The sequence below is a fragment of the Somniosus microcephalus genome, unplaced genomic scaffold (genome assembly GCF_052327205.1).
Source record: "Somniosus microcephalus isolate GS21.2 unplaced genomic scaffold, FLI_Smic_1.0 unresolved_chr3, whole genome shotgun sequence".
Classification (NCBI taxonomy): Eukaryota; Metazoa; Chordata; class Chondrichthyes; order Squaliformes; family Somniosidae; genus Somniosus; species Somniosus microcephalus.
Window position 1 is genome coordinate 61,753,853 of NW_028225181.1, and position 72,089 is coordinate 61,825,941.

Consider the following 72,089-nt stretch of genomic DNA (forward strand, 5'->3'; position numbering starts at 1 on the left):
CACCATTTGACCGTGTGTGGCTTCAATGAGCCCTAGTAAAACTGAAGTCAATGGGAATCGGGTGGAAAAAGCTCCTCACAGCCCCAGGACATCGCAGCAGGAGTTCCTCAGCGTAGTGTCTTAGGCCCAACCATCTTCAGCTGCCTCATCAATGACCTTTCCTCTAACATAAGATCAGAAATGGGGATGTTCGCTGATGACTGCACAGTGTTCAGCGCCATTCACAACACTTCAGATAATGAAGCAGTTCATGCCCGCATGCAAGAAGACCTGGATGACGTTCAGGCTTGGGTTGATAAATGTCAGATAAAAATCTCACCACAGAAGTACCAGGCAATGACTATTTCCAAAAAGCGAGAGTCTAACCACCGTACACATGACATTCAGCGGTATTACCATTGTCGAATTCCCCACCATCAACATCCTGGGGGTCAGCATTGACCAGAAACATAACTGGACCAGCCACATAAATACTGTGGTAACAAGATCAGGTCAGAGGCTAGGTATTCTGCGGCGAGTGTCTCACATCTGGAAACTATAGACATGTTAGCCTAACATCTGTGGTTGGTAAAATGTTAGAGTCCATTATTAAGGAGACAGTAACGGGACATTTGGATAAACATAATTTAATAGGACAAACTCAGCATGGTTTCATGAAGGGGAAGTCATGTCTGACAAATTTGTTTGAGTTCTTTGAGGAAGTAACATACAGGGTGGATAAAGGAGAACCTGTGGACGAAGTGTATTTAGACTTCCAAAAGGCATTTGACAAGGTGCCACACAAAAGATTATTGCTCAAGGTAAAAAATCACGGGATTGGGGATAATATTCTGGCGTGGGTGGAGGATTAGCTCTCTAACAGAAAGCAGAGAGTTGGGATAAATGGTTCATTCTCAGACTGGCAACCAGTAACTAGTGGTGTTCCGCAGGGGTCAGTGCTGGGTCCCCAACTCTTTACAATCTATATTAACGATTTGGAGGAGGGGACCGAGTGTAACATATCAAAGTTTGCAGATGATACAAAGATGGGAGGGAAAGTACTGAGTGAGGACAACATTAAAAACCTGCAAAGTGACATAGGCAGGCTAAATAAGTGGGCAGAGATTTGGCATATGGAATACAATACTGGAAAGTGTGCGGTTATGCACTTTGGCAGGATAAATCTTAGAGCAAGTTATTATCTTAATGGCGAGAAACTGGAATGTACTGTAGTACAAAGGGATCTGGGGGTCCTGGCGCACGAAACTCAAAAAGTTAGTATGCAGGTGCAGCAAGTGATCAAGAAGGCCAATGGAATGTTGGCTTTTATTGCTAGGGGGATAGAATATAAAAACAGGGAGGTATTGCTGCAGTTATACAAGGTATTGGTGAGGTCCTGCTAAACCGCCCGATCAAACACCCCTATGACAGGTACGGAAGGTGTTACATGCAGAGTAATTTACCCTTTAATCTATCCCATCATTCACTCCCAGGGCAGGGGCAGTGCATGTTAGATACAGTGTAAAGCGCCCTCTAAACTTTCCCATCAATCACTCCCAGGACAGGGACAGCACGGGTTAGATACAGAGTAAATTACCCTATAAACTGTCCCATCAATCACTCCCATGGCAGTGACAGCACGGGTTAGATACAGAGTAAATCTCCCTCTACACTTTTCAAACAAACGCTCCCAGGGCAGGTACAGCATGGGTTAGATACAGAGTAAAGCTCCCTCTAAAGTGTCCCATCAAACACTCCCAGGGCAGGTACAGCACGGGTTAGATACAGAGGAAAAGTCCCTCTAAACTGTCCCATCAAACACTCCCAGGGCAGGGAGAGCATGGGTTAGATACAGAGTAAAACTCCCTCTGCAGTGTCCCATCAAACGCTCCCAGGGCAGAGACATCCCTGTTTATATATACATATTAATAGTCACTCTGATCTGTCCCATCAAATACTTACAGGGCAGCTACAGCAAAGGTTATATACAGAGTAAAGCTCAATCGACACTGTCCCATTAAACGCTCCCAGGGCAGGTACAGCAAGGGATAGACATAGAGTTAATATCCCTTTTCATTGTCCCATCAAACACTCCCAGTGAAGGTGTATCAAAGGTTAGATACGGAGTAAATCTCCCTCTATGCTGTGCCATCGAACACCCCAGGGCAGGTATGGGAATGTTTAGATACAGGTAAAGCTCCCTGTTCACTGTCCCATCAATCACTGCCAGGACAGTAATAGCACGGGTTAATTACATTGTTATGTTCTTTCTAAACTGTCCCATCAAATGCTCCCAGATCAGATAGAGCACATGTTAGATACAGAGTAAAGCTTTCTGCCCACTGCCCCATCAAACATCCACATGGCAGGTACAGCACGATTTGATAGATAGTAAAGGTCTCTCTAAATTGTGGCATCAATCACTCGCAGAGCAGGGATAGCACGGGTTCAATACATAGTAAATTACCCTATAAACTGTCTCATCAATCACTCCCAGGACAGGTACAGCATGGGATAGATACAGAGTAAATTACCCTATCAACTGTCCCATTAATCACTACCAGGGCAGTGACAGCACGGTTTAGATACAGAGTAAAGCTCCCTCTACACTTTTCCAACAAACGCTCCCAGGGCAGGTACAGCATGGGTTAGATATAGAGTAAAGCTCCCTACACTGTCCAATCAAACATGCCAAGGGCAGGGACAGCAGGGGTTAGATACAGAGTAAAGCTCCCTCTACACTGTCCCATCAAGCACTCCCAGGGCAGGTACAGCACGGGTTAGATACAGAGTAAAGCTCCCTCTAAACTTTTCCAACAAACGCTCCCAGGGCAGGGACAGCCCTGTTTATATACATAATAATGGTCACTCTAAACTGTCCCATAAAACTCTGACAGAGCAGCTACAGCAAAGGTTAGATACAGAGTAAAGATCAATCTATGCTGTCCCATTAAACACTCCCAGGGCAGGGACAGCACGTGTGATTTACAGAGCAATGTTCCATCTAAACTGATCCATCAATCACTCCCAGGGCAGGGACAGCACGGGTTAGTTACAGGGTAAATCACCTGCTAAACCTTGCCATCAAACACTCCCAGCACAGGTACAGCAAGGATTAGAAACAGAGTAAAAGCTCCCTCTACACTGGTCCATCAATGATCCCAGGGCAGGAACAGCAAGGGTTAGATTCATATTAAAATCCCACTAAAATGTCCCATTAGTCACTCCCAGGGAAGTGACAGCAAGGTTTAAATACATATTAATGGTTCCTCTAAACTGTCCCATTACACACTTCCAGTGCAGGTACAGCAAAAGGTAGATACATAGTAAATCGCTCACTACACGTTTCCGTATAAACACTCCAAGGGCAGGTACACCAAGGGTTAGATAAAGAGCAACGCTTCCTCTACACTGTCCCATCAAACACTCCCAGGGTAGGTAGAGAACATTTTAGATACAGAGAAGCACCCTCTAAACTGGCCCATTAATCACCCCCAGGGCAGGGAGAGCACGCGTTAGATAGAGTGTAAAGGGCTCTCTAAACTCTCCCACCAGTAACTAACAGGGCAGGGAGAGCACGATTTAAATACATAGTGATTGTCCCTCTACACGCTCCCATCAAAAACTCCCAGGGCAGGAACAAAAATAGTTAGATACAGAGTAAAGATCTATCTATACTGTCCCATCAAACATGCCCAGGGCAGGTTCAGCAAGGTTTAGATACAGAGTAAATCTCCCTCTAAACTTTCCCATCTATCAATCGCAGGGCAGGACAGCACGAGTGAGATACGTCATAAAGCTCCCTCTAAACTGTCCCATCAATCATTCCCTGGGCAGCGACAGCATGTATTAGATGCAGATAAAGATCCCTTAAACTGCCCAGCAATTGCTCCCAGGGCAGGGAGGGCACGGGTTAAGTACATAGTACATGTCAGTCTAAATTGTCCCACCAAACACTCCCAGGGCAGATACAGCACTTGATAGATACAGGGTAAAGGTCCATCTAAACTGACCCATCAATCACTCCCAGGGCATGGACAGCACGGGTTAGATACAGATTAAATCTCCCTCTGAAGTTTCCCATCAAACACTCCCAGGGCAGGTACAGCAAGGAGTAGAAACAGAGCAGATGCTCCCTCTACACTGGTCCATCAAACACTCCCAGGACAGGTACAGCACGGGTTAGAAACAGAGTAAAAGCTCCCTCTACACTGTCCCATCAAGAATCTAGGGCAGGAACAGCAAGGGTTAGATTCATATTAAAGATCCCACTAAAATGTCCCATCAATCACTCCCAAGGCAGTAACAGCAAGGTTTAAATACATAGTAATGGTTCCTCTAAACTGTCCCATTATACACTTCCAGTGCAGGTACAGCAAAGTTTAGATACATAGTAAATCGCTCTCTACACATTTCCGTATAAACACCCCAAGGGCAGGTACACCAAGGGTTAGATTAAGAGCAACACTTCCTCTACACTGTCCCATCAAACACTCCCAGGGTAGGTAGAGAACATTTTAGATACAGAAAAGCACCCTCTAAACTGGCCCATTAATCACCCCCAGGGCAGGGAGAGCACACGTTAGATAGAGTGTAAAGGGCTCTCTAAACTGTCCCATCAGTAACTCACAGGGCAGGGAAAGCACGATTTAAATACATAGTGATTGTCCCTCTACACGCTCCCACCAGAAACTCCCAGGGCAGGAACAAAAATTGTTAGATACAGAGTAAAGATCTATCTATACTGTCCCATCAAACATGCTCAGGGCAGGTACAGTAAGGTTTAGATACAGAGTAAATCTCCCTCTAAACTTTCCCATCTATCAATCACAGGGCAGGGACAGCACGGGCGAGATACATCGTAAAGCTCCCTCTAAACTGTCCCAGCAATCATTCCCAGGGCAGCAGCAGCACGTATTAGATGCAGATAAAGATCCCTTAAACTGCCCAGCAATCGCTCCCAGGGCAGGGAGAGCACGGGTTAAGTACATAGTACATGTCAGTCTAAACTGTTCCACCAAACACTCCCAGGGCAGGTACAGAGTAAAGGCCCAACTAAACTGACCCATCAATCACTCCCAGGGCAGGGACAGCACGGTTTAGATACAGAGTAAATCGCTATAGTAATCTGGGATGTTATGATTAAGGTTATCCACCAGGTGGTACTGTAGCCAATGCTGCTGCTAAGCTCAGAGGTTTGCTTCCTGTTAAGGTCAGAGGTTTGCTTCCTGTCAAGGTCAGCAAAGGTGAAATGCCAGGATGCAGGCATGATGTTTGTTACTCTGTTTGTTAATAAAGTACTCGTGCTAATTCTACGATATCACCTCTTCGAGTCCTTGTCTCACTACATGGATTTATCACATTCGCCCTCTAAAATTTCCCATCATTCATTCCTAGGGTAGGTACAGCAAGTGTTAGATACAGTGTAAAGCATCCCTCTACACTGTCCGATTAAAAACACCCAGGGCAGAAACAGCAAGGGTTTGATACAGAATAAAGGTCCCTCTAAAATGTCCCATCAATCACTCCCAAGGCAGGGACAGCAAGGTTTAAATACATATTAATGGCCCTTCTAAACTGTCCTATTAAACCCACTCAGGGCAGGTACAGCAAAGGCTAGATACAGAGTAAATCACCCTCTACACGTTTCCATATAAGCACTCCCAGGGCAGGTACAGCACATATTGGATACAGAGTAAACCTCCCTCTAAATAGGCACATTATTCACTCCCAGTGCAGGGAGAGCACGCGTTAGATATAGTGCAAAGGGCCCACTAAACTCTCCCATCAAACACTCGCAGGGCAGGGACAGCATGTGTTAGATACAGAGTAAAGTTCCATCTAACCTGACCCTTCAATCACTCCCAGGGCAGGGACAGCACGGGTGAAATACATAGTAAAGGTCCCTATGAACGGTCCCATCAAACACTCCCAGGTCAGGTACAGCACGGGTTAAATACAGACTAAAAGTCCCTCTAAACTGTCCCATCAATCACTCCCAGGGCAGTGTGAGCTCGATTTAGAAAAGAGTAAATCTCCCTCTACACTGTCCCATCAAACACTCCCAAGGCAGGTACAGCATAGGGTAGATTCAGTGTAAAGCTCCCTCTAAACGATCCATTTAAACACTCCCAGGGCAGGGACAATGCGTGTTAGATACAGAGCAAACGTCAATCTAAACTTCCACACCAAGCACTCCCAGGGCAGGAACAGCTCGTGTTACAACAGAGTAAAGCTCCCACTAGACAGGCCCATCCAACACTGCCAGGGAAGGTACAGCATTGGCTAGTTAAAGAATAAATCAAGCACTCTCATGGAAGGTACAGAACGGGTTAGTTAAAGAGTAAATCTCCCTCTACACTGTGCCATCAATAACACCCAGGGCAGGTACAGCACGGGTTAGATACAGAAAAAATACATCTGCACTGTCCCACCATACACTCCCAGTGCAGGTACAGCACGGGTTAGATAATGACTATACCTCCCTCTACACTTTCCCATCAAACACACCCAGCAGCAGTTATAACACGAGTTAGATACAGATTAAAGCTGCCTTTACACTGTCCAATTGAACACTCCCACGGTAGGTACAGCATGGGTTGGGTCAGAGTAAAGCTCCTTCTACACTGTCCGATCGAACAGACCCAGGGCAGGTGTAGCAAGGGTTAGATGCAAAGTAAAGCTCCATCTGCACTGTCCCAGCTAACACTCCCAGGACAAGTACAGCACGGGTTAGAAACAAAGTAAACTTCCCCCTACATTTTCCCATTAAAGAATCCCAGGACAGGTACAGCACCGGTTAGATACAAAGTAAAACTCCCTCTAAACTGTCCCATCAATGACTCCCAGGGCAGGGACAGCACGGATTCGATTCAGAGTAAATCTCCCTCTACACTTTCCCATCAAACGCTCCCAGGCCAGGTACAGAACCGGTTTGATACAGAGTAAAGCTCCCTCTACACTGTCCCATCCAACACTCCCAGGGCAGGTACAGAATGGGTTAGATACAGAGTAAAGCTCCCTCTACAATGTCCCATCAAACACTCCCAGGCCAGGTACAGCACCGTTTAGATAGAGAGTAAAGCTCCATCTACAGTGTCCCATCAAGCACACCCAGATCATTGAATTCGCAAGACTCATTTTACACTAAAACTCCCTCTGCGCATTCCCATCAATTTGTTTAGAGGTCTAGACTTATTTCTGAGGGAAATCTTTTGTAAGACGTTGTCCTCCTTTGGTGGGGTAAGGACAATGACCAATTCTTTAGAGTCAAGACAGAAAGTGGAAATAGGCGAGAGACGCAGAGAGGGTGAGGAAACAAGACATTTTCACAAACACATTTGCCCTGTTGCTATATACGGTGACTGGAGGGAATCTTTCCCCATTCTGTCCATGTATATCATCTTTACTTAATATTCTCTTAAATTAGAGAAATGTTCCAGCAATCAACAGTTGCTGGAATCGGTTGGGTCATTTGCATGTTGCTCTCTCTATTTCTGTGCTGTGTTGATGGGGAACATTTATTGTGATTCTGCCGCTCAGTGCTCTAATATTGGACTTCTATTTCTGTGTTTATTTACCAAAACGCCTCACTGGTTTCCAAGAAGTGAACATGGCAGCAAAACCAGGTCAAGAAAGTCATTGTTGATTCATTCAACTCACAACACGGTTTTATTTTAAGAATATTGACTGTTGGTACAGAATGAATAGAAATATCTAGAACATTGGAATCGGTTTCAGTTTTGCTCAATTGTAACAAATGAGATTTATATCAAAGGGAAAATATTAAAATTAAAAATTCAGTACTGAAAATTCTGCTGAACAAAATCAATGGGACATCTCTGAACAGGCTTCTATTTCACTGGATGTCCATTTAGCGGAAGCTTCAAGCAATTTACACTAAACAAGTTAAGATAGTGACCAGAGGGGTTGGGGTTAATATAGTAACAAAAATAGAGGATTGGTTAGATACAGCACCGGTTAGATACAGAGTAAAGTTCCCTCTACACTGTCCCAGCAACCAATCCCAGAGCAGGTACAGCACGGGTTAGATACAGAAGAAATCTCCCTCTTCACTTTCCCATCAAACACTCCCAATGCAGCTACAGCACGGGTTGGATACAAAGTAAAGATCCCTCTAAACTGTCCCATCCAGCACTCCCAGGTAAAACACCGTTTAGCTAAAGAGTAAAGATCCCTCTACACTGTCCCATCCATCTCTCACAGGACAAGGACAGCACGGGTCAGATGCAGAGTACAACTATCTCTACAATGGCCAATCAAGCACTCACAGATCATTGAATTCGCAAGAATAATTTTGCAGTAAAGCTCCCTCTGCGCATCCCATCGGTTTGGTCCGTGTACTAGAAATATGTCTCTGAGAAATCTGTTCTAGGACGTTGCTGTCTTGTTCATAGAATCATTCAATCATAGAAGGTTATCCCACGGAAGGAGGCCATTTCGTCCCATCGTGTCTGCGCCGGCCAACAAAGAGCTATCCAGCCTAATCCCACTTCCCAGCTCTTGGTCCGTAGCCCTGCAGGTTAGAGCATCCCAAGTGCACATCCAAGTACGTTTAAATGTGGTGAGGGTTCCTGCCTCTATCACCCTTGCAGGCAGTGAGTTCCAGACCCCCACCACCCTCTGGGTGAAGAAATTTCCCCTCAAATCCCCTTGAAATCTTCGAAAAATTACTTTACATCTGTGCTCCCTGGTTTTTGGCCCTACTTTATCTATGCCTCTCATAATTTTATACACTTCAATAAGGTCTCCCCTCAGACTCCTCTGTTCCAAGGAAAACAGACCCAGCCTATCCAGTCTTTCCTCAGAGCTAAGATTCTCTACTCCCGGCAACACCCTTGTAAATCTCCCCTGTACCCTCTCTAGTGCAAACAGATCTTTCCTGTAATGTGGTGCCCAGAACTGCACGCAGTTCTCTAGCTGAGGCCTAACTAGTGTTTTAGAAAGTTGAAGCATAACCCCCCTGCTCTTGTATTCTATGCCACGGCTAATAAAGGCAGGCATTCCGTATGCCTTCTTAACCACCTTATCTACCTGGCCTGCTACCGTCAGGGACCTGTGGATATGCACTCCAATGTTACTTTGTTCCTCTACATCTTTGTGTCCTACCATCTAATGTGTATTCCCTTTCGTTCTTAGCCCTCCGCAATTGTATTATCTCATACTTCTCCGGATTGAATTCCATTTGCCACTATTCTGCCCACTTGACCAATTTACGGATATCTTCCTGCAGTCTAAAGCTTCCTTTCTCAGTATCAACAACACAGCCGATTTTAGTATCATCTGCAAACTTCTTAATCATACCCCTTATATTCAAGTCTAGATCATTGATATATACCACAACAAACAAGGGACCTAGTACTCAGCCTTGCATTCATAAAATCTTCTATCAATCATTAGCCTCTCCCTCCTGTCTCCGAGCCAGTTTTGATTCCAACTTGACACTTTGCCCTGGCTCCCATGGGCTTTTAACTTCGTGACCAGTCTCCCATGTGAAAACTGATCAAAAGCCTTGCTAATGCCAATATACACTACATCAAACACACTGCACTCATCTACCCTCCTTTTAACGTCCTCAAAAACATGTGGGTAAAAACAATGACCATTTCTTTAGAGGCAAGACAGAAGCTGGGAATAGGAGTGAGAGGCAGAGCGGGTGTGGACACAGGAGCTGGGAATAGGAGTGAGAGGCAGAGCGGGTGTGGACACAGGAGCTGGGAATAGGAGTGAGAGGCAGAGCGGGTGTGGACACAGGAGCTGGGAATGGGAGTGAGAGGCAGAGCGGGTGTGGACACAAGAGCTGGGAATAGGAGTGAGAGGCAGAGCGGGTGTGGACACAGGAGCTGGGAATAGGAGTGAGAGGCAGAGCGGGTGTGGACACAGGAGCTGGGAATGGGAGTGAGAGGCAGAGCGGGTGTGGACACAGGAGCTGGGAATAGGAGTGAGAGGCAGAGCGGGTGTGGACACAGGAGCTGGGAATAGGAGAGAGAGGCAGAGCGGGTGTGGACACAGGAGCTGGGAATAGGAGTGAGAGGCAGAGCGGGTGTGGACACAGGAGCTGGGAATAGGAGTGAGAGGCAGAGCGGGTGTGGACACAGGAGCTGGGAATAGGAGTGAGAGGCAGAGTGGGTGTGGACACAGGAGCTGGGAATAGGAGTGAGAGGCAGAGCGGGTGTGGACACAGGAGCTGGGAATAGGAGTGAGAGGCAGAGCGGGTGTGGACACAGGAGCTGGGAATAGGAGAGAGAGGCAGAGCGGGTGTGGACACAGGAGCTGGGAATAGGAGTGAGAGGCAGAGCGGGTGTGGACACAGGAGCTGGGAATAGGAGTGAGAGGCAGAGCGGGTGTGGACACAGGAGCTGGGAATAGGAGAGAGAGGCAGAGCGGGTGTGGACACAGGAGCTGGGAATAGGAGTGAGAGGCAGAGCGGGTGTGGACACAGGAGCTGGGAATAGGAGTGAGTGGCAGAGCGGGTGTGGACACAGGAGCTGGGAATAGGAGTGAGAGGCAGAGCGGGTGTGGACACAGGAGCTGGGAATAGGAGTGAGAGGCAGAGCGGGTGTGGACACAGGAGCTGGGAATAGGAGTGAGAGGCAGAGCGGGTGTGGACACAGGAGCTGGGAATAGGAGTGAGAGGCAGAGCGGGTGTGGACACAGGAGCTGGGAATAGGAGTGAGAGGCAGAGCGGGTGTGGACACAGGAGCTGGGAATAGGAGTGAGAGGCAGAGCGGGTGTGGACACAGGAGCTGGGAATAGGAGAGAGAGGCAGAGCGGGTGTGGACACAGGAGCTGGGAATAGGAGTGAGAGGCAGAGCGGGTGTGGACACAGGAGCTGGGAATAGGAGTGAGCGGCAGAGCGGGTGTGGACACAGGAGCTGGGAATAGGAGTGAGAGGCAGAGCGGGTGTGGACACAGGAGCTGGGAATAGGAGTGAGAGGCAGAGCGGGTGTGGACACAGGAGCTGGGAATAGGAGAGAGAGGCAGAGCGGGTGTGGACACAGGAGCTGGGAATAGGAGTGAGAGGCAGAGCGGGTGTGGACACAGGAGCTGGGAATAGGAGAGAGAGGCAGAGCGGGAGCGGACACAAGAGCTGGGAATAGGAGTGAGAGGCAGAGCGGGTGTGGACACAGAAGCTGGGAATAGGAGTGAGAGGCAGAGCGGGTGTGGACACAGGAGCTGGGAATAGGAGTGAGAGGCAGAGCGGGTGTGGACACAGGAGCTGGGAATAGGAGTGAGCGGCAGAGCGGGTGTGGACACAGGAGCTGGGAATAGGAGTGAGAGGCAGAGCGGGTGTGGACACAGGAGCTGGGAATAGGAGTGAGAGGCAGAGCGGGTGTGGACACAGGAGCTGGGAATAGGAGTGAGAGGCAGAGCGGGTGTGGACACAGGAGCTGGGAATAGGAGTGAGAGGCAGAGCGGGTGTGGACACAGGAGCTGGGAATAGGAGTGAGAGGCAGAGCGGGTGTGGACACAGGAGCTGGGAATAGGAGTGAGAGGCAGAGCGGGTGTGGACACAGGAGCTGGGAATAGGAGTGAGAGGCAGAGCGGGTGTGGACACAGGAGCTGGGAATAGGAGTGAGAGGCAGAGCGGGTGTGGACACAGAAACTGGGAATAGGAGTGAGAGGCAGAGTGGGTGTGGACACAGAAGCTGGGAATAGGAGTGAGAGGCAGAGCGGGTGTGGACACAGGAGCTGGGAATAGGAGTGAGAGGCAGACCGGGTGTAGACACAGGAGCTGGGAATAGGAGTGAGAGGTAGAGCGGGTGTGGACACAGGAGCTGGGAATAGGAGTGAGAGGGAGAGCGGGTGTGGACACAGGACATTTTCACAGACACATTTGCCATGTCGCTATATACCGTGACTAGAGGGAATATTTCCCCATTCTGTTCGTGGATATCATCTTTACGTTATTCTCATTTAATTCAGAGAAATGTCCCAACAATCAACAGTTGCCGGAATCCGTTCGGTCATTTGCATTTCGCTCTCTATTTCTGTGCTATGTTGGTGGGGAAACCTTTATCGTGTTTCTGTCGTTCAATGCTCTAATCTGGGACTTCTATTCTGTGTTTATTTACATAACCGCCTCACTGGTTTCCATGAAATGTACATGGCAGCAAAACAATGTCAACAATGTCACTTATTGATTAGTTTTAAACTCACAACAAGGCTTTATTATAAGAATATTGACAGTTGGTATAGAATGAATAGAAATATCTCGAACATTGCCTCCGGTTTCAGTTTTGTTCAATTAGAAGATGTGTGATTTGTTTCAAAGGGAAAAATACTAAAATTAATAATCAGTTCCGAAAACTTTGCTGACAAAATCAATGGGACATCTCTGAACAGGCTCGTATTTCACTGGATGTCCATTTAGCGGAAGTGTCAAGCCGTTTAAACTAAACAGGTTAAGACAATGACCAGAGGATTTGGGGGTAATATAGTAACAAGGATAGAGGGTTGGGTAACGGACAGATCACAGAGATTTGGGATAAACGGTTCTGTTTCAGGTTGGCAGGCTGTAACAGTTGGGGTGCCGCAAGGATCAGCGCTGGGCCATCAGCTACTTACGATCCATATTAATGACCTAGATGAAGGGACCGAATGGAATGTATCCAAGTTTGCTGACGATACAAACCTGGTGAACCAGTTATCTGTCAGGAGAACAAAAAGAGTCCGCAAAGCGATATAGATAAAATAAGTTCGTGGGAAGTAAGGTGGCAGATGTTGCATAATGTAGGGAAATGTGAGGATATTCACGTTGGTAGGTAGAATAGAAACACAGAATATTTTTAAATGTGTGAGAAACGTGAAGAAACATAGAAACATAGAAATAACGAAAAATAGGAGCAGGAGTAGGGCATTCGGTCCTTCGAGCCTGCTCTGCCATTCAGTAAGATCATGGCTGATCCTCCATCTCAATACCATATAGCCGCTCTCTCCCCGTACCCGTTGATGCCTTTAGTGTCTAGAAATCTATCTATATTCTCCTTAAATATATTCAGTGACTGGGCCTCCATAGCCTTCTGTGGTAGAGAATTTGTAGTGTCCGTGTGTTGATAAAGACACTGAAGGTATTTACTAAGCAAAGTCTGGGGGGGGGGGGTTTCTAAAGGATATACACAATACACAGGCTTATATAGCCCAAGTGGCAATTACCGGCATTACGCACACCTGGGGCTCTTAAAGGCACATACACCACAATTCCTCCCCTTTTAGCTAACCAGTACATCATATTTTAAGTAACTATTAATTACATGTTATATGCAAAATAATATACATTGCTGTAATTAATTAATTATAAGTTAGTCTCTCAGGAGGCTTCCTGACTCGGTCCGGATAATGCCTCGGGGGTGTAGCAGTTTCTGGTGGTGTAGTAGGTTCTTCTGGCAAGGCTGATTCGGCTTGAATGCCAGTGTCGGGTTCATCGGGTTCCAGTATCACCGGATCGGAGGTAGATATGGGTATCTCTACTTCATCATTAGATGTATAGAGTGGTGGTGTAGGTTGTCCCTTTTCGGATGACTTTATGATTTGGTCAGCATGGCGCCTTATTATGCTTTCTCCGATGTCCACGGTATACATCAGTGGTCCTAGTCGTGTGCAGATAGTTCCAGGCTGCCATTTCTCGGTACAGTAGTCCCGGGCCAAAACCTGTTGGCCTATCGGGAAGGCCCTAGTTGGCCTTTCATTCATGCCTTGAAACTGTCGGTTCTCCACGTCCCTTCGGATGTTGGGCTTGACCAAATCCAGCCGGCATCTTAGGTTTCTATTGAAGAACATCATGGCGGGAGTTTGGTTGGTAACCATATGTGTTGCATTCCTGTATGCGAATAAGGAGTTATCCACCTTGTTCTGAAGTTTTATGTCTTCATTACCCATGGCCTTTATGGCCTTCTTGAAGGTCTGGACAAACCTTTCAGCCAATCCATTGGTGGCGGGATGGTATGGGGCGGATATGTAGTGCTTTACCCCATTGTTTTTTAAGAACTTTCTGAATTCTTCGGACACAAATTGCGGTCCATTATCAGAACATATCTGTTCCGGCAGCCCATTCCTGGCAAATATGGTCCTTAATCCTGTGATGGTTTTTTCCGTGGTGGTGGAGGACATCTTTATTACCTCCGGCCACTTGGAGTGTGCATCACCCGCGATTAAGAACATTGAGTCCATAAATGGACCAGCAAAGTCGATGTGCACCCTTTGCCAGGGAGATGAGGGCCACTCCCATGGATGTAGAGGGGCTTGTGGTGGAGCGTTTTGGACCTTCTGGCATCCTAGGCAGCTCTTGGTCATTTCTTCGATGTCTCCATCGATACCTGGCCACCATACAAACGCCCTGGCTAGGTTCTTCATTTTCACTCCACCCAGATGCCACTCATGAAGCTACTTTAGCACTTTATCCTGGAGTTTGGGTGGAATCACCACTCTGGATCCACACATCAAGGCTCCTCGGCACACTGACAGCTGTTCTCTTCCTTGCGAGAATGCTGGCAACAGTGGTTCGCCATGTGCTGTCCATCCCTTCACTGTTAAATCGTAGACCCGTGAGAGAGTCGGGTCATTTCTTCTCTCCCTTTCAATGGCAGAATTTGTCACTGGTAGACATTCCACTATGGTAGAGTGGAATATCTCTACTGGGTCTACTGTAGGTGCCTTTTCTATCATTGGCAACGGTAGGTGCAATAAACCGTCAGCATTCCCATGCTGTTTTGACCCTTTGTATTCTATGTTGTATTGGTGTGCCCCGAGAAAAAGGGACCACCGCTGTAGCCTTTGTGCTGTCATAATGGGAACACCCTTTTTAGGGTTGAATATGGAGATGAGGGGTTGATGGTCAGTCAACAAGGTAAATTTTTGTCCGTGTAGCTAATGGTTGAATTTCTTTACTCCCCATACCAGGCTGAGTGCTTCCCTGTCGATTTGGGCATAATTACGCTCAGCTGAGTTCAATGAGCGTGACGCAAAAGCTATCGGCCGTTCCGAGTCATCAGGGAATTTATGCAATAATACTGCTCCTATGCCATAAGGGGATGCATCGCACGCCAGTCTGATTGGCAGTGATGGGTTGTAATGAGCCAAAACTTCTTTGGATGTGATTAAGTCTTTGCATTTACGGAAGGCATTTTTGCAGTCTTCGTTCCATTTCCAAATTACTCCTGTTTGTAGCAGTTCATTAAGAGGGTGTAGAAGAGTTGATAAGTTCGGTAAAAATTTATGATAGTAATTTATTAATCCCAGGAACGACCTTAATTGTGAAACATTTTCAGGTGCTGAGGCTTTTATGACCGCCTCAATTTTTTCAGGTGAGTTATGCAACCCTTCCTTATTTATTATGTGGCCACAATATGATATTTGATTTCGGAAAAATTCGCACTTGGGGCGATTTGCTCATCGGCCCCGTTCTCTCAGCCTAGTGAGCACCTGCTCTAAATTGGCAAGGTTATCGTTGTCGTTTTCTCCTGTTACAAGGATGTCGTCTAGGTAGCATTGAGTCCCTGGAATCCCTTGGAGGACTTGCTCCATAGCTCTTTGCCAGATAGCTGGAGCGGATGCTACTCCGAAAACCAGTCGATTGTACTGGTACAGACCTTTGTGTGTATTTATCGTGAGATATATTTTAGAGGCTTCCTCAACCTTCATCTGTAGATATGCCTGTGCCAAGTCAATTTTGGTGAAATATTTCGCTCCGGATAGTGAGGCGAAAATATCTTCTATCCTCAGAAGAGGATACTGTACCGTGTGAAGGACCAGGTTTACAGTCACCTTGAAGTCTCCACAGATGCGAATTTTTCTCTGTTCTTCAGATCCATCACCCTTCAATGCTTTCTTCATGACTGGGATGATGGGTGTTGCCCACTCGCTCCAATCTATTTTAGATAGTACGCCTGCCTTTTCCAAATTCTCCAACTCTGCCTCGACTGCTGGACGAATTGCGTGTGGCACTGGTCTTGCCTTAAAAAACTTGGGAATTGCTGCATCTTCTACTTTTATTGAGGCGGTGATGCCTTTCAAGGTTCCTAGTTTCTCTTGAAACACTTCCTTGGCGTTGGCCAGGATGTCTTTCAATCGTTCAGGTATGACGTCATCATCATCTTTTTCCTTACTGGTCACCGTCAGTGCCTGAATGGAATGCCAGTCTAAACGTATTTTTCTGATCCATTCACGTTCCAACAGCGGTGGACCACCTTCTTGTAGAACGTATAAATACAACTTCTGTATTTCCTTGCCGTTGTATACAACAGGCACCCTTATTTTTCCTTTGGGGTATACTTTCTGCCCCGTATATGTTTTCAAGATAATGGATGTATCTTTTAAAGGTATATGCGGAAATAGCCGCTCGTAATCCCGTCGATTTATGACGGTCAGAGCTGATCCTGTATCTAGCTCCATTTTAACTGGGGACCCTGCTATTGTGAGGGTAACCCAAATGGTCTGGTAATCTTCTTTGGCAATTACATTATGTAATTGGACAGAGCTTAGTCTCTTGTTCCCGGAGTCGCTATCGCTCTTCTGGTCCTCAGAGATACTGTCCGTCATCATTTGTACCTTTCTGTGCTTTTCCTTATTGATTCTTTTCCCGTTAGTGGATTTTTTATTTTCAGATCGACACACACGTGGAATGTGTCCCATCTTTCTGCATCGCCTGCACGCTTTTTCCCTGAACCAGCAGTCCCTCTGGTCATGGGTGGATCTGCCGCAGCGATAACATCTCTCGAAACCCCGTGTCATTTCATGGGTGCCGAAGTCCTGTGGCCTTTGCTGTATCTTTGCAGCTCCTATTGCACTGAAAGCCTTGTCCAGTGTTAAATCTTTTTCAGAAGATACCTTTTTTTGTGTTTCTACACTTAGGGGATCGCAGATGAATTTGTCCCGCAGAGAACCTGCCAGTCCTGCCTTGAATTGGCAGTGTAGGGTATCAACAATCTCCTCAAAATTCTTGTCCATCGGTTCGGCTGGAGTGATTAAGTTTGGTAACAACTTGTATGTCTTCACGCCCATTAGATCCAGAAGCACTGAAGCTTTTTTTTCATCTTGTATTCCATTTGCGGTGCAATATACCTCCACTCTTTCCACATATGTGGTCCAATCCTCTATCTCGTTAACAAAAACATCAATATTGCCAAAATTAGGCTCTCTTTCGCTATCAAAAGCGTCAATATTGTCAGACTTAGGCATTTCAGCAAAGATATGGCGCTTCCCATGCTTTTTTTCTTTTCTGTAGCAAAGATATGGCACTTCCCGTGCTTTCCCGCCGCTGCTGCCGATAACAACGCTGTTTACTGCGGTTCCCGTTCTCTTTATGTTTTTTAATTTACTGTTGGAGACTCGTTCCTGCCGGAGGTCTGAACACTGACCTGCTTGCCGCGCCGGCCGTCTCCCGAGTGCTCCCTCCCAGTCCGTTATTGCTTGCCTCCGATTTCGCTGCCTGTCTCAGCTGTAGAGCCCACCGCTGGAGCCCCAGCCTGACGCCCAGGAAGGATTAGCGCAGTACCTGCCACCAGCTTGGCCAGCTGGTGAAACCACAGTTTTTCTCACTTCCTTGAGTCTTCTGGACGCTGGAGGAATCGATGTCCTTGAGGTGCTGCCGAATTGCAGGTAAGTCCGTTTCCACTTCGTCGCCACTGTAGTGTCCGTGTGTTGATAAAGACACTGAAGACAGGAGTTGGTTCATAGGTATTTACTAAGCAAAGTCTGGGGGGGGGGGGGTTCTAAAGGATATACACAATACACAGGCTTATATAGCCCAAGTGGCAATTACCGGCATTACGCACACCTGGGGCTCTTAAAGGCACATACACCACAGAATTCCACAGGTTCACCACCTTCAGAGTGAAGACATTTCTCAGCTCTGTCCTAAATGTCATACGCCGTATCCTGAGACATTGATCCCTCGCTCTAGACACCCCAGCCAGGGGAAATATCCTCCCTGCATCCAGTCTGACTAGCCCTGTCAGAATTTTATAAGTTTCAATGAGATCCTGCTCTCAATCTTCTAAACTCTAGTGAATACAAGCCTAGCCGTCCAATCTCTCCTCATACGGCAGACCTGCCATCCCAGGAATCAGTCTGGTGAACCTTCATTGCACTCCCTTTATGGCAAGTATATCCTTTCTTGGGTAAGGATACCTAAACTGCACACAGTACTGCAAGTGTTGTCTCGCCAAGGCCCTGTACAACTGTAGTAACACATCCTTGCTCCTTTACTCAAATCCTCTTGCAATGAAGGCCAAAATTCCATTTGCCTTCCTAACTGCTTGCTGCACCTGCATGTTTGCTTTCAGTGACAGGTGTGCTAGGACACCCAGCTGTCTTTTTACATCAGCATTTCCCAAACTAGCCCCATTTAAATAATAATCTACCTTTCATTTTTTCCTACCGCAGTGGATAACTTCACATTTATCCACGTTACACTGCATCTGCCATGTATTTGCCAACACACTCCAATTGTCTAAATAGCCTTGAAGCCTATTTGCAATCACACCTAGTTTTGTGTCGTCAGCAAATTTGGAAATATTACATCTGGTTCTCTCATCCAAATCATTGTGATTAGCTCGTGCCCAAGCACTGATCGCTGCGATAATCCACTATTCACCGACTACCAACCCGAAAAAGACCCATTTATTCCAAATCTGTTTCCTTTCTATTAACTAATTTTCAATCCATGATGGAATATTATCCCCAATCCCAGCTGCTTTAATTTTGCACACGAAACTCTTATGTGTGACTCTATCAAAAACCTTCTGAAAATCCAAATACACCACTTCCACTGGTTCTCCCTTATCTATTCTATTAGTTAGATTCTCAAAAATCTCCAGTAACATTGTCAAATACGATTTCCCTTTTATAAAACCATGTTGACTTTGCTTAATCCCGTTGCTATTTTCTAAGTGTCCTGTTAACACACCTTCTAGCATTTCCCCTACTACTGATGTTAGTCTAACTGGTCTGTAGTTCCCTGTTTTCTCTATCCCTCCGTTTTTAAATAGTGAATTTACATTTGCCACCATGCAGGAACTTTTCCATAATATATATAATTTTGGAAGATGTCAACCAATGCATCCCATATTTCCATGGCTAGATATTCTGGTTCTCTTGGATGCAGAGTAACAGGCCCATGGGATTTATCAGCTTTCAGTCCCATTAATTTCTACAGCCTTAATCTTTTACTATTAACAATTTACATTAATTCCTCCTTCTCACTAGGCCCTTGCTTCCCTAGCATTTTTTGGGAAGTTATTTGTGTCCTTTTCTGTGAAGACAGAACCAAAGTGTATGTGAAATTGCTCGCCATTTCCTTGTTCCCTATTTTAAATTCTCCCATTTCTGACTGTAAGGGAACTACATTTGTCTTCTTAAAAGTTGATGTTCAGAGAGATTAGGGTGCCCCCGTTTAGAAACTCAGAAAAGTAGCATGCAGGTACAGCAAGCAATAAGGAAGTCAAATGACACGTTTGCCTTTATTGCAAGGAGTTTGGATATATGAGAAAGGACGTATTGCTCCAGAGCCAGAGCAATGTGTTTGACTCTTAGTTGCCCTCTGAAATGGACTAGAAAGCCATTCAATGCAACAAACCGCTACGAAACACAATAAAAAGAATGAAACCGGATGATCCACCCGTCGTCAACCTCGGCACCGGCTATGGACAGGACAACAGCACACCCAGCCCAGTCGACCATGCAAAGTCCTCTTCACCTGCATCTGGGGAATTGTGCCAAAATTGGGAGAGCTGCCCCACATATTACTGAAGCAACAACATGACATATTCATACTCACAGAATCATACATTTCAGCCAATGTCCCAAACTGCTCGATTACCATCCCTGGGTATGACCTGTAACAGAGGCAGGACAGATCCACCAGGGGTGACGACGCAGTGGTGTATAGTCGTGAATGAGTGGCTTTGGGTGTCCTCAACATTGACCCCAGACCTAATGAAGTCTCGTCGTTTCAGTGAAGTATGGGCAAGGAAACCTCCTGCTGATTACCACCTACCTCAGCTGATGAATCAGCACTCCTCCATGTTGAACACCACTTGGAAGGAGCACTGAGAGCAGCAAAGGCACAGAATATACTCTGGGTGGGGGACTTCAATGTCCATCACCAAAAGTGGCTCGGTAGCACCACTACTGACGTAGCCAGCCGAGGCCTGAAGGATGCAGCTGCCTGTCTGGGCCTGCGACAGGTGGTGAGTGAACCAACACGAGGGAAGCACGTAGTTGGCTTGGCATCACGAATCTACCTTTCACAGATGCATCTGTCCATGACAGTATTGGTAGCAGTGACCACAGCACAGTCATTGTGGAGACAAAGTCCCGTCTTCACAGTGAGGACACGATCCATCGTGCTAGTTGGCACTACCACCGTGCTAAGTGGGATAGATGCAGAACAGATCCAGTAGCTCAAAACTGGGCATCCATGAGATGCTGAGTGCCAACAGCAGCAGTAGAATTGTATTCCTCCACAATCTGTAACCTCATGACCCAGCAGGTCCCTCACTCTACCATTACTACCAAGCCAGGGGACCAACCATGGTTCAATAAGGTGTGTAGAAATGCATGCCAGGAGCAGCACCAGGAGTGCCTAAAAAGGAGGTGCCAAACTGGGCAAGCTGCAAATCAGGGCTACATGCATGCTAAAAAGTGGAAGCAGCATGCTATAGACAGGGCTGATCCACAATTATTGGATCAGATCAAAGCTTTGCAGTCCTGCCATGTCCAGTCTTGAATGGTGGTGGACTACTAAACAATTAACGGGAGGAGCAGGCTCCATGAATATCCCCATCCTCAATGATGGCGGAGCCCAGCACCTGAATGCAAAGGATAAGACTGAAATGCTTGCAACCATCTTCAGCCAGAAGTGCCGAGGGAATGATCCATATCGGCCTACTTCTGACATCCCCACTCTCAGAGAAGCCAGTCTTCAGACAATTCGGTTCATTCCACGTGATATCAAGAAACGGCTGAGCACACTGGATGTAGCAAAGGCTACGGGTACTGACACATTCCAGGCTATCGTGCTGAAGACTTGTGCTCCAGAACTAACCGCGCCTCTAGCCAAGCTGTTCCAGTATAGCTACAACACTGTCATTTCTCCGACAATGTGGGAAACTGCCCAGCTCTGCCCTGTCCTCAAAACGGAGGACACATAAAACGCTGGCATTTCCCGCACCATGAATCTACTCTCAATCATCAGCAAAGTGATGGAAGGTGTCATCGACAGTGCAATCAAGCGGCACTTACTCACCACCAACCTGCTCACTGAGGACCAATTTGGGTTCCGCCAAGAGCACTGGGCTCACGACCTCATTACAGCCTTGGTCCAAACATTGACAATGGAGCTGAATTCCAGAGGTGAGGGTAGACTGACTGCCCTCGACATCAAGGCAGCATTTGACGAGTGTGGCATCAAGGGACCCAAGTAAAAATGAAGTCAATGGGAATAGGGGGAAAACGCTCCACTGGCTGGGGTCCTACGTAGCACAAAGGAAGATGGTTGTGGTGGATAAATGTCAATCATCACAGCCCCAGGATATCGCTGCAGGAGCTCGTCAGGGCAGTGTCCTAGGCCCAACCATCTTCATCTGCTTCATCAATGACCTTTCCTCCAACATAAGGTCAGAAATGGGGATGTTTGCTGATGACTGCACAGCGTTCAACGCAATTCAACAACACCTCAGATAATGAAGCATTTCCTGGCCGCATGCAACATGACCTGGATGACTTTCAGGCTTGGACTGATAATTGGCAGTTAACCTTCGCATCACTGATGTGCCAGACAAACACTATCCCCGAAAAGCGAGAGTCTAAACACCTTAGCTTGTCATTGCAGCAGAATTACTATTGCCGAATTACCCACCATCAACATCCTGGGGGGTCAGCATTGACCAGAAACTTAACTGGACCAGCCACATAAATACTGTGGCAACAAGAGCAGGTCAGAGTCCAGGTATTCTGCGGCGATTGTCTCGCCTCCTGACTCCCCAAAACAATTCCAACATCTAAAAGGCACAAGTCAGGAGTGTGATGGAATACTCTACACTTGCCTGGATGACTGCAGCTAAAACAACACTGAAGAATCTCGACTCCATCCAGAACAAACCAGCATGCTTGATTGGCACCCCATCCACCACCTTAAACATTCACTCCCTCCACCACCGGCGCACCGTGGCTGCAGTGTGTACCATCTACAAGATGCACTGCAGCAACTCGCCAAGGCTTCTTCGGCAGCACCCCCCAATCTCGCGATCCCTTCCACCTAGAATGACAAGGCCAGCAAGCACAAGGGAACACCACCACATCCAAGTTCCCCTCCAAGTCACACACCATCCTGATGTAGAAGTATATCACCGATCCTTCATTGTCACTGGGTCAAAATCCTGGAACTCCCTCCATAACAGCACAGTGCGAGTACCTTCACCACACGGACTGCAGTGGTTCAAGTAGGTGGCTCACCACCACCTTCTCAGTGGCAATTAGCGATGGGCAATAAATCTCTTAACTCAGAGGGTTGTGAAATGTTGGAATTATTTGCTATCAGAGGGCAGTGGATGCTCAGTCGTTGAATATATTCAAGGCTGATATCGATAGATTTTAGGAATCTAATGGATTCAAGAGATATGGAGACCGTGCGGTAAGTGGAGTTGAGGTGGATGATCAACCATGATATGATTGGAAGGCGGAGCAGGCTCGAGGGGCTCTATGGCCTACTCCTTCTCCTATTTTTACTGTTTTTCTGTTCCTTACATTGACTCATCAATCACTCCCTGGGTAGAAACAGCACGAGTTAGACACAGTGTAAAACTCCCTGGATACTGCCCCATCAAACACACCCGTGCCAGGTACAGCAAGGTTTAGATACACAGTAAATTTACCTATAAATTGTCCAGTCAAAAACTCCCAGTGCAGGTACAGCACGTGTTAGATACAGAGTAAAGCTCCCTCTACACTGTCACATCAAACACTCCCAGTGCAGGTACAGCACGTGTTAGATTCAGAGTAAAGCTCCCTCTACACTTACCCATCAAACACTTCCAGGGCAGGTTCAGCACGGGTTAGATACAGTGTAACGCTCCATCGAAACTTACTCATCAAACACTAGCAGTGCAATACAGAATGCATTATATAAAATGTAAAGCTCTATCTAAAGAGTCCCATCCAACAATCGAATGGCAGGTACAACACTTTTAGTTCAGAGTAAAATTCCTTCTACACTGTCCATCAATCACTCTCAGGTCAGGTATGGCACTGATTAGATACAGAGTAAAGCTCCCTCTACACTGTCCGATCAAACACTCCATGTGCAGGTACAGCACGGGTTATATACTAAGTAAAAGTTTGACTACACAGTCCAAACAATCACTCCCAGGTCAGGTACAACATGATTTAGATACAGAGTAAACCTCCCTTTATACTGTACAGTCTAAAACACACCGGGCAGGTACTGCACGTGTTGGTTACAAAGTAATGCTCCATCTACACTGTCCCATCAATCCCTCCCAGGGCAGAAACAGCACGGAGAAGATACAGTGTAAATCTCCCTCGACACTGTCCCATCAATCACTCTCAGGGCAGGAACAGCACGGGTTGGATGCAGATTAAATCTCCCTCTACACTGCCCCATCCAACACTCCCAGGGCTGTTACAGCCCAGGGTAGCAACAGAGTAAAGTTCTCTCTACAATGTCCCATCCAGCAATCCCATGGAACGTACTGCACGGGTTTGATACAGAGTAAAGATCCCAGTACACGTTCCCTTCGAAAACAACCATTGCAGGTACAGTATGTGTTGGATACAGAATAAAGCTCCATCTACACTTAATTATCAAACACTCCCAGGGCAGGTACAAGATGTGATATATACAGAGTGAAGCACCCTCTAAACTGTCCCATCCAACACTCTCAGGGCTGGTACAGCATGGTTTTGGTCCAGAGTAAAATTATAACTAGTGTCCATCAGTCACTCTCACGTCATGTACAGCACGGGTTGGATACAGATTAAGGCTCCCTTTGCACTGCCCCATAAAACAATCCCCGTGCAGTTACAGCATGTGGTAGATAAAAATTAAATCGCCGTCTACACTGTCCCATCAATCATTCCAAGGGCAGTTACAGCACTGGTTAAATACAGAGTAAAGCACCATTTGCAATATCCCATCGAACACACCCAGGACAAGTACAGCATGGGTTAGATACAGAATAAAGTTCCATCTAAACTCTCCCATTCAACACTCACAGGGCAGGTACAGCAAGGGTTAATTACAGAGTAATGCTTCCTCTACACTGTCCCATCAAACACTCCCAGGGCAGGTACAGCATGGGTTACATACAGAGAAAAGCTCCTTCTACACTCTCCCGTCAAACACTACCAGGTCAGGTACAGCAAGTGTTAGATACAGAGTAAAGCTCTCTTTATACTGTACAGCCAAAAACTCCCAGGGGCAAATACTGCACGGGTTAGATATAAAGTAAATCTCCTTCTACACTATCCCATCAGTCAACAGCCGGGCAGGTAAAGTATGGGTTAGATACAAAATAAATCTCCCGCTAAACTGTCCCATCAAACACTCCCAGGGCAGAGACTGCACAGGGTTAGCTACACAGTAAATGTCCCTCTACTCTGTCCCATCAATCACTCCCAGGAAAGGTACAGTACGAGTTAGATATGGAGTTAATCTTCCTCTACTTTGAACCATCAAACACCCCCAGGGCAGGGACACTACGGGTGAGATAAATCGTAAAGCTCCCTGTACACTTTCCCATCAAACACACTGAAGGCATGTGCAACACGTGTTCGATAGGAGTCAAGATGGCGGCCGAGATGGTCTGGTGTTAGCGCACTCTCCCTGATTCAGGCGGCCGCTCTCGCCACTCGCTCCCGCAACCGGAGCGAAGTGTTCGGTGAGTCGGTCGAGCAGCAGCAGCAGCCACGATGACCCGCTGGAGCATGTCGGCTGGCAGCTCCTCGGCGGGAAGGCATTCTGACTGGGATGAGGGGAGCCGAGCATGCTGGCCAGAGGCCGGACCGTCAGTGGGAGAAACAGGCCCCGGGCCGTCGGACCGTGGAGCCGGCGATGGTGAGGAGGAGGCCGTGGTGACTGGAGCATTCACATCCCGACGATGTGTTCGGCGAGTCGGGTGGAGGCAGCGCAGCGCAACGAGTAGCAGCAGCAGCCAAGACGACCCGCTGCAGCAAGTCGGCCGGCAGCTCCATGGCGGGAAACTCGCAGTCCGACTGGGAGGAGGGGAACCGGGCATGGCGGCCAGAGGTCGGATCGTGAGCGGGAGAAGCAGGCCACCACACGTGGAACTGGCAACAGTGAGGAGGAGGCTGCGGTGATGAGGAGGATGCAGCGGCTGAGGGACATCGTGCTCCCACTGCCACTGGAAGGAATTCAACTGAATTTCTGAACACGGCGCTGTAAGAATAGCTGACGTGTCCCTACAGGGAGTAAGCATGCCATTGTACTTGTACTAGTACTGGTTACATATGGCAAATAAAATTGAATTGCATTGAATTGAATTGTGTAAAGCTCCCTCTAAAATGTCCCATCAAACACTCCCAGGGCAGGTACAACATGGGTTAGATATAAGAATAAAGCTCCCTCTACAATGTCCCATTAAATACTCCCAGGGCAGGTACAACACGGGTTAGATACAGAATAAAGCTCCCTCTACAATGTCCCATTAAATACTCCCAGGGCAGGTACAACACGGGTTAGATACAGAGTAAAGCTCCCTCTACACTGTCCGATCAAACACTTCCAGGGCAGGTACAACACGGGTTAGATACAGAGTAAAGCTCCCTCTACAATGTCCCATTAAACACTCCCAGGGCAGATACAACACAGGCTAGATATAAGAATAAAGCTCCCTCTACAATGTCCCATTAAATACTCCCAGGGCAGGTACAACATGGGTTAGATACAGAATAAAGCTCCCTCTACAATGTCCCATTAAATACTCCCAGGGCAGGTACAACACGGGTTAGATACAGAGTAAAGCTCCCTCTACACTGTCCAATCAAACACTCCCAGGGCAGGTACAGCACGGGTTAGATACAGAGTAAAGCTCCCTCTACAATGTCCCATTAAACACTCCCAGGGCAGATACAACACGGGTTAGATAGAGAGTAAAGCTCCCTCTACACTGTCCCATCAAACACCCCCAGGGCAGGTACAGCACGGGTTAGATACACAGTAAAGCTCCCTCTACAATGTCCCATTAAACACTCCCAGGGCAGATACAACACGGGTTAGATAGAGAGTAAAGCTCCCTCTACACTGTCCCATCAAACACCCCCAGGGCAGGTACAGCACGGGTTAGATACACAGTAAAGCTCCCTCTACAATGTCCCATCAAACACCCCCAGGGCAGGTACAGCACGGGTTAAATACACAGTAAAGCTCCCTCTACAATGCCCCATTAAACACTCCCAGGGCAGATACAACACGGGTTAGATAGAGAGTAAAGCTCCCTCTAAACTGTCCCATCAATCAAACCCTGAACAGTACAGCGTGTTTTAGGTCAAGAGTATAATTCCCTCTAACTGTCCCATTATCACTCTCGTATCATTTACAGCCCAGGTTAGCAACAGAGTAATGTTCCCTCTGCACTGACCCACCAAGAACTCCGAAGGCAGGTTCTGCACGGGTTTGATACAGAGTGAAACTTGCACTACACTGTCCATTTGGACACTCCGAGGGTAGGTAAAGCACGGTTTAGATACAGAGTAAAGCTCCCTCTAAACTGTCCCATCAACAATCCTAGGGCAGGTACATCACGGCTTAGATACAGACTAATGCTGAATCTACACTGTCCCATCAACACTCCCAGGGCAGGTACAGCACGGGTTAGATACAGAGTAAAGCTCCCTCCACACTGTCCCATCAACACTCCCAGGGCAGGTACAGCACGGGTTAGATACAGAGTAAAGCTCCCTCTACACTGTCCCATCAAACACTCCCAGGGCAGGTACAGCACGGGTTAGATACAGAGTAAAGCTCCCTCTACACTGTCCCATCAATCAAGCCCAGAACATGTACTGCGTGGCTTATGTCGAGAGTAGAATTCCCCCTACACTGACCCATCAAGCACCTCCAGGACGGGTGTTGCACGGGTTAGATGCAGAGTAAAGCGTCCACTCCACGGTTGCATCGAACACTCCCATGGCTGGTACCGCACGGGTTGGATACAGATTAAATTTCCCTCTACACAGTCCCATCAAACACTCCCAGGTCATGTACAGCACGGGTTAGATACAGAGTAAAGCTCCCTCTACACTGTCCCATCAATCACTCTCACATCAGGTACAGCACGGGTTAGATACAGATTAAAGCTCCCGCTACACTGTCCCATCAAACACTCCCAGGGCAGGTACAGCAGGGGTTAGATACAGATTAAACCTCCCTCTACACTGTGCCATCAAACAGTCCCCGTGCAGGTACAGCACGGTGTAAATACAAAGTAAATCTCCTTCTGCACTGAACCATCAATCATTCCACGGGAGCCACAGCACTGGTTAGATAAGGAGCAAAGCGCTATCGGCAATATCCCATCGAATACACTCAGGGCAGGTACCGCACGGGTTGGATACAGAATATTGATAACTCTAAGCTGTACCATCAAACATTTTCAGGGCAATAAACAGCATGGTTTAGATTCAGATTAAAGCTCCCTCTATACTTCCCATCAAACACACCCAGTTAATTGAATTCGCAAGACTAATTTTACAGTAAAGCTCGCTCTGCATATTCCCATCAATTTGGATCGAGGCCTATAAATATGAGTGAGGGACATATTTTGTCAGAGGGTGCCGACTTGTGGGGCAAAGACAATGACCCATTCTTTAGACACAAGACAGAATGTGGAAATAGGAGAGAGAGAGGCAGAGAGGGAGCGGGCACACGACATTTTGACAAACACATTCGCCATGTCGCTATATATGGTGACTAGAGGGAATCTTGCCCCATTCTGTCCGTGTATATGTTATTTACTTCATTATCCATTAACTTAGAGAAATGTCCCAACAATCAACAGTTGCTGGAACCCGTTGGGGCATTTGCATTTTGCTGTCTCTATTTCTGTGCTGTGTTGGTGGGGAAACATTTATTGTGTTTCTGTCTCGCAATGCTCTAATCTGGGACTTCTATTCCTGTGTTTATTTACATAAACGCCTCACTGTTTTCATGAAGTGAACGTAGCAGCAAAGCCAGGTCAACAAAGTCACTTATTGATTCGTTTCATCTCACAAAAAGTGTTTATTTTAAGAATATTTACAGTTGCTACGGAATGAATAGAAATATCTCGAACATTGCCATCTGTTTTTGTTTTGTTCAATAAGGACAGATCTGATTTTTATCAAAGGCAAAATTATTAAAATTAAAATTCAGTTCTGAAAATGCTGCTGACAATATCAATGTGACGTCTCTGAACAGGCTGCTATTACACCGGGTGTCCATTTAGCGGAAGCGTCAATCCATTTAAACTAAACACGTTAAAATAGTGACCAGAGGCGTGTCCCACAATTGCAGCAATGTCTGAGCTTTTAACATATCGCAACCTGTATTTTAAAATGTTGACATTTAGAAAGAACTTTTATTTATACAGCGCCGTTCACGACCTCAGGATCTCCCAAAGCACTTCATAGCCTTTTGAAATGTGGTCACCGTGTGTATTGCACGAAACAAGGCAGCCTAATTGTGCACTGCAAGCTCCCACAAACAGCGATGTGCTAATGACCTGATAATCTGTATTTCAGTGATGTTGGTTGATGGGTACATATTTCTCCTGGATACCGGGGTGAACTCCCCTGCTCTTTAAAATAGTGCCATGTGATCGTTTACATCCTCCTGAGAGGGAAGACAGGGCCTCGATTTAAGGTCTCATCCGAAAGACGGCACCTCCGACAGTGCAGCACCCCTCAGCACAGGCACCGGGAGTGCCCGCCTAGTTTATGTGCTCAAGTCTCTGGAGTGGGGTTTGAACCTCTGACCTTCTGACTCAGAGGCGAGAGTGAGCCCACTGAGCCGAGGGTTTAACATGTCACAGCTTGTATTTAAAGTGTTGTCATTTAGCTCAGTGTGTCTAAAGTTCAGGGCCTGAGCCCAGTCTTACACCGATCTGTTTAATTCCCGAGGTTCGTTCTCTTATCTTGCCTGGGATGTTACTCCGACACTATTGTAAATGTGGTCCAGATTTCCACTGAGTCCATATAAAAGTGTCTGCTACTCCACAAAGGAAGGTTTGGAAGTTTCCGAGGCAGAACTTGAGCTTTACACTGCGTGAGGTTCACCATGAGTGCAGCTGGAAGCTGGGCTTGTTCTCCTTGGAGCCGAGAAGGGAGGGGGAGATTAAATAGAGATGATCAAATTCATCAGCGTTTTCGATCAAGTATTTAGGGATAATCTATTTCTACTGGTACAAGGGTCAGTAATCAGTGCACATAGATTGATTAGTTATTACTGCACTAGACCCGGTCTCTGATTATTTTACACTGAGCCCTGTTCTGTTTATATAACCATAGACCCTCTGTTAGATTACACGAGGCGCTGCCTCCCTTTATATTTATATGAGGAGTATAGAAAATGCAGGCGGGTACTTATAAAATAAATTAGGAGACGAGGAGGGGGCATGAAAAAACACTGGCGGGCAAAACAAAGGGAAATCCCAAGGTGTTTATAAGTGTATTACGGGAAGGAGGATAACCAGGGAAAGTGTAGGGCCCATTAGGGACAACAGTGGCAATTTAGAAACATAGAAACATAGAAGATAGGAGCAGGAGTAGGCCATTCGGCCCTTCGAGCCTGCTCCGCTATTCAACGAGATCATGGCTGATCATCCTAATTCAGTACCCTGTCCCTGCCTTCCCACATATCCTTGATCTCTTTAGCCTTAAGAAATATATCCAACTCTTTCTTGAATATATTTAATGAATTGGCCTCCACCGCCCTCTGTGGCAGGGAATTCCACAGGTTCACCACTTTCCAGGTGAAGAAATTCCTCCTCATTTCAGTCCTAAATGGCTTACCCCTTATCCTTAAACTATGACCCCTGGTTCTGGACTCCCCAGCCATCAGAAACATCCTTCCTGCATCAAGTCTGTCGAGGCCTGGCACAATTTTATAGGTCTCGATGAGATCCCATCTCAATCTTCAAAACTCCAGTGAGTATAAGCCCAATCGACACAACCTCTCCTCATACGTCATTCCTGCCATCCCAGGTATCAGCCTGGTGAATCTTCGCTGCACTCCCTCCATGGCAAGAACGTCCTTCCTCAGGTAAGGCGACCAAAACTGCACACAATACTCAAGGTGTGGTCTCACCAAGGCCCTGTACAACTGTAGCAAGACATCCTTGTTCCTGTACTCGAACCCTCTCGCTATGAAGGCCAACATACCAATTGCCTTCTTAACCGCCTTCTGCACCTGCATGCTTACCTTCAGCGACTGGTGCACAAGAACACCCAGGTCTCTTTGCACTTCCACTTCTCCCAATCTATTGCCATTCAAATAATAATCTGCCTTCCTGTTTTTGCCACCAAAGTGGATAACCTCACATTTATCCACATTATAGTGCATTTGCCATGTTTCTGTCCAATCACCCAACCTGTCCAAATCGTACTGGAGTTTCATGACATCCTCCTCACAGCTTACCCTCCCACCCAGCTTTGTGTCGTCTGCAAATTTGGAGATATTACATCCAATTCCCTCGTCCAGATCATAAATATATATTGTGAACAGCTGGGGTCCTAGGACCGATCCTTGCGGTACCCCACTAGTCACTGCCTGCCACTCAGAAAACGACCCGTTTATTCCAACTCTTTGCTTTCTGTCAGCCAAACAGTTCTCTATCCAAGTCAATACCTTGCCCCCAATCCCATGTGCCTTAATTTTGCACGCTAATCTCTTATGTGGGACCTTATCAAAAGCCTTCTGAATGTCCAAATACACCACATCCACTGGTTCTCCCTTATCTATTTTACCAGTTACATCCTGAAAAAATTCCAGTAGATTAATCAAGCATGATTTACCTTTTGTATATCCATGTTCAATTTATCCAATCCTGTCACTGCTTTCCAAGTGTTCTGCGATTGCATCATTTATAATAGACTCTAGCATTTTCCCCATTACTGATGTCAGGCTTACTGGTCTATAATTCCCCGCTTTTTCTCTACCACCTTTTTTGAACAGTGGGCTAACATTAGCTACCCTCCAATCCATAGGTACTGTTCCAGAATCTATCGAGTTCTGGAAGATGACCAGCAATGCTTCTATTATTTCTAGGGGCACTTCCTTAAGTACCTTTGGATGTAGATTATCAGGCCCTGGGTATTTATCGGCCTTCAGTCCCATCAATTTTCCTAACACCATTTCCCTACAAATACTGATTTCTTTCAGTTCCACCCTTTCATCAGACCCTTACCTTTGGTGGCAAAAACAGGACGGCAGATTATTATTTGAATGGCAATAGATTGGGAGAAGGGGATGTGCAAAGATACCTGGGTGTTCATGTGCACCAGTCACTGAAGGTAAGCATGCAGGTGCAGCAGGCGGTTAAGAAGGCAAATGGTATGTTGGCCTTCGTAGCAAGAGGGTATAGAGTCGGAAGATGTAGGTAAGGTTTTAAATGAATATTTTGCATCTGTGTTCACTATGGAGGAGGACGATGTATGTAGAGGAATCAGGCAGGGTGACTGTGATATAAAGGAACAAATTTACATTGAGAGGGAGGAGGTACTTGCGATTTTAGCGGGCTTAAGTGTGGATAAATCCCCAGCACCAGACGAGATGTATCCCAGGCTGCTCAGTGAGCCAAGGTAGGAGATTGCAGTGTCTCTGACACAAATTTTCAGAACCTCTCTGGTCACAGGGGAGGTGCCAGTGGACTGGAGGACAACTAATGTAGCACTAGTATTCAAGAATTGTAATAGGGATAAACCGGGGAATTACAGGCTAGTGAGACTAACATCAGTGGTATGGAAATTATTGGAAATAATTCTCAGGGACAGAATTAGTCTCCACTTGGAGAGGCAAGGATTAATCTAGGATAGTCAGCATGGCTTTGTCAGGGGGAGATCATGCCTAACCAATTAGATTGAATTTTTCGAGGGGGTGACTAGGTGTGTGGATGAGTGTACTTCAGTTGATGTAGTCTACATGGACTTCAGTAAGAATTTGACAAAGTAACGCATGGGAGACTGTTCAAGTACATAAGAGCCCATTGGATCCAGGGCAATTGGCAACATTGGATCCAAAATTGGCTTACTATCAGGAGGTAGAGGGTGATTGTCGGTGGCCTTGTCTCTGTTTATTTACACCAGACCCTGTCTCTCTTTATATTAGAATAGACCCTGTCTCTGTTTATAATAAACTGGGCCCAGTCTCTGTTTATATTATATTAATCCTTCTGTCCGTTTATATCACACTAGGCCCTGTCTCTGTTTCTATTACATTAGTCCTTGTCTCCACTTATATTACACTAGACCCTGTCTCTGTTTATATTACACTATACCCTGTCTCTGTTTATATTACACTAGACCCTGTCTCTGTTATATTACACTAGACCCTGTCTCTGTTATATTACACTAGACCCTGTCTCTGTTTATATTACACTAGACCCTGTCTCTGTTTATATTACACTAGCCCCTGTCTCTGTTTATATTACACTAGATCTGCTCTCTGTTTATATTACACTAGACCCTGTCTCTGTTTATATTACACTAGATCCTGTCTCTGTTTATATTACACTAGACACTGTCTCTGTTTATATTACACCAGACACTGTCTCTGTTTACATTACACTAGACCATGTCTCTGTTTATATTACACTAGACCCTGTCTCTGTTTATATTACACTAGACCCTGTCTCTGTTTATATTACACTAGACCCTGTCTCTGTTATATTACACTAGACCCTGTCTCTGTTTATATTACACTAGACCCTGTCTTTGTTTATATTACACTAGACCCTGTCTCTGTTTATATTACACTAGACCCTGTCTCTGTTTATATTACACTAGACCCGGTCTCTGTTTATATTACACTAGACTCTCTCTCAGTTTATATTACACTAGACCCTGTCTCTCTTTATATTACACTAGACCCTGTCTCTGTTTATATTACACTAGCCCCTGTCTCTGTTTATATTACACAAGACCTGCTCTCTGTTTATATTACACTAGACCCTGTCTCTGTTTATATTACACTAGACCCTGTCTCTGTTTATATTACACTAGACCCTGTCTCTGTTTATATTACACTAGACCCTGTCTCTGTTTATATTACACTAGACCCTGTCTCTGTTTATATTACACTAGACCCTGTCTCTGTTTATATTACATTAGGCCCTGTCTCTGTTTATATTACACTAGACACTGTCTCTGTTTATATTACACTAGCCCTGTCTCTGTTTATATTAGACTAGGCCCGGTCTCTGTTTATATTACACTAGGCCCGGTCTCTGTTTATATTACACTAGGCTCGGTCTCTGTTTATATTACACTAGAGCCTGTCTCTTTTTATATTACTCTCGGCACTCTCTCTGTTTATATCACACTCGACCCTCTCTGTGTTTTTATTACACTATAGCCTGCCTCAGTTTAAATTACACTAGACCCTGTCTCTGTTTATATTACACTAGACCCTGTCTCTGTTTATATTACACTAGACCCTGTCTCTGTTTATATTACACTAGACCATGTCTCTGTTTATATTACACTAGATCCTGTCTCTGTTTATATTACACTAGACCCTGTCTCTGTTTTTATTACACTAGACCCTGTCTCTGTTTAAATTACTCTAGACCCTGTCTCTGATTACATTAAACTAGACCCTGTCTCAGTTATTACTGCTCTAGCCCTTGTCTCTCTTGCAGTACTGAATGAGTGATGCACTGACAGAGCTATCGTCTTAGCAGTTAAATATTAGACCGAGTCCATATCTGCCTGCTCAGGTGGAAGTAAAATTTCCCTGGCACGATTTTGAAGAGCCGGTGAGTTCTCCCCGAGGGTCCTGGTCAATATTTATCCCTCAAACAACATCACTAAAAAGAGGTTAGCAGCTTATTTATGACGTTGCTGTTTCTGGGATCTTTCTTTGCTTCATTTGGCAGCCGCGTGTCATAAATTACACACGTGACTGCAGTTCAAACACCTTCATTGGCTGTTAAGCACTTTGGGATGTCCCAAGCTGATGAATGGCGCTGTAGAAATTCAAATCTTTCTTTCTTTCTTATTGATGGATGAGATGTCTTTGGACTGATGTTCAGATGATGCATTTCCATGTCTAAGAAGGAGAAATATCAGCCCATGGTGTGAAAGACACGCACACATCAATGTGGTCCACACGCAATCAATGGCTTGGAAATTTCGCTGATTAATACATAGGGAAGTCCAGTTTTCCAAAGGACAGTTAAATAAATTAGTTTGTGGTGGTTGAGAGAATGTTCTTACTCGGGATGTCCGAATAAATCCCTTCCCTTCCTCAAATGGTAACATAGAACATTAGATTGTCCGCTGCACAGAAAGACGCCATTTGGCCCATTGCATCCGTGCTGGATCTGTGCTGAAACAAACCAAAGATAACTACACTGGTCTGCTCTGTCCGCATAGTTCAGCATCATCCTTGATTCAAATATATTGTTCCACCGTTCCCTTAAAAGCTGCATTGGTCTCTGTCTCAGACAGCACCGAACTCACTTAACCTCTATCCCCTATCTCTGGCTCTGTCCTATAGAGCACCGAACTCACTTAACCTCTCTCCTCTCTCTCTCTCTCTCTCTCAGACACCACCTAACTCAATTAACCTCTATCATCCCTCTCTGTCTCTGTATGAGACAGCACCTAATTCACTTAACCTCCCTCCTCTCTGTCTGTCTCTCTGTCAGACAGCATCTAACTCACTTAACCTCTCTATTCCCATTCTGTCTCTGTCTCTGACAGCACCAAACTCATTTAAACTCCATCCTTTCTCTCTGCCTATGTCCTAGACAGCACCGAACTCACTTACCCTCTCTCCTCTCTATCTCTGTCTCTATCTCTGTCTCAGACAGCACCTAACTCACTTACCCTCTCTCCCCTCTGTCTCTGTCTCAGACAGCACCGAACTCACTTAACCTCTCTCCTCTCTCTCTCTATCTGTCTCAGACAGCACCAAACTCACTTACCCTCTGTCTTCTCTCTCTGTCTCAGACAGCACCGAACTCACTTAACCTCTCTCCTGTCTCACTGTCTCTGTCTCAGACAGCACCGAACTCACTTACCCTCTCTCTTCTCCCTCTGTCTCTGCTCAGACAGCACCAAACTCAAATAAACTCTCTCTCTGTCTGTCTCAGACAGCACCGAACTCACTTAACCTCTCTCCTCGCTCTCTGTCTCTGCTTAGACAGCACCGAACTCACTTAACCTCTCTTTTCTCTCTGTGTCTCTGTCTCAGACAGCAACTGACCCACTTAACCTTTCTTTCCTCTCTCTGTCTCTGTCTCAGACAGCACCGAACTCACTTAACCTCTCTTTCCTCTCTCTGTCTCTGTCTCAGACAGCACCTATCTCACTTAACCTCTCTTTCCTCTCTCTGTCTCTGTCTCAGACAGCACCGAAATCACTTACCCTCACTCCTCTCTATCTGTCTCTGACATCACCTAACTCAATTAACTGCCATCATCTCTCTCTGCATGTGTCTCAGAAAGCACCTAACTCATTTACCCTCTTTCCTCTCTCTCTGTCTAAAACAGCAGCAAACTCATTTAACCTCTCTCCTCTCTCCCTGTTTCAGATAGCACCTAACTCACTTAACCTCTCTCCTCTCTCTTTCTCTGTCTAAAACAGCAGCAAACCCACTTAACCTCTCTCCTCTCTCTCTCTCTCTCAGACAGCATCTAACTCAATTAACCTCTCTCCTGTCTCTCTTTCTCACTCTCTCAGACAACACATCGCTCACTTAAAGCCTTCTATTTTCTAATAGCCCGCTTTGAGTGGAATGTTTTTTTTAACTTCCCCTAATTTCTCCCAGTGATAATCCCCACCTCCATCTCCCACTTTTGTGAATTTGTTAAAACCAAATATTCCTTAAACTGAGAATGGGGGTGACAGTAATGTTGAGATGAGGAACAATCTGTGTTGCGGTTCCTGGTGCTGTTACAGTGAGGCCGCCCCCACAGACAGAAAGCCTGTTCATGGTGATAACATCAGACTGACGCCTGCGATTTCAGTCTCAGGCAACACAACTTCCTCTTTCTCGCTGCCGGCTCCAAACCGCACATCTCACTTCTGAGCAGAAAATAAATCCAGGGGCCACAATCTGGTGGAAACATCTGGCAAGGCGGCCTATATCTGGCCACAGAGTCGGTGCAGAGCTGCAAAGATCACATGGCGGTGACATTTGCAATTGTTGATTGTGTTTAGGGTCTCCATTACCGAACATGACTGGCGGTTTCTGTGGATCAGTCACTGAGCTCCCTCTGCTCTCTGAAGCCGGGAGCTGGTAGTTTGCTCCCTTTCAGTATATGAGGACATTTTACTTTAGGCAGCGAGTTGTTATGATCTGGACTGTGTTTCCTTACAGCGTGGTGGAAGCAGATTTTATAACAACTTTCACAAGAGAATTGAATACATACTTTATAGAAGAATAGGTTACAGGGCTTGGGGAAGGAGCAGGGAGTGGGAATAATTGGAGAGCTCTTTCAAAGAGCGGGCACAGGCACAATGGGCTGAATGGCCACACCCTGTGATGTTTCATTCTGAAATTCTATTTCTCAGCTTTAATCTCTCACCACCTTGTATCTCCTCTTTCAAAGTCTCTTTCTCTCTTTATTTCTCTCTTTCTCAATCTTTCTGGACATCATCAATAAAAGTTTAGATTGCAAAGTTGGACAGAATACTGCAGCTGGGGCCTCACCTGTGATTTGTGAAGCTTTACCAATAATTTCCTTGCTTTAGTATGACAATAGTGGGCAAAATAAACCAATATTTTCTCCCAGTAGGGCTTCTGTCCCTTCTGGGCAATGTAATGCACTGAATAATGTGACACAAGTCCCTCCCTTTGTTGTGGTTACATTAAAGACCCAGCGAGTAATTTTCAACTTCACGCCCAGGCAGTAATCCTGTCCCAGGATCCATGTGCTGTAACCTGGTAAAGGGTCCGGGGCCTTACTAAAGGCCGCAAAATGACTCACGGCAACTTTCAGCTTTCAGATCTCCCCCGCCCCTTTATTTTTGCGCTAGACCTCACTTCTGTTCTTATCACTTCCCTATGTTATTCTTAAACAAGTTTCCATATCACTCTTGTAAAGTTACACACCCCTCCCGGTTAGTGTTTTGAGGTTGTAACTGGCAGAATAGATAAGGGGCGACCAGTGGATGTGATGTATTTGTATTTTCAGAAGGGATTCGATAAGGAGCCACAAAAAATTAGGGCTCATCGGAATGAGGGTAATATACTACCATGGATTGAGGATTGATTAACGGAAACCAAACAGAGAGTAAACGTGTAATTTTTGGGTTGGCAGGCTGTAACTAGCGGATTACCGCAAGGATCAGTGCTTGTGTCTCAGATATTTACAATCTACTTCAATGATTTGTATGAGTGGACCAAATGTCATTTATTCAAGTTTGCTGATGATAAGAAGTCAAGTGGGAATGTAAGTTGTGAGGAGGAAGCAAAGAGGCTTCAGGGGGATAGAGAGAGACCAGTGACTGGGCAAGTGCATGTCAAACGGTATATAATGTGGAGAAATGTGATTATATAATTCGGAAGGAAAAATTGAAAAGCAGAGTATTTCTTGAATGGTGAGACATTGGGAAATGTTGGTGTTCAGCATGACCTGCCTGTCCGTGTACACGAATCACTGAAGGTTAATATGCAGGGACAGCAAGCAATTAGAAAAGCAAATGGTATGTTGGCCTTTATTACAAGAGGATTTGAGTGTAAGAGTAAAGACGACTTACTGCAATTATATAGGGTCCAGGCGAGTCCACACCTGGATTATTGTATGCCATTTTGATCTCCTTACCAAAGGAAGGATATAGTTGCCATAGAGGGATTGCAAAGAAGTTTCCTTGGATGAGGAGATTGTCCCTTGAGGAGTTTAGAAGAATGAGCGGTGATCTCATTGAAACATGCAGAATTCTGACATGGCGTGGACAGGGTAAATGCAGAGAGGATGTTTCCCCTGGCTGGGGAATCTAGAACCAGGGTCACAGTCTCAGAATAATGGGTTGGCCATTTAGGACTGAGATGAGGAGAAATTATTTCACTCAGAGTGTGGTGAATCTTTGGAATTCTCTACCACAGAGTGCTGTGGCAGCTCTGTCGTTGAGTATATTTAAGGCAGAGATCGATAGATTTTTGGCTATTACGGGAATCAAGGGATTGGAGGATAATGCAGGAAAGTGGAGTTGAGGGAGAATATCAGGCATGATCTCGTTGAATGGCGGAGCAGGATTGGCGGGCCGAATGGCCTGTTCCTGCTCCTATTTCTTATGTTCTTATTTCATATTGTGTGAGATTCTGTCCCTGTAATTGTTACAGTAGGTGCTGCCTCGGCTGTTATTAGAAAACAACCTGCCCTTTTTTCCAGTTCTAGTGCATGCCTCAATTATTATAACTCTAGGCCGTGTCACTGTACAATAAACTGAAGAGACTGGTGTGTGGCTGCTCATTATCCTCGGAGTGATTCAATCCCCTTTCCAACTGAATACTGCGGACAGACTGGCTCGCCTTGGTAACGGAATGATCAGTGTGACATCGATTTCTAAACAATCGCGCACAAGTGAATGGGTCATCAATAAATCTTAAAGATATTAAATGATCTGCAATTGCATTTTGAATAAAGGAAATAAAATGCTGTTAAATGATGACTGAGGCTAATCATTTATCTTTGTAGAATGCACTTGCAAATATTATAAATGATGTTTTGTACACACACACACACTCACAGACTGACACACACCGCAAACACTTTGTGAGTCTGTTTTTGGGTTGTTCCTCTGAACACGCTCAGTATGTGCATTTGGTGAGTTTTAGGACCCTGCGGCCGCCTAACCAGCGAGGCTGTGAGGTCACGGTTCCAAGCTCTGTCTCACACAATCAGTGGGTCCCGCCGAAGCTCAATAGAAAATACTGCAGCAAAAACAATCCGTAACATTCACAAACTGGGAGCAATCTTCACAGCACAACACCAGTGTGAATTAGTAAACTTTAACACACAGTGTTTGCCATAAGTTAGTGCAACTTGCCGGGCACTGCAGCCCACCGTCAGTCCTGTCCCTCAATCCCAGCTCATCTCTGCGGGATTGTTACAAGGTTCACCCCGTCCTTTCAACACAATCATTACCCACATAATACCACAACAATTAAAAATTGCGCACAGCTTCTGATAGTTATTGACAAATTTATATGTATGCATCTAGGTAAAAGTATCTTGCATCATTCCGCACCTGGAAATATATATATCTTTACTTATATCAATATCCATCAATCCCTCTATTTAACATGCATTTCTCCACCAAACAGGGACAAATGTCTAATGCAGTAATAAATGAGATAGACACAAATGTAAAATAAACAGAAACACGTTTCGTGGTACCTTAACTGAGAGAGTTCTAGTGTATTATAAACAAAGCCATGGTCCAGTTCAGTAATAATTGAGAGTGGGTCTAGTGTAATTTAATCAGAGCCATGGTGTAGTTCAGAAACAACTGAGACAGGGTCTAGTGTAATATTAACAGACACATGTTCCAGTGCAAAAATAACTGAGTCAAGGCCTATTGCAATAAAATAGAGGCATTACCTAGTGCAGTAATAACTAACACATGTTCAAGCACAATAGGAACACGGACAACGCCTCGGGTAATATATATCAGACATGGCCAAGGGCAGTAATAACAGAGAACAGGGTCTAGTGTAACATAAACAGAGACCGGGTCCAGTGCAGTAATAACAGACACAGGGTCTAGTGTAACAAAAACAGACACAGGGTCCAGTGCAGTAATAACAGAGCCAGTGACTGGTGTCATAGAAAAGAGTCAGGGATCAGTGTAATGCACACAGCGACAGGGTGCAGTGTAACAAAAATAGAGACAGCGTCTAGTGTAATATAAACAGAGACAGAGTCTAGTTTAATATAAACAGAGACATGGTCTAGTGTAATATAAAAGGAGACAGGGTCTAGTGTAATATATACAGACACCGGTATGGTTTCATATAAAAAGCTACAGGGTCTAGAATAATATAAACAGAAAAAGGGTCCAATGGAGTAATAACAGACAAAGGCAATAGTGCAATATAAACAGAGACAGGGTCTAGAGTAATATAAACAGAGACAGGGTCTAGAGTAATATAAACTCAGATATGTTCTAGAGTAATATAAACAGAGACAGGGTCGAGTGTAATATAAACAGAGACATGGTCTACTGTAAATTAAATAGAGGCAGCGTCTAGTGTAAAATAAACAGCGACATGGTGTAATGCAATATAAATAGAGGTAGGATGCAATGTCGTATAAACAGAGAAAGAGTCTAGTGTAATATAAACAGAGACGTTGTCTAATATAATATAAAGAGGGAATGGGTCCAATGTAATATAAACAGAGGCAGGGCCTAGTGAAATAAAGAAGAGACAGGATCGAGTGTAATAAAAACAGAGACAGGGTCTAGCATAATATAATCAGAGGCAGTGTCTAGTGTAAGCGAAGCAGGGACAGGGTTTAGTGTAATATAAACAGAGACAGGGTCTAGTGTAATATAAAAAGAGACAGTGTCTAGTGTCTTACAAACAGAGACAGGGTCTAGCGTAATATAAGCAGAGAGACTGTCTAGTGTACCCTAAGCAGAGACAGAGTCTAATGTATTATTAAAGAGACAGCTTCTAGTGTAGAAACATAGAAACATAGAAGATAGGAGCAGGAGTAGGCCAGTCGGCCCGTCGAGCCTGCTCTGCCGTTCAATGCAATCATGGCTGATCATCCAAATTCAGTACCCTGTCCCTGCCTTCTCCCCATATCCTTTGATCCCTTTAGCCTTAAGAAATACATCCAACTCCTTCTTAAATATATTTAATGAATTGGCCTCCACTGCCATCTGTGGTAGAGAATTCTACAGGTTCACCACTCTCTGGGTGAAGAAAGTCCTCCTGATTTCTGTCCTAAATGGCTTACCACTTATCCTTAGACTGTGACCCCCTGGTTCTGGACTCCCCGAGCATCGGGGACATCCTTCCTGCATCTAGTCTGTCCAGTCCTGTCAGAATGTTTGAAGTTTCAATGAGATCCCCTCTTATTCTTCTAAACTCCAGCGAGTATAAGACCAATCGACCCAATCTCTCCTCATACATCATTCCTGCCATCCCAGGTATCAGCCTTGTGAATCTTCGCTGAACTCCTTCCATCGCAAGAACATCCTCCCTCAGATAAGGCGATCAAAACTGCACACAATACTCAAGATGTGGTCTCACCAAGGCCCTGTACAACTGAAGCAAGACCTCCTCGTTCCTGTACTCAAACCCTCTCTCTACGAAGGCCAACATACCATTTGCCTTCTTAACCACCTGCTGCACCTGCATGCTTACCTTCAGCGACTGGTTCACAAGGACACACAGGTCTCGTTGCACTTCCCCTTCTCCCAATCTATTGCCATTCAGATAATAAAGTGCCTTCCTGTTTTTGACACCAAAGTGGATAACCTCGCATTTATCCACATTATATTACATCTGCCATGCTTCTTCCCAATCACCCAACCTGTCCCAATCATCCTGGAGTTTCTCAGCATCTTCCTCACAGCACACACGCCCACCCAGCTTTGTGTCGCCTGCAAACTTGGAGATATTACATCTAGTTCCCTTGTCTAGATCATTAATATACATTGTGAATAGCTGGGGTCCAATGACTGAACCCTGCGTTTCCCCACTAGTCACTGCCCACCACTCGGAAAAAGACCCGTTTATTCCAACTCTTTGCTTTCCGTCTGCCAACATGTTCTCTGTCCAAGTCTCTGTCCAAGTCAATACCTTGCCCCGAATCCCATGTGCCTTACGCTAATCTCTTAAGCGGGACCTTATTGAAAGCCTTTTCAAAGACCAAATACACCACATCCACTGGTTCTCCCTTATCTATTTTACAAGTTACATCCTCAAAACTTTCCAGTAGATTAGTCAAGCACGATTTACCTTTTGTATATCGATGTTGACTTTGTCTGATCCTGTCACTGTTTTCCAAGTGTTCTGCTATTACATCTTTTATAATGGCCTCTTGCATTTTCCCTACTATCGATGTCAGGGTTACCAGTCTGTAATTCCCCGTGTTCTCTCTACCACCTTTTTTGAATAGTGGGGTAACATTAGCTACCCTCCAATCCATGGGTACTGTTCCAGATTCCATCGAATGTGGGAAGAAGATCAGCAATGCATCTATTATTTCTAGGGCAACTTCCTTAATACCCTAGGATGTAGATTATCAGACCCTGGGGATTTATCGACCTTCAATCCTGTCAATTTCCCTAACAACATTTCCCTTCAAATACTGATTTATTTCAGTTCCTCCCTTTCATGAGAGCTTATGTTCCCCGACATCTCTGGCAGGTCATTTGTGTCCTCCTTTGTGAAGACAGAACCAAAATATGTATTTAATTGGTCAGCCATTTCTTTGTTCCCCATTATAAATTCCACTGATTCTGATTGCAAGGGACCTATGCTTGATTTCACCAATCTTTCTCGCTTCAATTTTCTATAAATGCTTTTACAGTCAGGTTTTATGTTCCCCGCAAGCTTACTCTCATATTCTATGTTCCCCTTTTTAATTAATCCCTATGTCTTCCTTTGTTGAATCCTAAACTGCTCCCAGTCCTCAGGTTTACTGCTTTTTCTGGCCAATTTATATGTCCTCTCCTTGGATCTTATGCTATCCCTAATTTCCATTGTTAGCCACAGTTGAGTCACCTTTTATGTTTTATTTTTATGCCAAACAGGGATGAAAAATTCTGTAGTTCATCCTTGCGGTCTTTGAATGTTTGCCATTGCCGAACCACCGTCAACCCTTTGAGTGACATTCCCCAATCAATCCTACCCAACTCGCTCCTCATACCATCGTAGATTCCTTTATTTAAATTCAGGACCCTAGTCTCTGAGTCAACTACTTCATTCTCCATCTTAATGAAGAATTTTATCATATTATGATTGCTCCGACCCAAGGGGCCTTGTACAACAAGATTGCTAATTAATCCTTTCTCATTACATAATACCCAGTCTAAGATGGCCTGATCTCTAGTTGGTTCCTCGACATAATGGTCTAGGAAACAATCCCGTAAACACAGTGTAGTTACGAATTTGGTTAGCCCAATCTATATGTAGATTAAAGGCACCCAAGATGACAGCTGTGCCCTTATTGCATGCTCCTCTAATTTCCCTTTTAATGCCATCCCCAACCTCCGCATTACTGTTTGGAGGTCTACATACCAATTCCACGAACGTTTTCGGCCCGTTCGTATTTCTCAGTTTTACCCATACAAATTCTACATCATCCGAGCTAATATCATTTTTTGCAATTGTGTTAATCCCCTCTTTAACCAGCAATGCTACCCCACCTTCCTTTCCTTTCTGCCTATCATTCCTGAATATTGAATACCCCTGGATTTTGAGTTCACATCCTCGGCCACCCTGGAGCCATGTTTCCGTAAGACCCAATCAAATCATATTAGTTTGCCTCCATTGGTGCAGCTAATTCATCCACCTTATTACGAATGCTCCTCTCATTAAGACATTTCAGTGTAATAAAAGCAGAGGCAGGGTCTACTGTAGAATAAATAGAGACAGATTCCAGTGGACTAATAAGAGACAGGGACGAGTGTAACATAAACAGAAACAGGGACTAATGTGCTATAAATAGAGACAGGTGGCAGTGGAGTAATAACAGAGACAGCCCTGGTGTAATTTAAGAAGAGACAGGGTCTACCATAATATTAACTGAGACAGGATCCAGTGTAGTAATAACAGAAACATGGACGAGTGTAAAACAAAAACAAAGACAGGAGCTACTGTATTATAAACAGAGACAGGGTCTAGTGTAATATAAACAGCGTCAGGGTCTAGCGTAATATAAACAGAGACAGGGCCTAGTGTAATATAAATTCAGACAGAGTCCAGTGTAGTATAAACAGAGGCAGGGTCAAGTGCAATATAAAAAACGACAGAGTCAATTGTAATAAAAACAGGGACAGGGTCTAGTGTAATTAAACAGGGAAAGGCTCTAGTGAAAAATAATCAGAGAGAGGTTCTGGTGTAATTTAAACAGAAACTTGTTCAAACGTTATATGAACAGAGGCAGGGTTTAAATTAATATAAACAGAAACACGGTCTAGTATAATATAAATCGAGACAGGGTCTACTGTAATATAAACAGAGACAGGGTCGAGTGTAATAAAAACAGAGGCAGGGTCTAGTGAAATTTAAACAGATACAGGGGCTAGTGTAATATAAAAAAAGACAGGGTCTAGAAAAATATAAACAGATAGAGGGTCTAGTGTAAAATAAACAGATACAGCGTCTAGTGTAATACAAAGAGAGAAATGGTATTCTGTAATATAAAGAAAGACAGGGTGTTGTACAATACAAACAGGGTCAGGGCGTTATGTAATATATACAATTACAGGGGCTAATATAAACAGAGATAGGCTCCAGTGTAATCACAACAGAGGCAGGGTTAGGTGCAAAACATAACAGAGACAGGGTCTAGTGTAATATACAGAGAGACATTGTCTAGTTTAATCTAAACAGAGACAGGGTCTAATGTAATATAAAGAGAGACAGGGTCTAGTGTAATATAAACAGAGACAGGGTCTAGTGTAATATAAGCAGAGACAGGGTCTAATGTAATATAAACAGAGATAGGGTCTAGTGTAATATAAACAGAGACAGGGTCTAGTGTAATATAAACAGAGACAGGGTCTAGTGTAATATAAACAGAGATAGGGTCTAGTGTAATATAAACAGAGACAGGGTCTAGTGTAATATAAACAGAGACAAGGTCTAATGTAATATAAACAGAGATAGGGTCTCGTGTAATATAAACAGAGATAGGGTCTAGTGTAATATAAACAGAGATAGGGTCTAGTGTAATATAAACAGAGACAGGGTCTAGTGTAATATAAACAGAGACAGGGTCTAATGTAATATAAACAGAGATAGGGTCTAGTGTAATATAAACAGAGACAGGGTCTAGTGTAATATAAACAGAGACACTGTCTAGTGTATTATAAACAGAGACAGGGTCTAGTGTAATATAAACAGAGACAGGGCCTAGTGTAATATAAACAGAGATAGGCTCTAGTGTAATATAAACAGAGACAGGGTCTAGTGTAATATAAACAGAGAGAGGGTCTAGTGTATTATAAACAGAGACACGGTCTAGTGTAATATAAACAGAGACAGTGTCCAGTGTAATATAAACAGAGATAGGGTCTAGTGTAATATAAACAGAGACAGGGTCTAGTGTAATATAAACAGAGACAGGGTCTAGTGTAATATAAACAGAGACAGGGTCTAGTGTAATATAAACAGTGACAGTGCCGAGTGTAATATAAACAGAGACTGGGTCTAGTGTAATATAAACAGAGACAGGGTCTAGTGTAATTTAAACAGAGACAGGGTCTAGTGTAATATAAACAGAGACAGTGCCTAGTGTAATATAAACAGAGACAGGGTCTAGTGTAATTTAAACAGAGACAGGGTCTAGTGTAATATAAACAGAGATAGTGCCTAGTGTAATATAAACAGAGACAGGGTCCAGTGTAATATAAACAAAGACAGGGCCTAGTGTAATATAAACAGAGACAGTGCCTAGTGTAAGATAAACAGAGACAGGGTCTAGTGTAATATAAACAGAGACAGGGTCTAGTGTAATATAAACAGAGACAGGGTCTAGTGTAATATAAACAGAGATAGGATCTAGTGTAATATAAACAGAGACAGGGTCTAGTGTAATATAAACAGAGACAGGGCCTAGTGTAATATAAACAGAGATAGGCTCTAGTGTAATATAAACAGAGACAGGGTCTATTGTAATATAAACAGAGAGAGGGTCTAGTGTAATATAAACAGAGACAGGGTCTAGTGTAATATAAACAGAGACAGTGCCTAGTGTAATATAAAGAGAGATAGGCTCTAGAGTAATATAAACAGAGTCAGTGCCTAGTGTAATATAAACTGAGACAGGGTCTAGTGTAATATAAACAGAGATAGGCTCCAGTGTAATACAAACAGAGACAGGGTCTAGTGTAATATAAACAGAGACAGGGTCGAGTGAATTATATATTGAGACAAGTTCTAGTCTAACATAAACAGAGACTTGGTTTGTGTAATATAAACAGAGACAGGGCCGAGTGTAAAATAAACCGAATCTCGGTCTAATGTAATATAAACAGAGGCTGTGCCTAGTAAAATATACAAAGAGTAATTGTCTAGTGCAATAATACCTGGGGCGACTTGTAGTGTTTTATAAATACAGACATAATCCACTGTAATATAACGTGAGACAGCGGACAGTTTAATACAAATTAGACAAGGGTTAGTTTAACATTAACAGAGACATCGTCTAGTGTCATATAAACAGAGTGAGGGTCCAATTAAATATAAACACCGTCATGATCTATTGGAATATAAACAGAGGCATGGCCTCATGTAATATGAACAGAAACAGGTCTAGAGTTATATAAACAGAGACAGGATCTAGTGCAATATAAACAAAGACAGGGTCCAGTGTAATATAAACAGAGACAGGGTCTAGTGTAACATAAACTGAGACAGGGTCTACTGTAATATAAAGTGAGACAAGGCCTAGTGTTATATAAATAGAGACAGGATCTAGTGTAATATAAACAGAGACAGGGTCCAGTGTAATATAAACAGAAACAAGTTCAAGTGTAACATAAACTGAGACAGGGTCTAATGTAATATAAAGTGAGACAAGGCCTAGTGTAATATAAACAGAGACAGGGTCTAGCTAATTTAAAAAGATATAGGATCTAGTGTAATATAAACAGTGGCAGGTTCTAGTGTAGTATATACAGAGACAGGGTCTCGTGTAATATAAACAGAGACAGGGTCTAGCTAATTTAAAAAGATATAGGATCTAGTGTAATATAAACAGTGGCAGGTTCTAGTGTAGTATATACAGAGACAGGGTCTAGTGTAATATAAACAGAGACAAGGTCTAGTGTAATATAAACAGAAACAGGGTCTAGTGTAATATAAACAGCGACAGGGCGTAGTGTAATATAAACAGAGACAGGGTCTAGTGTAATATATACAGAGATAGGGCCTAGTGTAATATAAACAGAGACAGGGTCTAGTGTAATATAAACAGAGACAAGGTCCAGTGTAATATAAACAGAGACAGGGTCTAGTGTAATATAAACAGAGACAAGGTCCAGTGTAATATAAACAGAGACAAGGTCCAGTGTAATATAAACAGAGACAAGGTCCAGTGTAATATAAACAGAGACAGGGTCTAGTGTAATATAAACAGAGAAAGGGTCTAGTGTAATAGAAACAGAGACAGGGTCTAGTGTAATATAAACATAGACAGGGTCTAGTGTTATATAAACAGAGACAGGGTCTAGTGTAATATAAACAGAGACAGGGTCTAGTGTAATATAAACAGTGACAGGGTCTAGTGTAATATAAACAGAGACAGGGTCTAGTGTAATATAAACAGAGACAGGGTCTAGTGTAATATAAACAGAGACAGGGCCTAGTGTAATATAAACAGAGACAGGGTCTAGTGTAATATAAACAGTGACAGGGCCTAGTGTAATATAAACAGAGACAGGGTCTAGTGTATTATAAACAGAGACACGGTCCAGTGTAATATAAACAGAGACAGGGTCTAGTGTAATATAAACAGAGACAGGGTCTAGTGTAATATAAACAGTGACAGGGCCTAGTGTAATATAAACAGAGACAGGGTCTAGTGTAATATAAACAGAGACAAGGTCTAATGTAATATAAACAGAGACAGGGTCTAGTGTAATATAAACAGAGACAGGGTCTAGTGTAATATAAACAGAGACAAGGTCTAGTGTAATATAAACAGAGACAGGGTCTAGTGTAATATAAACAGAGACAGGGTCGAGTGTAATATAAACAGAGACATGGTCTAGTGTAATATAAACAGAGACAGGGTCTAGTGTAATATAAACAGAGACATGGTCTAGTGTAATATAAACAGAGACAGGGTCTAGTGTAATATAAACAGAGACAGGGTCTAGTGTAATATAAACAGAGACAGGGTCTAGTGTAATATAAATAGTGACAGGGCCTAGTGTAATATAAACAGAGACAGGGTCTAGTGTAATATAAACAGAGATAGGGCCTAGTGTAAGATAAACAGAGACAGGGTCTAGTGTAATATAAACAGAGACAAGGTCCAGTGTAATATAAACAGAGACAGGGTCTAGTGTAATATAAACAGAGACATGGTCTAGTGTAATATAAGCAGAGACAGGGTCTAGTGTAATATAATCAGAGACAGGGCCTAGTGTAATATAAACAGAGACAGGGCCTAGTGTAATATAAACAGAGACAGGGTCTAGTGTAATATAATCAGAGACAGGGCCTAGTGTAATATAAACTGAAACAGGGCCTAGTGTAATATAAACAGAGACAGGGTCTAGTGTAATATAAACAGAGACAGGGTCTAGTGTAATATAAACAGAGACAGGGTCTAGTGTAATATAAAGAGAGACAGGGTCTAGTGTAATATAAACAGAGACAGGGTCTAGTGTAATATAAACAGAGACAGGGTCTAGTGTAATATAAACAGAGACAGGGTCTAGTGTAATATAAACAGAGACAGGGTCTAGTGTAATATAAACAGAGACAGGGTCTAGTGTAATATAAACAGAGACAGGGTCTAGTGTAATATAAACAGAGACAGGGTCTAGTGTAATATAAACAGAGACATGTCAATTGTATTATAAGCAGCGACAGGCTAAATATAAACAGAAACAGGGTTTAGCCTAATATAAATTGAGAGAGGGGCTACAGTAATATAAGCAGAGAAAAGGGCTACTGTAATATAACCTGAGACAGGGTCCAGTGTAATATAAACAGAGACAATGTCTAGTGCAATATAAGCAGTGACAGGGCCGAGTGTAATATAAACAGAGACAGGGTCTAGTGTAATATAAACAGAGACAGGGTCTAGTGTAATACAAAGAGAGAAATGGTATTCTGTAATATAAAGAAAGACAGGGTGTAGTACAATACAAACAGGGTCAGGGCGTTATGTAATATATACAATTACAGGGGCTAATATAAACAGAGATAGGCTCCAGTGTAATCACAACAGAGGCAGGGTTAGGTGCAAAACATAACAGAGACAGGGTCTAGTGTAATATACAGAGAGACATTGTCTAGTTTAATCTAAACAGAGACAGGGTCTAATGTAATATAAAGAGAGACAGGGTCTAGTGTAATATAAACAGAGACAGGGTCTAGTGTAATATAAGCAGAGACAGGGTCTAATGTAATATAAACAGAGATAGGGTCTAGTGTAATATAAACAGAGACAGGGTCTAGTGTAATATAAACAGAGACAGGGTCTAGTGTAATATAAACAGAGACACTGTCTAGTGTAATATAAACAGAGATAGGGTCTAGTGTAATATAAACAGAGACAGGGTCTAGTGTAATATAAACAGAGACAGGGTCTAGTGTAATATAAACAGAGACACTGTCTAGTGTAATATAAACAGAGACAGGGTCTAGTGTAATAAAAACAGAGACTGGGTCTAGTGTAATATAATCAGAGACAGGGTCTAGTGTAATATAAACAGAGACAGGGTCTAGTGTAATATAAACAGAGACAGGGTCTAGTGTAATATAAATAGAGACAGGGTCTAGTGTAATATAATCAGAGACAGGGTCTAGTGTAATATAAACAGAGATAGGGTGTAGTGTAATATAACAGAGACAGGGTCTCGTGTAATATAAACAGAGACAGGGTCTAGTGTAATATAAACAGAGATAGGGTGTAGTGTAATATAACAGAGACAGGGTCTCGTGTAATATAAACAGAGACAGGGTCCAGTGTAATATAAACAGAGACAGGGTCCAGTGTAATATAAACAGAGATAGTGCCGAGTGTAATATAAACAGAGACAGGGTCTAGTGTAATATAAACAGAGACAGGGTCTAGTGTAATATAAACAGAGACAGGGTCTAGTGTAATATAATCAGAGACAGGGTCTAGTGTAATATAAACAGAGATAGGGTCTAGTGTAAAATAAACAGAGACAGGGTCTAGTGTAATATAATCAGAGACAGGGTCTAGTGTAATATAAACAGAGATAGGGTCTAGTGTAATATAAACAGAGATAGGGTCTAGTGTAATATAATCAGAGACAGGGTCTAGTGTAATATAAACAGAGACAGGGTCTAGTGTAATATAATCAGAGACAGGGTCTAGTGTAATATAAACAGAGACAGGGGCTAGTGTAATATAAACAGAGACAGTGCCGAGTGTAATAAAAACAGAGACTGGGTCTAGTGTAATATAAACAGAGACAGGGTCTAGTGTAATATAAACAGAGACAGTGCCGAGTGTAATAAAAACAGAGACTGGGTCTAGTGTAATATAATCAGAGACAGGGTCTAGTGTAATATAAACAGAGACAGTGCCGAGTGTAATAAAAACAGAGACTGGGTCTAGTGTAATATAATCAGAGACAGGGTCTAGTGTAATATAAACAGAGATAGTGCCGAGTGTAATAAAAACAGAGACAGGGTCTAGTGTAATATAATCAGAGATAGTGCCTAGTGTAATATAAACAGAGACAGGGTCTAGTGCAATATAAGCAGTGACAGGGCCGAGTGTAATATAAACAGAGACAGGGTCTAGTGTAATATAAACAGAGACAGGGGCTAGTGTAATATAAGCAGTGACAGGGCCGAGTGTAATATAAACAGAGACAGGGTCTAGTGTAAAATAAACAGATACAGCGTCTAGTGTAATACAAAGAGAGAAATGGTATTCTGTAATATAAAGAAAGACAGGGTGTAGTACAATACAAACAGGGTCAGGGCGTTATGTAATATATACAATTACAGGGGCTAATATAAACAGAGATAGGCTCCAGTGTAATCACAACAGAGGCAGGGTTAGGTGCAAAACATAACAGAGACAGGGTCTAGTGTAATATACAGAGAGACATTGTCTAGTTTAATCTAAACAGAGACAGGGTCTAATGTAATATAAAGAGAGACAGGGTCTAGTGTAATATGAACAGAGACAGGGTCCAGTGTAATATAAACAGAGACAGGGTCTAATGTAATATAAAGAGAGATAGGCTCTAGAGTAATATAAACAGAGTCAGTGCCTAGTGTAATATAAACTGAGACAGGGTCTAGTGTAATATAAACAGAGATAGGGTCTAGTGTAATATAAACAGAGACATGGTCTAGTGTAATATAAACAGAGACAGGGTCTAGTGTAATATAAACAGAGACAGGGTCTAGTGTAATATAAACAGAGACAGGGTCTAGTGTAATATAAATAGTGACAGGGCCTAGTGTAATATAAACAGAGACAGGGTCTAGTGTAATATAAACAGAGATAGGGCCTAGTGTAAGATAAACAGAGACAGGGTCTAGTGTAATATAAACAGAGACATGGTCTAGTGTAATATAATCAGAGACAGGGCCTAGTGTAATATAAACTGAAACAGGGCCTAGTGTAATATAAACAGAGACAGGGTCTAGTGTAATATAAACAGAGACAGGGTCTAGTGTAATATAAACAGAGACAGGGTCTAGTGTAATATAAACAGAGACAGGGTCTAGTGTAATATAAACAGAGACAGGGTCTAGTGTAATATAAACAGAGACAGGGTCTAGTGTAATATAAACAGAGACAGGGTCTAGTGTAATATAAACAGAGACATGTCAATTGTATTATAAGCAGCGACAGGCTAAATATAAACAGAAACAGGGTTTAGCCTAATATAAATTGAGAGAGGGGCTACAGTAATATAAGCAGAGAAAAGGGCTACTGTAATATAACCTGAGACAGGGTCCAGTGTAATATAAACAGAGACAATGTCTAGTGCAATATAAGCAGTGACAGGGCCGAGTGTAATATAAACAGAGACAGGGTCTAGTGTAATATAAACAGAGACAGGGTCTAGTGTAATATAAACAGAGATAGGGTCTAGTGTAATATAAACAGAGACAGGGTCTAGTGTAATATAAACAGAGACAGGGTCCAGTGTAATATAAACAGAGACAGGGTCTAGTGTAATATAAGCAGAGACAGGGCCTAGTGTAATATAAACAGAGACAGGGCCTAGTGTAATATAAACAGAGACAGGGTCTAGTGTAATATAAACAGAGACAGGGTCTAGTGTAATATAAACAGTGACAGGGTCTAGTGTAATATAAACAGAGACAGGGTCTAGTGTAATATAAACAGAGACAGGGTCTAGTGTAATATAAACAGAGACAGGGTCCACTGTAAACTAAACAGAGTCAGGACCTATTTTAATTTAAGCAGAGACAGGGTCTAGTGTAATATAATTAGAGACAGTGTGTAGTGTAATATAAACAGAAACTCGGCCTATTACAGTATAAACAGATATAGAGCTTCATGTATTATAAACAGAGACAGGGTCTAGTTTAATATAAAGTGAGAAATGGTCTAATATAATATAAACAATGACAGGGTCTAGTTCTATGTACACAGTGACATGGTTTGTGTAATATAAACAGAGACAGGGCATAGTGTAATATAAACAGGTGCAGGGCCTACATAGAAACATATACATAGAAGATGGGAAAAGAAGTGGGCTATTTGGCCCCTCGAGCTTGCTCTGCAATTCAATGACATCATGGCTGATCATCCAAAATCAGTACGCTCTCCCTACCTGCTCCCCATATCCCTTGATCCCTTTAGCCTTAAGAAATATATCCAACTCCTTCTTGAACATATTTAATGAATTGGCCTCTACTGCCTTCTGTGGTAGAGAATTCCAGAGATTCACCACTCTCTGGGTGAAGAAATTCCTCCTCATCTCTGTCCTAAATGGCTTACCCCTTATCCTTAGACTGTGACCCCTGGTTCTGGAATCCATGGCCATCGGAAACATCTTTCCTGCATCTAGTCTGTCTAGTCCTGTTAGAATTTTATAAGTTTCAATGAGATCCCCTCTCATTCTTCTAAACACCAGCGAGTAAAAGCCCAATCGACCCAATCTCTCCTCATACGTCATTCCTGCCATCCCAGGTAGCAGTCTGGTGAATCTTCGCTGCACTCCCTCCATGGCAAGATCATCCGTCCTGAGATAAGTCGAACAAAACTGCACACTATACTCAAGGTGGTGTCTCACCAAGGCCCTGTACAACTGCAGCAAGACATCTTTGTTCCTGTACACGAACCATCTCGCTATGAAGGCAAAAATACAATTTGCCTTCTTAATCGCCTGCTGCACCTGTATGCTTACATTCAGAGACTGGTGCAGAAGGACAGCCAGGTCTCGTTGCACTTCCCCTTCTCCCAATCTATTGCCGTTCAGATAATAACCTGCCTTCATTTTTTTTCCAGCAAAGTGGAAAACCTCGCATTTATCCACATTATACTGCATCTGCCATGATTCTGCCCAATCACCCAACCTATCCATATCATACTGGAGTTCCTGAGCATCCTCCTCACAGCACACCGGCCCAACCAGCTTTGTGTCACCTGCAAACTTGGGGATTTTACATCTAATTACCTCACCGTCTAGATCATTGATATATATTGTGAATAGCTGGGGTCCAAGGACCGATCCCTGCGGTACCACACCAATCACTGTCTGCCACTTGGAAAAAGACACGTTTATTCCAACTCTTTGCTTGCTGTCTGCCAACCAGTTCTCTAACCAAGTCAGTACCTTGTCCCCAATCCTATGTGCCTTAAATTTACACGCTAATCTCATATGCGGGACCTTATCGAAAACCTTCTGAAAGTCCAAATACACCACATCCACTGGTTCTCCCTTATCTATTCTACCAGTTGCATCCTCAAAAAATTCCAGTAGATTAGTCAAGCATTATTTACCTTTTGTAAATCCATGTTGACTTTGTCAGATCCTGTCACTGTTTTCCAAGTGGTCTGCTATTACAAATTTTATAATGTACTCTAGCCTTTTCCCCACTCCCGATGTCAGGCTAACCGGACAATAATTCGCTGTCTTCTCTCTACCACCTTTTTTGAATAGTGGGGTTACATTAGCTACCCTCCAATCCATGGAAATTATTCCAGAGTCTATCAAATTTTGGAAGATGACCAGCAATGCATCTACTATTTCAAGGGCCACTTCCTTAAGTACCCTAGGATGTAGATTATCAGGCCCTGGGGATTTAGCGGCCTTCAATCCCGTCAATTTACCTAACACCATTTCCCTACAAATATGGATTTCTTTCAGTTCCGCCCTCTCATTAGATCCTATTTTCCACGACATCTCTGGGAGGTTATTTGTCTCCTTCTTTGTGAAGACAGAACCAAAGTATGTATTTAATTGGTCTGCCATTTCATTGTTCCCCATTATAAATTCCCCTAATTCTGGCTGCAACGGACCTACGCTTGACTAGACAAGGGCCTAGTGTAACATAAACAGTTATATGGCTTGTGTATTAGAAAGAGAAACAGTGTCTAGTGTAATATAAACAGAGAGATGGTCTATTTTAATAAAGGCAGGGACAGGGTCTTATGTAGTATAAACAAAGACAGGGTCTCGTTTAATATAAACAGAGGGAGGTTCTACTGTAAGCTAAACGGAGACTGGGTCTGGTGTAATATTATCAGAGACAGGGTCTAGTTTAATATAAACAAAGGGAGGCTCTACTGTAAGCTAAACGGAGACTGGGTCTGGTGTAATATAATCAGAGACAGGGTCTAGTTTAATATTAACAGAGGGAGGCTCTACTGTAAGCTAAACGGAGACTGGGTCTGGTGTAATATAATCAGAGACAGGGTCTAGTTTAATATAAACAGAGGGAGGCTCTACTGTAAGCTAATCAGAGACAGGGTCTGGTGTAATATAATCAGAGACAGGGTCTAGTTTAATATAAACAGAGGGAGGCGTTAGTGTAATATAATCCGAGACAGGCTTTAGTGTAATATAAACATTGACATGATCTCATGTAATACAAAGAGAGACATGGTCTCATGTAATATAAACAGAGACATGGTCTAATGTAATACAAAGAGAGACATGGCCCAGTGTAATATATACAGGGACATGGTCTAATGTAATACAAACAGAGAAATGTCCCAGCGTTATATAAACAGAGACATGGTCTAGTTTAATATAAACAGAGACATGGTCTCATGTAATATAACAGATATATGGTCCAGTGTAATACAAACGGAGACTTGGCCCAGTGTAATATAAAGAGAGACAGTGTCTCATGTAATATAAATAGAGAAAACATCGAATGTAATTTAAACATAAACATTTTCCATTGTAATACAAACAGGGACACGATCTCCTGTAATATTAACAGAGACAAAGTCTTGTAAATATAAACAGAGACATGATCAATTGTAATAAAAACTCTAGTGTATTATAAGTAAAGAAGTTTGCACTACCACCTTGTGGCCGCATGTTACCATAACAGAAGATCCAAATTGTACCCTTTCATTTATATTGGCAGTGACAAGTGTAATTTAAAGAGATATTTATTCTAATGTAATACAATCAGATACGGGGCCTATTGTAATACAAACAGAGACATGGTCTAATATGATAGAAACAGAGACTGGGACTAGCGTATTATAAACAGAGACAGGCTATAGTATTTTATAAACACAGACATGGCCTAGTATAATATAAACAGAGACAGGTTCTAGTGCAATATAAATAGAGACAGGGTCTAGGTTAATAAAAGCAGAGGCAGGCTCTACTGTATTATATACAGAGACAGGGTTGAATATAATATAAACAGAGACAGAGTCTAGTCTAATATAAACAGAGACAGGGCTTGGATTAATTTACAAATAATCATTATCTAGTGGTAATAACTAGGGCGGTGACTAATGTTTTATAAACACAGCCATGCCCCAGTGGCATATGAAAACAGACAGGATCTAGTCTAATATAAGCAGAGACAGGGTCGAGTGTAATTTGAACATGCAGTGACTCGTGTTATATCAAATGAGACAGGATCTATTGTGTTATAAACAGAGACATAGGGTAGTCATAGAATAAACAATCCAAGAATGATACAGCACAGAACGTGTACATTCAGCCCACTGGTGCCTGTGCCAGCAGTAATACGAAGCAGTTAAAGAAGTAGTCCCAATCCCACTGCTCTTTTCCAATAGCCCTGAATTTTATCCACTTCAAGTATCTATCGCATTTCCTTTTGAATGCATTTACTGAATCTGCTCCAAGCATGATTTCAGGCAGTGCTTTCCAGATCAGAACAGAACGATTTGTATTTTTTCCTCATGTCGCCCCTGGTTCTTTTGCCAATTATCTCAAATTTGTGTCCTCTGGGTATCGAACCTTGTTCGTGCACCCATTCGAGCTTGCACATTTAAATTATATTGCCTTTGACTCGTGTAATTTAAAGTGAGACAGAATCAAGGTAATTTAAACAGAAAAAAGGTTAGGTGTAATATAAAGAGAGAAAGGGTCTAGTGTAACATAAGCAGAGGCCGGGTCTAGTGTAATAAAAACAGAGGCAGGCTCTAGTGTAATATAAGCAGAGACAGAGTCTAGTGTAATACACACAGAGACAGTGCCGACTGTAATATAAACAGTGACAGTGTCTAGTGTAATATAAAAAGAGCCATGATCTAGAGTAATATAAACAGGGACAGGGTCTAGTGTAATATAAACAGAGACATGGTCTAGTGTAATATAAACAGAGACAGGGTCTAGTTTAATATAAAAAGTGACAGAGTCTAGTGTAATATAATCAGAGATAGTGCCTAGTGTAATATAAACAGAGACAGGGTCTAGTGTAATATAAACAGAGACAGGGTCTAGTGTAATAAAAACAGAGGCAGGCTCTAGTGTAATATAAGCAGAGACAGTGTCTAGTGTAATACACACAGAGACAGTGCCGACTGTAATATAAACAGTGACAGTGTCTAGTGTAATATAAAAAGAGACATGATTTAGAGTAATATAAACAGGGACAGGGTCTAGTGTAATATAAAAAGAGACATGATCTAGAGTAATATAAACAGGGACAGGGTCTAGTGTAATATAAACAGAGACAGAGTCTAGTGTAATATAAACAGGGACAGGGTCTAGTGTAATATAAACAGAGACATGGTCTAGTGTAATATAAACAGAGACAGGGTCTAGTGTAATATAAACAGAGACAGAGTCTAGTGTAATATAATCAGAGATTGTGCCTAGTGTAGTATAAACAGAGACAGGGTCTAGTGCAATATAAACAGAGACAGGGTCTAGTGTAATATAACCAGAGACAGTGTCTATTGTAATACTGACAGAGATAGGGTCTAGTGTAATATAAAGAGAGGCATGGTCTAGTTTAATATTAACAGAGACAGGGTCTAGTGTATTAGAAACAGAGGCATTGTCTAGTGTAATATTAACAGAGACAGGGTCTAGTGTAATATAAACAGAGACATGGTCTAGTGTATTATATAGTGAGACATGGTCGAGTGTAATATAAACAGAGACAGGGTCTAGAGAAATATAAACAGGGACAGGATCTAGTGAAATATAAACAGAGACAGGGTCTACTGTAATATAAACAGATACATGTTCAAGTGAAATATGAACAGATACAGCGTTTAGTGTAATACAAACAGCGGCAGCGTCTAGTGTAAAATAAACAGAGCCACGGTCTAGTGTAATATGAACAGAGACAGGGTTTAGTGTATTATAAACAGAGACAGGCTCTAGTGTAAAATAATCAGACACAGGGCCTAGTGTAATATAAACACTGACAGCATCGTGGTCAGAGAGATTCCCATTGACTCAGACACACACTGGTCCTGGAATTGGGCCGGGGAGAAATGTGACAGAGAATCCCATTGACACAGGCAAACACACTGGTCCTAGAGATGGACTGGGGAGAAAGGTCAGAGAGCGTCCCATTGACTCAGATGCAAACTGGTCCTGGAGATGGGCTGGGGAGGAATGTCAGAGAGTCCCATTGAATCAGATATACACTGGTCCTGGAGATGGACTGGGGAGAAATGTCAGAGAGTCCCATTGACCCAGAAACACACTGGTCCTGGAGATGGACTGGGGAGAATGGCCAGATACTGTCCCATTGTCACAGATACACACTGGTCACGGAGGTGGACTGGGGAGAAAGGACCGATAGAGTACCATAGATTCAGATACACACTGGTCCTGGAGATGGACTGGGGAGGAAGGTCAGAGAGAGTCCCATTGACACAGATACACACTGGTCCTGCAGATGGACTGGGGAGATTGGACAGAGAAAGTACCATTGACTCAGATAAACACTGGCCCTGGAGATGTACTGGGGAGGAATGGTCAGAAAGAGTCCCATTGATTCAGATACACACTGGTCCTGGAGAAGAACTGGGGAGAATGGTCAGAGAGTCCGATTGTCTCAGATACACACTGGTCATGGAGATGGACTGTGGAGGAAGATTAGAGGGAGACCCATTGAGTCAGATACACACTGGTACGGGAGATGGACTGGTGACAGAAATCAGATAAAGTCCCATTGACTCAGATACACACCGGTCCTTGAGATCAACTGTGGAGAAAGGTAAGGGAGCGTCCCATTGACTCAGATACACACTGGTCCTGGAGATGGACTGGGGAGAAAGGTCATAGAGAGAGTCCCACTGACTCAGATACACACTGGCCCTGGAGATGGACTGGGGAGAAATGTCAGAGAGATTCCCATTGACTCAGATACACACTGGTCCTGGAGGTGGACTGGGGAGAAAGGACAGAGAGAGTCCCATTGACTCAGATACACACTGGTCCTGGAGATGGACTGGAGAGTATGGTCAGAGAGATTCCCATTGACTCAGATACACACTGATCTTGAAGATGGGCTGGGGAGAAAGTTCAGAGAGTGTCCCATTGATTCAGACACACACTGGTCCTGGAATTGGGCTGGGGAGAAATGTGACAGAGAATCCCATTGACACAGACAAACACACTGGTCCTAGAGATGGACTGGGGAGAAAGGTCAGGGAGTGTCCCATTGACTCAGATACACACTGGTCCTTGAGATGGACTCGGGAGAAATGTCAGAGAGTCACATTGACTCAGATACACACTGCTTCTGGCGATGGACTTGGCAGAAAGTTCAGAGGGAGTCCTATTAACTCAGATGCAAACTGGTCCTGGAGACGGGCTGGGGAGGAATGTCAGAGAGTCCAATTGACTCAGATACACACTGGTCCTGGAGATGGACTGCGGAGAAATGTCAGAGTGTCCCATTGACACAGAAACACACTGGTCCTGGAGATGGACTGGGGAGAATGGCCAGAGACTGTCCCATTGTCTCAGATACACACTGGTCCCGGAGGTGGACCGGGGAGAAAGGACCGATAGAGTACCATTGATTAAATACACACTGGTCCTGGAGATGGACTGGGGAGGAAGGTCAGAGAGAGTCCCATTGACACAGATACGCACTGGTCCTGCAGATGGACTGGGGAGGAATGGACAGAGAGAGTCCCATTGACTCAGATACACACTGGTCCTGGAGATGGACTGGGGAGAAAGGTCAGAGAAAGTCACATTGACTCAGATACACACTGGTCCTGGAGAAGGACTGGGGAGAAAGGTCAGAGAGAGTCCCATTGACTCAGATACACACTGGGCCTGGAGATGGACTGGGGAGAATGGTGAGAGAGTCCGATTGGCACAGATACACACTGGTCCTGGAGATGGACTGTGGAGGAAGCTTAGAGGGTGTCCCATTGACTCAGATACATACTGGTACTGGAGATGTACTGGTGAGAAAGATCAGATAAAGTCCCATTGACTCAGATACACACTGGCCCTTGAGATCGACTGTGGAGAAAGGTAAGGGAGCGTCCCACTTACTCAGATACACACTGGTCCTGGAGATGGACTGGGGAGAAAGGTCATAGAGAGAGTCCCCCTGACTCAGATACACACTGGTCCTGGAGATGGACTGGGGAAAAATGTCAGAGAGAGTCCCATTGACTCAGATAAACACTGGTCCTGGAGATGGAATGGGGAAAATGGTAAGAGAGAGTCCCATTGACTCAGATACACACTGGTCCTGGAGATGGACTGTGGAGAATGGTCAGAGAGAGTCCCATTGGCTCAGATACACTCTGGGCCTGGAGATGGACTGGGGAGAAATGTCAGAGAGAGTTCCATTGACTCAGATACACACTGGTCCTGGAGATGGACTGGGGAGAATGGGCAGAGAGAGTCCCATTGACTCAGATACACACTGGTCCTGGAGATGGATTGGAGAAACATTTCAGAGAGAGGCCCATTGACTCAGATACACACTGGTCCTGGAGGTGGACTGGGGAGAATGGTCAGAGAGAGTCCCATTGTCTCAGATACACACTGGGCCTGGAGATGGGCTGTGGAGTAAGTTTAGAGAGAGACCCATTGACTCAGATACACACTGGTACTGGATATGGACTGGTGACAAAGATCAGAGAAAGTCTCATTGACTCAGATACACACTGGCCCTTGAGATCGACTGTGGAGAAAGGTAAGGGAGCGTCCCATTGACTCAGATACACACTGGTCCTGGAGATGGAATGGGGAGAATGGTCAGAGAGAGTCCCATTGACTCAGATGCACACTGGGCCTGGAGATGGACTGTGGAGTAAGTTTAGAGAGAGACCCATTGACTCAGATACACATTGGTACTGGATATGGACTGGTGACAAAGATCAGATAAAGTCCCATTGACTCAGATACACACTGGCCCTTGAGATCGACTGTGGAGAAAGGTAAGGGAGCGGCCCATTGACTCAGATACACACTGGTCCTGGAGATGGACTGGGGAGAAAGGTCATAGAGAGAGTCCCACTGACTCAAATACACACTGGTCCTAGAGGTGGACTGGGGAGAAATGTCAGAGAGATTCCCATTTACTCAGATAGACACTGGTCCTGGAGATGGACTGGGGAGAAAGGTATAGAGAGAGTCCCATTGGCTCAGATATACACTGGTCCTGGAGATGGACTGGGGAGAGAGGTCAGAGAGAGTATCATTGACTCAGATACACACTGGTGCTGGAGGTGGACTGGGGAGAAAGGACAGAGAGAGTCCCATTGACTCAGATACACACTGGTCCTGGAGATGGACTGGAGATTATGGTCAGAGAGATTCCCATTGACTCAGATACACACTTATCGTGAAGATGGGCTGGAGAGAAAGTTCAGAGAGTGTCCCATTGATTCAGACACACACTGGTCCTGGAATTGGGCTGGGGAGAAATGTGACAGAGAATCCCATTGACACAGACAAACACACTGGTCCTAGAGATGGACTGGGGAGAAAGGTCAGAGAGTGTCCCATTAACTCAGATACACACTGGTCCTTGAGATGGACTCGGGAGAAATGTCAGAGAGTCCCATTGACTCAGATACACACTGCTTCTTGCGATGGAGTTGGGAGAAATTTCAGTGGGAGTCCCGTTGACTCAGATACACACTGGTGCTGCAGATGGACTGGGGAGATTGGTCAGAGAAAGTACCATTGACTCAGATACACATTGGTCCTGGAGATGGACCGGGGAGGAATGGACAGAGAGAGTCCCATTGACTCAGATACACACTGGTCCTGGAGATGGACTGGGGAGAATGGTCAGAGAGAGTCCCATTGATTCAGATACACACTGGCCCTGGAGAAGGACTGGGGAGAAATGTCAGCGAGATTCCCATTGACTCAGATATACACTGGTCCTGGAGGTGGACTGGGGAGAAAGGACAGAGAGAGTCCCATTGACTCAGATACACACTGGTCCTGGAGATGGACTGGAGTGTATGGTCAGAGAGATTCCCATTGACTCAGATACACACTGATCTTGAAGATGGGCTGGAGAGAAAGTTCAGAGAGTGTCCCATTGATTCAGACACACACTGGTCCTGGAATTGGGCTGGGGAGAAATGTGACAGAGAATCCCATTGACACAGACAAACACACAGGTCCTAGAGATGGACTGGGGAGAAAGGTCAGGGAGTGCCCCATTGACTCAGATACACACTGGTCCTTGAGATGGACTCGGGAGAAATGTCAGAGAGTCACATTGACTCAGATACACACTGCTTCTGGCGATGGACTTGGCAGAAAGTTCAGAGGGAGTCCTATTAACTCAGATGCAAACTGGTCCTGGAGACGGGCTGGGGAGGAATATCAGAGAGTCCAATTGACTCAGATACACACTGGTCCTGGAGATGGACTGGGGAGAAATGTCAGAGTGTCCCTTTGACCCAGAAACACACTGGTCCTGGAGATGGACTGGGGAGAATGGCCAGAGACTGTCCCATTGTCTCAGATACACACTGGTCCCGGAGGTGGACCGGGGAGAAAGGACCGATAGAGTACCATTGATTAAATACACACTGGTCCTGGAGATGGACTGGGGAGGAAGGTCAGAGAGAGTCCCATTGACACAGATACACACTGGTCCTGCAGATGGACTGGGGAGGAATGGACAGAGAGAGTCCCATTGACTCAGATACACACTGGTCCTGGAGATGGACTGGGGAGAAAGGTCAGAGAAAGTCACATTGACTCAGATACACACTGGTGCTGGAGAAGGACTGGGGAGAAAGGACAGAGAGAGTCCCATTGACTCAGATACACACTGGGCCTGGAGATGGACTGGGGAGAATGGTGAGAGAGTCCGATTGGCACAGATACACACTGGTCCTGGAGATGGACTGTGGAGGAAGCTTAGAGGGTGTCCCATTGACTCAGATACATACTGGTACTGGAGATGTACTGGTGAGAAAGATCAGATAAAGTCCCATTGACTCAGATACACACTGGTCCTTGAGATCGACTGTGGAGAAAGGTAAGGGAGCGTCCCACTTACTCAGATACACACTGGTCCTGGAGATGGACTGGGGAGAAAGGTCATAGAGAGTGTCCCCCTGACTCAGATACAGACTGGTCCTGGAGATGGACTGGGGAGAAATGTCAGAGAGAGTCCCATTGACTCAGATAAACACTGGTCCTGGAGATGGAATGGGGAAAATGGTAAGAGAGAGTCCCATTGACTCAGATACACACTGGTCCTGGAGATGGACTGTGGAGAATGGTCAGAGAGAGTCCCATTGGCTCAGATACACTCTGGGCCTGGAGATGGACTGGGGAGAAATGTCAGAGAGAGGTCCATTGACTCAGGTACACACTGGTCCTGGAGATGGACTGGGGAAAAATGTCAGAGAAAGTCCCATTGACTCAGATACACACTGGTCCTGGAGATGGTCTGGGGAGACTGATCAGAGAGAGTCCCCTTGACTCAGATTCACATCGGTCCTGGAGATGGACAGGGGAGAAAGGTCAGAGAGAGTCCCATGGATTCAGATACACCCTGGTCCTGGAGATGGACTGGGGAGAATGGGCAGAGAGAGTCCCATTGACTCAGATACACACTGGTCCTGGAGATGGACTGGAGAAACATTTCAGAGAGAGGCCCATTGACTCAGATACACACTGGTCCTGGAGGTGGACTGGGGAGAATGGTCAGAGAGAGTCCCATTGACTCAGATACACACTGGGCCTGGAGATGGACTGGGGAGAATGGTCAGAGAGAGTCCCATTGACTCAGATACACACTGGGCCTGGAGATGGACTGTGGAGTAAGTTTAGAGAGAGACCCATTGACTCAGATACACACTGGTACTGGATATGGACTGGTGACAAAGATCAGATAAAGTCCCATTGAATCAGATACACACTGGCCCTTGAGATCGACTGTGGAGAAAGGTAAGGGAGCGTCCCATTGACTCAGATACACACTGGTCCTGGAGATGGACTGGGGAGAAAGGTCATAGAGAGAGTCCCATTGACTCAGATATACACTGGTCCTGGAGATGGAATGGGGAGAAATGTCAGAGAGATTCCCATTTACTCAGATAGACACTGGTCCTGGAGATGGAATGGGGAGAAAGGTATAGAGAGAGCCCCATTGACTCAGATATACACTGGTCCTGGAGATGGACTGGGGAGAGAGGTCAGATAGAGTATCATTGACTCAGATACACACTGGTCCTGGAGGTGGACTGGGGAGAAAGGACAGAGAGAGTCCCATTGACTCAGATACACACTGGTCCTGGAGATGGACTGGAGATTATGGTCAGAGAGATTCCCATTGACTCAGATACACACTTATCGTGAAGATGGGCTGGAGAGAAAGTTCAGAGAGTGTCCCATTGATTCAGACATACACTGGTACTGGAATTGGGCTGGGGAGAAATGTGACAGAGAATCCCATTGACACAGACAAACACACTGGTCCTAGAGATGGACTGGGGAGAAAGGTCAGAGAGTGTCCCATTAACTCAGATACACACTGGTCCTGGAGGTGGACTGGGGAGAATGGTCAGAGAGAGTCCCATTGACTCAGATGCACACTGGGCCTGGAGATGGACTGTGGAGTAAGTTTAGAGAGAGACCCATTGACTCAGATACACACTGGTACTGGATATGGACTGGTGACAAAGATCAGATAAAGTCCCATTGACTCAGATACACACTGGCCCTTGAGATCGACTGTGGAGAAAGGTAAGGGAGCGGCCCATTGACTCAGATACACACTGGTCCTGGAGATGGACTGGGGAGAAAGGTCATAGAGAGAGTCCCACTGACTCAAATACACACTGGTCCTGGAGATGGACTGGGGAGAAATGTCAGAGAGATTCCCATTTACTCAGATAGACACTGGTCCTGGAGATGGAATGGGTAGAAAGGTATAGAGAGAGTCCCATTGACTCAGATATACACTGGTCCTGGAGATGGACTGGGGAGAGAGGTGAGAGAGAGTATCATTGACTCAGATACACACTGGTCCTGGAGGTCGACTGGGGAGAAAGGACAGAGAGAGTCCCATTGACTCAGATACACACTGGTCCTGGAGATGGACTGGAGATTATGGTCAGAGAGATTCCCATTGAGTCAGATACACACTTATCGTGAAGATGGGCTGGAGAGAAAGTTCAGAGAGTGTCCCATTGATTCAGACACACACTGGTCCTGGAATTGGGCTGGGGAGAAATGTGACAGAGAATCCCATTGACACAGACAAACACACTGGTCCTAGAGATGGACTGGGGAGAAAGGTCAGAGAGTGTCCCATTGACTCAGATACACACTGGTCCTTGAGATGGACTATGGAGAAATGTCAGAGAGTCCCATTGACTCAGATACACACTGCTTCTTGCGATGGAGTTGGGAGAAATTTCACTGGGAGTCCCATTGACTCAGATGCAAACTGGTACTGGAGATGGGCTGGGGAGGAAGGGGAGAGCGAGTCCCATTGAGACAGATACACACTGGTGCTGCAGATGGACTGGGGAGATTGGTCAGAGAAAGTACCATTGACTCAGATACACACTGGTCCTGGAGATGGACCGGGGAGGAATGGACAGAGAGAGTCCCATTGATTCAGATACACACTGGCCCTGGAGATGGACTAGGGAGAAAGGTCAGAGAAAGTCACATTGAATCAGATACACACTGGTCCTGGAGAAGGACTGGGGAGAAAGGTCAGAGAGAGTCCCATCGACTCAGATACACACTGGGCCTGGAGATGGACTGGGGAGAATGGTCAGAGAGTCCGATTGGCACAGCTACACACTGGTCCTGGAGATGGACTGTGGAGGAAGTTTAGAGGGTGTCCCATTGACTCAGATACATACTGGTACTGGAGATGGACAGCTGAGAAAGATCAGATAAAGTCCCATTGACTCAGATACACACAGGTCCTTGAGATCGACTGTGGAGAAAGGTAAGGGAGCGTCCCATTGACTCAGATAAACACTGGTCCTGGAGATGGACTGGGGAGAAAGGTCATAGAGAGAGTCCCCCTGACTCAGATACATACTGGTCCTGGAGATGGACTGGGGAGAAATGTCAGAGGGAGTCCCATTGACTCAGATAGACACTGGTCCTGGAGATGGAATGGGGAAAATGGTAAGAGAGAGTCCCATTGACTCAGATACACACTGGTCCTGGAGATGGACTGTGGAGTTTGGTCAGAGAGAGTCCCATTGATTCAGATACACACTGGGCCTGGAGATGGACTGGGGAGAAATGTCAGAGTGAGTTCCATTGACTCAGATACACACTGGTCCTGGAGATGGACTGGGGAAAAATGTCAGAGAGAGTCCCATTGACTCAGATACACACTGGTCCTGGAGATGGTCTGGGGAGACTGATCAGAGAGAGTCCCCTTGACTCAGATTCACATCGGTCCTGGTGATGGACAGGGGAGAAAGGTCAGAGAGAGTCCTATGGATTCAGATACACCCTGATCCTGGAGATGGACTGGGAAGAATGGTCAGAGAGAGTCCCTTTGACTCAGATACAAACTGGTCCTGGAGATGGACTGGAGAGACATTTCAGAGAGAGTCCCATTGACTCAGATACACACTGGTCCAGGAGGTGGACTGGGGAGAATGGTCAGAGAGAGTCCCATTGACTCAGATGCAAACTGGGCCTGGTGATGGACTGTGGAGGAAGTTTAGAGAGAGACCCATTGACTCAGATACACACTGGTACTGGAGATGGAATATTGAGAATGATCAGAGAGAGTCCAAGTGACTCAGATACACACTGGTCCTGGACATGGATTGGGAGAAAGGTCATACAGAGAGTCCCACTGACTCAGATACACACTGGTCCTGGAGATGGACTGGGGAGAATTGTCAGAGAGCATCCCATTGACTCAGATACACACTGGTCCTGGAGATGGACTGGGGAGACAGGTCAGAGAGAGTCCCATTGACTCAGATAGACACTGGGCCTGGGGATGGACTGGGGAGAAATGTCAGAGAGAGTTCCATTGACTCAGATACACACTGGTCCTGGAGATGGACTGGAGAGAATGGTCAGAGAGATTCCCATTGACTCAGATAAACACTGGTCCTGGAGATGGTCTGGAGAGACAGTTCAGAGAGAGTCCCATTGACTCAGATACACACTGGTCCTTGGGATCGACTGTGGAGAAAGGTCAGAGAGAGTCCCATTGACTCAGATACACATTGGTCCTGGGGATGGACTGGGGAGAACGGTCAGATAGTGTGTCCCACTGACTCAGATACACACTGGTCCTGGAGATGGACTGGGGAGAAATGTCAGAGAGAATCCCATTGACTAAGATAAGCACTGGTCCTGGAGATGGACTGTGGAGAAAGGTCAGAGAGAGTCCCATTGACTCAGATACACACTGGCCCAGGAGATGGACCGGGGAGAAAGAACAGAGAGAGTCCCATTGACGCAGACACACTGGTCCTGGAGATGGACTGGGGAGAAAGGTCAGAGAGAGTCCCATTGACTCAGATACACATTGGCCCTGGAGATGGACTGGGGAGCTTGTTGAGAGTCCCATTGAATCAGATGCACACAGGTCCTGGAGATGGACTGGGGAGAAAGGTCAGAGAAAGTCCCATTGACTCAGGTACACACTGGTCCTGGAGATGGGCTGGGGAGAACGGTCAGAGAAAGTCCAATTGTCTCAGATACACACTGGTCCTGGAGATGGATTGGGGAGAATGGTCAGAGTGTCCCATTGACTCAGACACACACTGTTCCTGGAGATCGACTGGGGAGAAATGTCAGAGAGACTCCCATTGACTCAGATACACACTGGTCCTGGAGATGGACTGCGTAGAATGGTCAGAGAGTCGCATTGACTCAGATACACACTGGTCCTGGAGATGGACTGGGGAGAAATGACAGAGAGAGACCTATTGACTCAGACACACGCTGGTCGTGGAGATGCACTGGTGAGAGATTTCAGAGAGATTCCCATTGACTCAGATGCACACTGGTCCTGGAGATGGACTGGAGAGAAATGTCAGAGAGATTCCCGTTGACTCAGAAACACACTGGTCCTGGAGATGGACTGGGGAGATTGTTCAGAGTCCCATTGACTCAGGTACACAGAGGTCCTGGAGATGGACTGGGGAGAAAGCTCAGAGAAAGTCCCATTGACTCAGGTACACACTGGTCCTGGAGATGGACTGGGGAGAACGGTCAGAGAAAGTCCAATTGTCTCAGATACACATTGGTCCTGGAGATTGATTGGGGAGAATGGTCAGAGAGTCCCTTTGACTCAGACACACACTGGTCCTGGAGATCGACTGGGGAGAAAGGTCAGAGAAAGTCCCATTGACTCAGATACACACTGCTTCTTGCGATGGAGTTGGGAGAAATTTCACTGGGAGTCCCATTGACTCAGATGCAAACTGGTACTGGAGATGGGCTGGGGAGGAAGGGGAGTGCGAGTCCCATTGAGACAGATACACACTGGTGCTGCAGATGGACTGGGGAGATTGGTCAGAGAAAGTACCATTGACTCAGATACACACTGGTCCTGGAGATGGACCGGGGAGGAATGGACAGAGAGAGTCCCATTGACTCAGATACACACTGGTCCTGGAGATGGACTGGGGAGAATGGTCAGAGAGAGTCCCATTGATTCAGATACACACTGGCCCTGGAGATGGACTCGGGAGAAAGGTCAGAGAAAGTCACATTGACTCAGATACACACTGGTCCTGGAGAAGGACTGGGGAGAAAGGTCAGAGAGAGTCCCATCGACTCAGATACACACTGGGCCTGGAGATGGACTGGGGAGAATGGTCAGAGAGTCCGATTGGCACAGCTACACACTGGTCCTGGAGATGGACTGTGGAGGAAGTTTAGAGGGTGTCCCATTGACTCAGATACATACTGGTACTGGAGATGGACAGCTGAGAAAGATCAGATAAAGTCCCATTGACTCAGATACACACAGGTCCTTGAGATCGACTGTGGAGAAAGGTAAGGGAGCGTCCCATTGACTCAGATAAACACTGGTCCTGGAGATGGACTGGGGAGAAAGGTCATAGAGAGAGTCCCCCTGACTCAGATACACACTGTTCCTGGAGATGGACTGGGGAGAAATGTCAGAGAGAGTCCCATTGACTCAGATAGACACTGGTCCTGGAGATGGAATGGGGAAAATGGTAAGAGAGAGTCCCATTGACTCAGATACACACTGGTCCTGGAGATGGACTGTGGAGTTTGGTCAGAGAGAGTCCCATTGATTCAGATACACACTGGGCCTGGAGATGGACTGGGGAGAAATGTCAGAGTGAGTTCCATTGACTCAGATACACACTGGTCCTGGAGATGGACTGGGGAAAAATGTCAGAGAGAGTCCCATTGACTCAGATACACACTGGTCCTGGAGATGGTCTGGGGAGACTGATCAGAGAGAGTCCCCTTGACTCAGATTCACATCGGTCCTGGTGATGGACAGGGGAGAAAGGTCAGAGAGAGTCCTATGGATTCAGATACACCCTGATCCTGGAGATGGACTGGGAAGAATGGTCAGAGAGAGTCCCTTTGACTCAGATACAAACTGGTCCTGGAGATGGACTGGAGAGACATTTCAGAGAGAGTCCCATTGACTCAGATACACACTGGTCCAGGAGGTGGACTGGGGAGAATGGTCAGAGAGAGTCCCATTGACTCAGATGCAAACTGGGCCTGGTGATGGACTGTGGAGGAAGTTTAGAGAGAGACCCATTGACTCAGATACACACTGGTACTGGAGATGGAATATTGAGAATGATCAGAGAGAGTCCCAGTGACTCAGATACACACTGGTCCTGGACATGGATTGGGAGAAAGGTCATACAGAGAGTCCCACTGACTCAGATACACACTGGTCCTGGAGATGGACTGGGGAGAATTGTCAGAGAGCATCCCATTGACTCAGATACACACTGGTCCTGGAGATGGACTGGGGAGACAGGTCAGAGAGAGTCCCATTGACTCAGATAGACACTGGGCCTGGGGATGGACTGGGGAGAAATGTCAGAGAGAGTTCCATTGACTCAGATACACACTGGTCCTGGACATGGACTGGGGAGACTGATCAGAGAGAGTCCCCTTGACTCAGATACACATCGGTCCTGGTGATGGACAGGGGAGAAAGGTCAGAGAGAGTCCTATGGATTCAGATACACCCTGGTCCTGGAGATGGACTGGGGAGAAAGGTCAGAGAGAGTCCCATTGACTCAGATACACACTTGTCCTGGAGATGGACTGGAGAGAATGGTCAGAGAAATTCCCATTGACTCAGATAAACACTGGTCCTGGAGATGGTCTGGAGAGACAGTTCAGAGAGAGTCCCATTGACTCAGATACACACTGGTCCTTGGGATCGACTGTGGAGAAAGGTCAGAGAGAGTCCCATTGACTCAGATACACATTGGTCCTGGGGATGGACTGGGGAGAACGGTCAGATAGTGTGTCCCACTGACTCAGATACACACTGGTCCTGGAGATGGACTGGGGAGAAATGTCAGAGAGAATCCCATTGACTAAGATAAGCACTGGTCCTGGAGATGGACTGTGGAGAAAGGTCAGAGAGAGTCCCATTGACTCAGATACACACTGGCCCAGGAGATGGACCGGGGAGAAAGAACAGAGAGAGTCCCATTGACGCAGACACACTGGTCCTGGAGATGGACTGGGGAGAAAGGTCAGAGAGAGTCCCATTGACTCAGATACACATTGGCCCTGGAGATGGACTGGGGAGCTTGTTGAGAGTCCCATTGAATCAGATGCACACAGGTCCTGGAGATGGACTGGGGAGAAAGGTCAGAGAAAGTCCCATTGACTCAGGTACACACTGGTCCTGGAGATGGACTGGGGAGAACGGTCAGAGAAAGTCTAATTGTCTCAGATACACACTGGTCCTGGAGATGGATTGGGGAGAATGGTCAGAGTGTCCCATTGACTCAGACACACACTGTTCCTGGAGATCGACTGGGGAGAAATGTCAGAGAGACTCCCATTGACTCAGATACACACTGGTCCTGGAGATGGACTGCGTAGAATGGTCAGAGAGTCGCATTGACTCAGATACACACTGGTCCTGGAGATGGACTGGGGAGAAATGACAGAGAGAGACCTATTGACTCAGACACACGCTGGTCCTGGAGATGCACTGGTGAGAGATTTCAGAGAGATTCCCATTGACTCAGATGCACACTGGTCCTGGAGATGGACTGGAGAGAAATGTCAGAGAGATTCCCATTGACTCAGAAACACACTGGTCCTGGAGATGGACTGGGGAGATTGTTCAGAGTCCCATTGACTCAGGTACACAGAGGTCCTGGAGATGGACTGGGGAGAAAGCTCAGAGAAAGTCCCATTGACTCAGGTACACACTGGTCCTGGAGATGGACTGGGGAGAACGGTCAGAGAAAGTCCAATTGTCTCAGATACACACTGGTCCTGGAGATCGACTGGGGAGAAAGGTCAGAGAAAGTCCCATTGACTCAGATATGCACTGGTCCTGGAGATGGACTGGGGAGAAAGGTCAGAGAGTCCCATTGACTCAGATAGCATTGGTCCTGGAGATGGCCTGAGGAGAAAAGTCAGAGAGAGTCCCATTGACTCAGATACACACTGGTCCGAGAGATGGTCTGGGGAGAAAGGACAGAGAGAGTACCCTTGACTCAGACACACACTGGTGGTGGAGATGAACTGGAGAGAAAGATCACAGTGAGCCCCTTTGACTCCGATACACACTGGTCCTGGAGATACACTGGGGAGAATGATCATAGAGAGACTCCCATTGACACAGATACACACTGGTCCTGGAGATGGACTGGGCAGAAATGTCAGAGAGAGTCCCATTGACTCAGATACACACTGGTCCTGGAGATGGATTGGGGAGAATGTCAGGGAGAGTCCCATTGACACAGATACACACTGGCTCTTGAGATGGGCTGTGGAGGAAGGGCAGAGAGAGTCCCATTGACTCAGGTAAACACTGGTCCTGGAGATGGATTGTGGAGAATGGTCAGAGAGAGTCACATTTACTCAGATACACACTGGCCCTGGAGATGGCCTGGGGAGAAATGTCA